The following is a 71,395-nucleotide window of genomic DNA, read 5'->3' on the forward strand; positions in this document are numbered from 1 at the left end:
GGAGGGCACAGCGCAGCCATATTGTTCCTCCTGGTTTACAGTTATATTTTGCCATAACTGAATTAGCTGCATGAATAGAAAAGATGGTGTAGCTGTCAGAGCTTTTTTTTTGTCCTGTTGCCCCCATGATTGTGTCCTCCTCAGCTTGCTCTCAGCTAAAATATATCAATGGTTTTGTATTGCGCTTTTTTATTTATATAGATTATAAGGAACTCGCGTATGGACAGATTCATTGAATTCTGAAGCTCTTTGAATGCAGTGCTGCTTTCTGTTTTTTTATACCACTGCGCCGGCAGCAGTCATGGCCAGAGGCATTATGTTTTTGGGTTGTCAGTACATACACACGTACGTACATTCACGTCTGTCCATCCGTCTCATTCTGGACGCGATATCTCAAGAACGACTTGAGCGAATTTCTTCCAATTTGGCGTAAACATCCACATGGACTCATTTATGCTGATTAGGTTTGGGTGGTCAAAGGTCAAGGTTATTATGACCACATCTGTCTCATTCTTGTGAACTCAATATCTCAAGAACATCCTAAAGGAATTTCTTTGAATATGGCGCAAACGTCCACTTGGACTAAAGGATGAACTGTTTAGAATTTGGTGGTCAGAGGTCAAGGTGACATTTTGTCTGTCCCCTTCTCCTCTAGGCGATATTTCAAGGATTCCTTGAGCGAATTTCTTCAAATTTGGCACAAATGTCCACTTGGACTCAATGGTAAACTGTGTAGGATTTAGTGGACAGAGGTCAATGTGACATTGTGTCTGTTTCATTCTCAGGGAGTAATATCTCAAGCAGACTTTCAGGGAATTTCCTCAAATTTGACACAAATGTCCACTTGGATTAAATGATTAATATAAAAGATATCAGTGGTCAAAGGTCAAGGTCACTGTGACCTCGTCCATCTCAATTCTTGTTAATGCAGTATCTTAAGAACAGCTGGAGGGAATTTCTTCAAATTTGGCACAAACGTCCACTTAGACTCAAGGATGAACCTTACAAAACATGTTTTTGGTCATAACTCAAGAATATATACACAAATTACGGCAAAAATTAACACAAATGTCTATTGATGAATTGATGATGTTTTATATTCAAAAGGTCAAAGATTAATTTCACGGTTAGGCCTACATCATAATGTTCAGCAAAAATATTTTTCTGGCCAGTACTCAGCGTCATATGTCAGGAACAGAAGGGAGACGTTTGGTCAGATACTGAATTGATGACTCTTATCTTGGGTTTCCATCTTGTAGCTGTGAAAACTGTATAGATCATCTGTGCTGTCAGGGGGAAGATGTGTGTTAAGCATCCACATTCTCAAAGACATGCATGTAAACTGTAAGTGCAACTTAACTGGCTCGTGGAGGCATCTAACCGCAAGGCGGTAATTCTAGTTTTTGCCATATCTACACATTACAAGCAGTTTTAAGCATTTTAAGTCATTTTGTACAAAACAAACCAATGCCAACATGTCTCTTTTTTGGTTTTACTGGAATTATCCTCAGAACTTTAAGCCAAAATACCTCAAAACAACCAGCTCAACCTCTCATAGACTTTCAAATGGCCTGTACGATGCTGGTTAGTGTTTTGCACTGTGTTATCTTGCATAATTCTCACAATTTTTTAGTATATTTTGTATTGTGTATTGTATCGTGAGTTGACTTTCACTAAGCTACTGTTATCCAAGATTTTCAAAAATATCTGTTGTTTCGTGGGCCAACATAATAAGTCCCATTATTTATGAATGGATTGGTGCTTGCTTTCGTATTGTACTGTAAATACTTTTATGCCACTGTGAGTGTTGCTCTGAATTTCTGATATTTTAGTCAAACATTTGAATCACTCTGTAGCCAATTCTGTTTTGCCTCAGTACACTTTTACTCTCACTTCCGTTACTTGACTACAAATACATTTACAACTTGGCAGTGATTCTCCACAAAGAGGTGATCTGTTGAACTGACTTTAATGCCAAAACTACCTCCCACGTCACTCCTCTTGTATACTAATACCAAAGGACACAGGAGATTGTTTTGTTTTGTAATGTTGATGTAATAATGCGTTAAATGGTACGTCTGATGTACATTGTCACTATCATATGAACATAATATGAACACCCTGTTACTGCAAATTATTTTGTGTTTTTTTACATTTTAACTGAAGGGTGACAAGCTGATCTTAATATTTTCCTGAGGAATTCGTCAAGTTAGTTGGTACATTTTTTTAAAAGTGTATAACTAATAATTATTGATTAGTCCATGATTGAAATGTTTATACCTCAGATTTATTTTCTGAAACACATGGCTGGACTGAATGGTCCTTTATCAATCTTTAAAAGTTGGGCATTCGTTAGTGACACTGTAAGATTATTTTTTCCAAGGTATATTATGTTTGTTTTTTCATGATTTTTATTAAAACATTTAATTGATTGCATTTTCTGCGAATAAAACCAGTGATGACAAACAAATCTAAATGATGTTAATTTAAGTAACTACAAAGATCCCTTTTACTCCAGTCGGCAAATCAGCTACGTCAGATGAAGCTTGTGTGGAGAAGACTCAACCAAGCTTGGACAAGTTAGAAACATACAACATAACATATCCAGCCACTACCACAAAAATATGGACATGAATTTAAAAAAAAATGTGAAGAAAGGGTCTTGTTATTTAAAGCAGAAAGTGATAAAGGAAAGGTAGGGAAGCCAGTTTCCACCAGTGTGACAAAATAGATAATGTGAGTAATTATAATGAGAAACTTTCCCAAAATAATGATTCTCATTATTCTGAGATACTAAGTCCGTATTTCAAGATAAGTATACAACTTTGAGAAAGTGTGTCATTCATTTGTGATACTAACACTTTTTATTTTGTGATACTGAGTTATTAATTCAAGACAAGTCATTATTTTGAGTAGCTTTCTCATTGTATTTAAATACTAAGTCATGATTAGTGATGATGAGCATGGTGAGTGATGATGAGCAGATTAAGCATGATTAAGTCAATATTTTGAGAGATTTTCATATTTTGAGATACTAAGTCACTATTTTGAGATAAGTAGGTCATTACTTTAACAAAGTTTCATATTTTTTGAATACAATTTCATTATTTTGAGTTACAAACCTATTCCTTTACCACAGCCTATAGGTATTATTCTGAAAAAACTTCCTATTGTTTTGAGATACTTAGTCTTTAATTTGCAATGCTAAGTCATTACTTCAAGAAAAGTCATTGTTCTGACAAAGATTCTCATTATTTTTGCCATTCTTATTCATTATTTTAAGATGCAAGGTAATTATTTTGAGAGAATTTCTTATTCTTTTGATATACAAAGTCATTTTCTTGAGAAAATTTGTCATTATGATGACATTGTGATTTTTAAATCACATTGGCAGAAATTGGCTTCCATAAAGTCAATACTAGGAGAGAGAGACTGGACGATAAAATGTGTTTTATTGTAAAATTAGGGTGTTTGTTCTATTTTGATTTGACTATAAACTGATTAATCTCCCCGTTAGAAAACCTCACACATGCCGTTCTTTAAAAACAAGCGTGGTCGTAGTCTGACTCTGCACATGCTGCTTCTGTCTTTCTTTTTGCTGGACGATTTCTCTTGACTCGATCAGTTCTGGCTGCAACTCGCGCGGGTATTCTGCTGCTGACTCCTTGATCGTCTATTATGAACGATGGCTCACTCTGTTGTTATAAAAAAACTAGGTATTTGGAGTCTGAAATATTAATTCTAGTTGGGGGGGTCCATATTTTTGTGACACAAATACACATTTCAAGTCTACAGCTTGAGTAGTCAATGGATGAGAGTATGCACCATAGATTGTATGGTATGTGCAGTGTATCAATCCACATTTGGCACCCTGAATTATTATTGCCCAATTGAGGCCAACATTTTCACTTTGTAGACATGCAGCCCCATTCTCCTGAAATATTTTACAACATAGCTAAAAGGTGATACTCAGCCAGGACAGCCAAAAAGGAGCATAGCACTTTTATTCGATTTGTACAGGATATTTATATTTGTGCAGTATATTGGTCTTTATCTATTATATGTTATTCTTATCTATTGTATGTTATTCTATTTGACCTTTACCCTTTACCCTGCACTGCTGCAAAACTTGTATTCCCCTTCTGGGGATCAATAAAGGATTATCTTATCTCATCTTATCTTATCTTATCTTATCTTATAAAGTAAATATAAAATAAATTCAGCACAACATCAATAGCATTTTAACACTCTTACTAGTTTTGCATTTTGAGCATATTTGAATATGAGAGGGGGCTGTTGTAATTGCTGCATTGTTAATCTGTTATTTAAAGAGTATTTAAAGATGTGTTGGTACCAAGAAAAAGGGACGGAGTGAGAGCTCTTTCTCGGCGTGCTCGCTCTCTGGTGCCGTGCAGGCACGCGGGTTTCCCCTCTCTGTGCATTGATTGTTGTGGCTCCTTGTCATCCGGAGAAAGTTGGCCTCACAGTCAGTTCATTTCATCTATCTGTAATATAAGAACCAGAAGTATGGCGGAGTCTCATGAGGACAAGCTGTACAAGGCGGAATATGCTAAAAGCGGCCGCGCATCGTGCAAGAAATGCAAAGATAACATCGCCAAAGACTCGCTGAGGATGGCCATCATGGTGCAGGTAACGCAGCGACGTCTGCAGAAAGCCAAGCTGTTAGCTAGCTCACTTCCAGGGTGCTAGCTTTTATAAATATTGTGGTTTATTCCGCAATTATGGTGACTATCGTTAAACTAACCGGAGAATGAAAATCTGTAGTTCATGGTTTGGTTTCAGTTGTCTAAGTTTAGGCCCTCGTTAGCATTTAAATGGCTGTCATTGTCTATTGAGTCTTGCTCACAAAGAGCCGCTGAGCTTTTCTTGTCGGACTCAGACTTACACATCTTTTTATTCATGAAAATGAGCTTAATTGATGTATTTTCATGCAACTTGAGGTTTAAACATAAAACTGCGCAATGCCCGAGAGAGCACCTAGCCAAAATCACAACAGCACCATTACCTCAAAGTGAGGTCCGTCTGCTTCCGCAGAGAATTAATGAACTAAGAGGATAAACGAGCCTCATTATTCATGGCTTTGGAGCAGATTTTCAGTTGCTTGACTTTTCACTCTAAAGGCAAGCTAAGTCAGCAGGAGCACAGGTTCATCGCGTAAATAGTCACATTTCAATAAACCGTTTTGATTGTAGAGATTCTGTAGTTATAGTCTGGTAGTAGTACTTGTAGTAGACTAGTAGTTGTCTATTGGAGTATTTCCCATCCAGGGGTCCTTAGAAAATGGGGAATATTTTATTTTCACTTTATTGTAATTTACCGTGCATTAATATTCTTTCGAAATCGTCACAAAATGAGTTTCTCCCTGTAAAAATTAACATGTAAGGTCCGTCAGGGCCGATACCGATTATTAGTAGTTAAAGAGACAAATAACCGATATTTGGAACCGATATGCACTTAAAATAAAAAGGTTTTGTTTTTATTTTTGCCAAAATTTAGAATTTGGAATATAATAAAGTCCAACACAAAACTTTCTTTAATGCTTTTAGGAAATGTTTAATCAAAACTGAAACGTTCAACATCATATACAGCAAATTCCCAGCAACTTTTTTTTTTTAATAAAGTCCAGTGAAAATTTATATAAAAAAGAAATAAATATAAATAGTTACCTGGGGTTTTACAAAGCAAAAGTTACTCCGATGCTGACAGTTTCTTTGCACCTTTTAATGAATGAATTTTGCCAATTCAGATAATATCAGCCATAATACTTGGCCATGCCAATAATCTTTCGTCCCTACTTCATATATGCAAAACATGGATGAAATCAAATGTTCAGTTTGTGGTAATAAACCTTTTATTAATTCACCTCAGGGACCTAGTAAATCTCAAGTCTTTATACTTATGTTCCAAGTTAAGACTAGTCTTAAACTTTGAGTTTCGAGTCCTAAACAAGTGAAAATGCACTCTGTAATAAAAGAAATGCCATTTTATCAACAGAATAATACTATATTAACATTACAAAAATCACAACTAATTTTTATAAACAAGCATGTTGGAAGTTGTTGCATCCTATACTTTAATTTCCAACCATTTTTTGCATAATGTTGTTTGTAGTTTTAGTATGCCAACAAAATACATTTGGTATAATTTTTTTTTCCAACTAGTGCACAGTAACGTATTGTTATTTCTTAATGGTTCTCCCCTGCAACTTGATTGAATGCTGTCGGTTTGGTTCAAATGCAGTGGATCTGTGGAATTAAGTGTTGATTTTAGGTGAATCCATAGTGTTTATGTTAGTTTTTTCAGAATATGAAGAAAAATTAGTTGATTCATGGCACAACCTTTTAATAACACACTTTTTAATCTTTGAAGGAAGCTATCAAGTATTTTTAAGTCAAAAGCCTCAAGTCCAAGTGAAGTCACGAGTCATTGGTACTTAAGTTAAGTTGCAAGTCATCTTTGGATGTTGCCAAGTCGAGTCTAAAGTCATCAAATTTGTGACTTGAGACAGACTCAGATCCAAGTAATGCGACTTTGAGTCGACACTTCTGATTCACATATATCATGTTGCTAATATAATTTGTAATGTGATATTAGGTTGTAACCATCATGTGCTGAACAGGTAGAGTGACCTAGATTAGTGAGGAAAGTTGTATATAAGCACTTGTCCGGTAAAGCAGGCATTAGTAGTTTTGGGGGGTGTGCTGTTGCACAATCAATCTGTAGAATAAAGCTATACTTTGTTATCAATGTGTTGTTTAAATGCTCTGAGCAATACAATATTACACATCTTTGTAGTGTTCATGTTGTTTCCACATTACGAATTAAAGCTTATAAAAAAACAGAATTTGGAAATTTGGAAGAACCACTTCCCAGTTGGGCCATCTGAGGACACGTGAATGCAGCTTAAGAGTCATAAGAGTGACTTTCATTTCCTCCACCGATGTCTCCTCAGCAGATGCTGACAACCAGAATTCGTCTCTGAATCATATTAAAAAAAAAAAAAAAAAAAACGAATTTTAGGTGGACGTTCCTGAAGCAATACCTTATCAAGTGGGGGTCCGTGAAATAATGTGTTTCACTGGTCTAGTGAGTCATGCAATTACAAGTGCTCAGTCCACTAAGATGCCAAAAATAGCCTTGCTATGGTGAAACATTTGTCAGCAATAGACATAACTTCTAGCATATTACATTACAATGCAAATACATTTTCCTAAACTCTTTACCACAAGAAATTCCTTTCATTAAAAACAAGTTGTTTTTTTTGTTTTTTTTACAATCATCCAATCAGATGACGTCAGTAAATATGACATTATCCTAAAATGTGCATCAGAAATACAGTACTGTGCAAAAATCTTAGGCCACCATAGATTTTTTGTTTTAGAAAAGTTACATTGAGGACATAATATATACATTTATTGCTTAGAACAGCAAAAAAGTCTAAATAAAATGGCTTTTTCTGACTGAAGTCAATATTTAGTGTGAAACATGGCATCATACAACCATAACAAAAGGTAGCTCAAACGATCAATATTGGGCTTTGGACATGTCTTGAATGCTCCCTGGTGTAAGTACACCAAAAAATTAGTATTGTAAATCTCATAATGCCTAAGAGAGTTCAAGAAATGCTAATTAGAGGTCACAGTAAATATTTGCAACTTAAGCCTGATGAGGTTGTTTTATTCTGAAATATTTGCATATTTAATACTGTATACTGGTTGTATTTTAGTCAGTAAGAGACTACTAAGAAATAAATATGTAGGGTCATAAAAACTTCAAAAAAGTTCAAAGTGGCCTAAGACTTTTGCACAGTACTGTATAGTCAGCATAATGATGAGCAATAACACAAAATTGACTTTGTCTTTAGTCTCACCTCTTCACCAACCCAAAGTCACTGTGAGACAGAGTATAACTGCATGTCTGCATACACGATCTTTGACTTTTGGTTAATTCTTCCTCACATAAAATGCTACACTAGAGTTATTTATGTTAGACAGTATGTTTGTAAATTTTTTTTGTGATACTTTAGAAATAATACGCTGCAAAAGATTTTATCTCACAAGTCCAGGAATGAATGAATGAAATCTTTAAATTAATCTTTCTTTTGAGCTGCAGTCAGAACTCGTTCAGGTGTGTTTCCACAACAGAATTATCTCACATTTATGTTTCACATTTGGAGGTTGTTATCCCATATTACCACTGGTTTACCATAAATGAGGGCATAACATTTTAGGGGATTTTAGGTGGATCCTTCTGGAAATATTGAGCGTCAAACACTTAATTTCCTTCACTTTTTTTGTGCACTAATTTGTGCCTTTCTTGCATCGTTTTCAGGAGAAACTAACTTCACTGTTGTCAAAATAAAAGCCCTTTGCAACTTTCATGTGTTTTTTGTGGGGAACAAGTGCGCTTGTTTAAAATATTAAAGGGGGCGTGTCCCTTGCGTGCACCCTGAAATCTACGCCTATGACTATGACTGTAAATATACTACTTACATTTAATCTTCCCTGTGTTTTTTTTTTTTTTTTTATTTGTCCGACAGTCGCCCATGTTTGACGGGAAGGTCCCCCACTGGCACCACTTCTCTTGCTTCTGGCAGCGAGCAGCAGCTCAGTCCACGGCTGACATCGCCGGGTATTCTGACCTCCGCTGGGAGGACCAGGAGAAGGTCAAAAAGGCCATTGAAAGTGGAGGAGCAACAGGAGGTCAGTACTTGACTTTTGGCATTTAACTTTCGGCACTTCTTTAAAAGATTGTTAAAATGTCATATTGCCACACACAACATGTGGAGTTCAGTCCCTCTGAAGCTTCAGTGACATGATAGAGCCAATAATTAAATGTCATGTCCAGCCTCTGGCTCCTCAGTTAGGCTGCTGACTTTCTATTTTATATGCAGCCTGATTGGCAAATGTAGTTTATAACATTTTCATATTTATTCATGAGGGACTATCTGCTTTTATTCATTAGCCAGGTAAACATTGTTCTGTCCAACAGGTTTATAGATCATTACAGTGTAGCAGCAACTCACAGCAAACACAGACTAAATTCTCCTCTACTGTAATATCAGTTATCAGCAGTTATTTTTTTTTTGGATGGATGGATGGATGGATATTCGGTTGTAGTATTTGTTCCAGCAAATATAATTTATCCTCATAAATCTTGCATATATATAGATATATTGGTTTTTTATGACTTGATTTCTCTTTGTTTGCTTGAAAATGAAAATTGGATGACTTCCTTCTTGCAGGAAAAGGAGACCAGAAGAGTGGAGCTAAAGGAGAGAAGACACTGAATGACTTTGCGGTTGAATACGCCAAATCGAACCGCAGCACATGCAAAGGCTGTGATCAGAAAATAGAAAAGGTCAGCCGCCACTTTTATTTGCACACAGGAGAACTGTCAAGTTTGTTATCAGTTATTTCAATGTGACATATACACATATAGCTATCGTGTAAGTTTGTGTTTGTGGGTCTCTGAGTCTGTGATCTTCTTCTGCAGGATCAGATCCGTGTTTCCAAAAAAACCGTGGATGCAGAGAAGCCCCAGCTGGGTCTGATCGACCGCTGGTACCACACTGCGTGCTTCGTGAGCCGTCGGGAGGAGCTGGTCTTCAGGCCTGAATACAGCGCTGCCCAGCTGAAGGGCTTCAACGCACTACGGGCAGAAGACAAGGAGGAGCTGAAGAAGAGGCTCCCTACTGTCAAAAATGAAGGGTGAGACAAAAGTTTTACACAGTCTGCAGTATAGGCCGCTACAAAGTCCCCTATTTAAGCCGCCTTTGCTTTTTTTACACAAAACCAAACCACGGTGGCATCATGCCGCTCCAGTATGTGATTTTAGATAGCATGCAGGGTTCCTGCAGATCCTTAAAAAGTCTTAAAAGGCAATAAATTAAAAAAATCTTGCTCAGATGCTCAGACATGGCAGGTTTGACTTTATGAATCTTTTTTTTTCTGACCTTGCATGGTGAAATTTCAAAAATAATTGGTAACATCTATTTTTTTTGTGAAGTAATTTTAATAAATTCCTTTTCTTAAACTTGTTTTCGATGTAAACCCAAACAGTGGAATCTCACATGCAGAGTGAGAAACACAAAACTGTCCAGAAAACAAGCCAGAAATGCCACATTTAATCCAGAGCTGCTAACTGCGTCCAGCTGCTTTTAAAATCTCCCTCGAACACATAACAAGTCATCAAAACGTCACACCCACCCTGTCCATGGTCCTGTCCTGCCGGCTGTCCCTTTTTCACGTATGTCAATTTTGCGCTGTTGATACCTTTGCTACTGGCTTCAGGTGAGACAACTCTTTTCCCCCAATTCTGCATTTCTTCTCTTTACATACCGTAGAATGGCGAGGTGTAATAACGGCGTGAGATTCATGCACACATGAACAGGCAGTGTTAAAAGGGCTAAAGAGGGAAAAGGGATAATATTCTTTGGTGCTGGTCGGGATATCTTAGCTCTGGTACACGTTTTGGACTGCCGCCGCGTCTCTATCGTCAACACTGGCTGCATTTGAAGCCTCCCTGTCCCTCACCATCCTGCAGCACAGGAAAATTGCCTTAAAGGTGTCCCTGAAAGCCGTCATTGTGTATGCATACAGGAAGGGGTTGACAGCAGAGTTGGCATGTGACAGGATGATGGCGGCGAGCAGCAGCTCCAGCGGCACGGGGCAGCGGGGGCAGAGCAGCAGGAAGCAGTTAATGATGTGAAGCGGGATCCAGCAGATAGTGAAGAGGAAGAGGACAAGAAAAAGCGAAGTGGCGGTCTTCATTTCTTTGCGCATGCTGGCTGCCGCCCTCATCTGTCCCTCCCCTCTGCCACTTTGCTCACATGCGATGCGCCTCACCTGCCGCTTGACTGTGACAAAAATTTGGGCATAGATGAGAAACATGATCACTAAGGGTGCCAGCACGCAGGCGAAGAAGTTAAAATAGACCATGTAGGTCATGTCTACAACAAAAACAAAAAAACAGTAGCCTGAATCAGGCGGCATCTTGTGCCAGCCCATCAGAGGCACGAGCCCGATGAGAAAGGCCAGCAGCCACATGGTCAGGATCACTAACACGGCGTTTCGTGGCGTCATCAGGACCCGGTAGCGGAATGGCATGAAGATGGCCACGTAGCGCTCCACAGCCACCGCCAGCAGGCTGAAGATGGAGCTCTGCGTGAACATTATTAAAACACTCAGCATGAGCAGACACAGGTAGAGGTTGTGACGCGGTAAACCAGCGTCAGTCAGGATGGCACAGGGAATGGCGATCGTGCCCACGCAGATGTCAGCAACTGCGAGCGAGACCAGGAAGTAGTTGGTGACAGTGCGCAACTTGCGGTTGAGGCCCACGGCAACGCAGACCAGCAAATTGCCGACTGTGGAGAAAAAGGCAATGACCAGCTCGGCCGCCATGTATGCCACATTTGGGGAGATCACGAGGTCAGCGGGCGGGGGTGAAGGGAGGGAGGAGTTCTGAAAAGGCTGCAGCAAAGGAGCAGACGGATGTGAATAGTTCCTCGTTTGGTGGAAAGTGTAGCGGTTCAGCAGGGCAGTCGTGTTCTCCATGTTTGTCCCTGAAGAAAGAGATTAAATTAGAAGTCTTAACTGCTCAGTGGAGCGACGAAATCAGAGTTCCTGCTCCGTATGGAAAAGTATGGAATTTTTATTGCAGTAATTTCCAGCTCTGGATAATTATGGAGGAAAAGAAAAGAGCGTATGGTTAAATATATATTAATTTTCCGACTATTGCTGCCATTGTGTTTTTAAAAATATAAAATTCAGGCATTAAAAATTCAATTGATCATACATGCAGAATGTTTTTCACGGTGTTTGGCGCTGTCAGTACATTTAACATGTGAGAGTCAAGCCAGAGAAATCAGGAATATATACGTAGATTGCTAAATGCCCTTCTTATTGACAGGACCAAAAAAAGTGGTCTTTAATGTAAAATAAAAGTTTAGAAAAAACTTAAGTCCTTGGTTTCAGTTCCAAAATTCCGAAATTTGTCTTAAATTTAATTCTGAGTGGCATAAAAAAGGTTTTCAAAAGTCTTAAGTTTTCCTTAAACTAAAGGAACCATGTTAATATCTGAACCAAACAAAAAACATCAAAAATAACCAAACATTAGTTAATGATTTATACAGTGATGTAGTTATCAGAAATTTGAACCAGTCTTTTCTACGTTTATGGCTGTGTTTATTATTGTTTCTACAAACACCATGGATATACAAGGCTGCACCGATGTGGTGAAAATTGAATTAGCCTTCTAGAAAAGAACTATAAATAATTAAAAGAAAGAAAGCTAAGAGGCTAAAGCAAGTTGCAGAACAGTAATACACAATTATTTATTCCACATGTTAAGGGAAAAAATAATACAAGTATCGTCCAAAGATGGACTTGTGTGGATTTGGTGTTGAATGGGTTGTATAAGCTACAGTTGGCAGCATAACAGCTTTTATAGTCAGAATGTAACAATTATGTTAACAGTTGGATTTTAAAACAATTAATTTACATAACGCTGCTGTCGGGTGCAAACCTTCTATCTCCAAAACTGTTATTTTTCAGGAATTAGAAAAAACGTCTTTGTAAAAGGATCCAATGGAGATAGGAGGTTTAGTCTCAAGCTTTTTTAAAATACATTTTATCAGTTGAGAAATGGTAAAACTCACTGACAGACATAGAGGGGGACCGATGAAAAATCATTTATTTAAAAAAATGAAAATTGTGATTTGTGGTGATACAATGTACAAACATCAGCTATTAATACTCAGATGTCAAATGTCGTCTGAAAATTCAGCCGAGAAGGAAAGGAAATTTGAGTGTGGAAAAGTGTAAAAATTCGAAATGAATAATATGTGGGAACCCTGTAACGTACGAGAAAGCAGTAAAACTACTTACCCATCTACAGCAGTGTAGTTCTTTCAAATTACTTCAGAAACTAAAGACTCCATCGTCGTTATTCTCACAGCAGCCATATTGACACTGAACATCTGTCCTCACATGAACATTTCTGTTTGAACAAATCTGGAAGATGCTACTTTATAGAATTCCCTTCTTCCCTCCTGATGTCAGTGAACGTGTGATGAGGGATGTTTGTGTTGGTTTCGCCAAAGGATCAGACAGTGACTGATTGCCACGGGGGGGTGGGGGGGGGGGGTTTAATTAATATTTTTTGTCAGGGCATGGTGGATGATATCAGCATTGACACCTGGGATCTTGGAGACATGTACCTGCTTGTGTGTGTGTTTGTCCATTAACTAATGGGGCCCTAATGAATTCGCGCAATGAATAAAGGTGTCGGACTCAGACCTGTTTGCTCCAAATCTTGGTTTTGTTCCAGAATCCCTTTTGGCCTCATTTAGGAAGTTCATATGTATGTTTGTTTTGTCCATGCTAACTTATTAAGAACACAAAAAAGCAAAAGTTTAGAAGAAAAGTTTGACAGAAAACTATTTTGAATTCGTGTTTCCTTTTACAGGAAGCGCAAAGCCGATGAGGTGGATGGAGCGTCAAAGAAACAGAAGAAGGAGGAAGAGGATGAAAAGAAGAAGCTGGAGGAGCAGTTAAAGGTAGGTTTTTTCTCCACAGTATTTCATATTTTGGAGTAAACATCACAATATGGTTGGTGACCATATGCTGCTCTGTTGCTGTGTGTGCATTTGCAGAACCAAAGCCAGCTGATTTGGGGAATCAAGGACAAGCTGAAGAAGTTTTGTTCAACCAATGATATGAAGGAGCTGCTGATTGCAAATAGCCAGGAGGTTCCCTCTGGAGAGTCCAATGTAAGAGAGCGTCGCCTTATTTAACTTCCATTGTATTCAAAGATAAATAGCATTGATAAGAGTCCAGACGGTTATGTCAGTTGTGAAGACTTTGCTCAATCTTTGGTCTTTTACTGTATGTATAACATATAAACAACAACTACCTGTAGCTTCCTCAAAACCTAAAGCTGTTAAAAGTTTCCCTCCTACGACCAGCATTTATGTTTTGATATATTGTCAGGTTGTGGACTGCCTGGCGGACGGCATGGCGTTTGGTGCTCTCGAGGCCTGCAAGGAGTGCAAGGGCCAGCTGGTGTTCAAGGGCGACGCTTATTACTGCACAGGGGACATCTCAGCCTGGACGAAGTGTGTGTTTAAAACCGCAACACCCATCCGCAAAGACTGGATCATCCCCAAAGTAGGTTACCTCATTTCAGGGCTCCTTTGGTTTTTTTATAGGATAGCAATCCCCATGCTAAAGCCCCGTTAATGTCTTTGTAATGAAAGCAATGGTGGCATATAGTAGCTGAGCTATGGTTAAAACAATTACATGGATTAATAAGTCTTACTGATTACACTGAACTTTGATCTCCCTGTGGACAGACTGAAATAAAAATAGAATATTTATCATAGATTGTATAAAAATAACAGACTTCCCCACTGTGACAACGCCTATTGATTAGTGGACTTCCATTTTGAAGCACCATGGATTTTTGAAGCCAGAAGTGACGCACTTGGACAAGAGGATGGAGATAACCCTAACACCAGCTGCTAGCTCGGTTAGCACAAAACATGTACAGTCTATGGCTAACTGTGATAATGCTTCATTTTAAAACCGCTAAAACAAAATGTACTTAACAAGCTAGACTGAGCATCTGACTCCTTAGAGGGTCTTTTAGTTCAACAAGTGCTGACCAAGACTTTTTTTTAGCCAAACAAGATGTATATTCAACAGTTACAAAAGGAAAATACACTGAAATAGCTATAGCTACACCAGTACCCTTAATCTGCAGTTACACTATGGTTATATAGCATAACCCCACATATGGTTATGTTACCTAACCAACATTGTCATTTTCGTAGCGATTTGTAAACGAACGGCACGGCAAGTGGTCCTGGACTTAATTATGCGTTACTTTAAGCCTTAATAACATTTAAACGTGTGAGTTATATAAAAATTCACCCGCCATATACTTGTCATCATTGGCTTCATTTTTCAGCCCTGGAGGTTTCCTCTTAATAGTCGTACAAAGATGAAGAAAGTGTCACATTGTTATTATATTTTACTGATGTTGTGGCTCGATCATTTTAGGAATTCCATGAAGTTCCCTTCCTGAAAAAATTCAAGTTCAAGCGACAGGACAGGGTTTACCCAAAGGAGGCTCCCACCAAAATTGTCACCACAGCCAAAGCAGAGCCCTTGGCGAGTGCGTCCCGTGCCCCGACTGAGAGACTGCCAGAGGGAGCACCTGCAGGTTAGTGAACACACCTGAAACATCAAAATTCTGCATGTATTGAAATAATTTATTTGGATATTGTATCCTCTCTGTACGCTTAGCTTGTGATTCAACGGATCAGTTCAACATGAACTACGATCTTATTTTATTAAGCAAAAAAAACAAAGCAAGACCGCCCTGACCGGTAGAATTTGACCACCAAATTATTAAAATACTTGTTTTAATGTGAGAATTTTGTGATATCTGTGTTTCTGACCCACAGACAAACCTCTTACTGGTATGAAACTTTTGGCTGTGGGCAAGCTGACGAAGAACAAGGATGATCTAAAGGCCGCTGTGGAGGAGCTCGGTGGAAAGATCACCGGCACAGCAAGCAAGGCAAATCTCTGCCTCAGCACCAAGAGTGAGTAACCAGTTCAGAGATGCTATATCGCCTAAATTTTGGCCAGTGAGCGCCCTCAATGTAACATTTCCATCTTTTCTGACTTGCGGTCTTCATCACACCTTCGTCCTCAATGTTTTCGCAGAGGAGGTGGAGAAGATGAGTAAGAAAATGGAGGAAGCGAGGGACGCCGGGGTGCGCGTGGTCTCTGAGGACTTTCTCACAGACATCAAGTCGTCGGGTAAAGCCCTCCAGGAACTGGTCTCCCTGCACGCCCTCTCACCCTGGGGTGCAGAGGTCAAAGTGGAGGCGCAGGCTCCGTCTGTGGCCTCCAAGTCTGGAGCGCTGGCTACCAAGAGCACAGGCAGGGTGAAGGAGGAGGAAGGTAAAGAATGCATGTGTTGCTGTTATTAATGCATGTGCTTATAAATGTTTATCTAAACAGTAGGCCTTGTTTTAGAGGGGTGATGTATTTAGATTTGTGTTATAGCATTGGACTCTTTTGTACACATCACAGGTGGAAGCAAATCCAAGAAAATGAAGCTCACAGTCAAAGGAGGAGCTGCGGTGGATCCAGATTCAGGTGAGCGCCCTGCATTAAAAACATTGTCTCACTTTCCCTTATATTTTTGTTTTCTGGCTTTGATTGATGATTTTGATTTTTCTCAGGTCTGGAGAACAGCGCTCATGTCCTGGAGCAGAGCGGGAAGATGTACAGCGCTACGCTGGGTCTTGTGGACATTGTCAGAGGAACAAACTCCTACTATAAACTGCAGCTACTGGAGGATGATGTACAGAAACGGTCAGTGTTGCTGCAGAAAATCATGACATCGTCACTTCCTTTTTTGTTGTGCTTTTATTAAAAGTTAAATATTACACTAGACAACCCATAAATTTCACTTTATGTGGTATCTTAGCTTGCTAGCGTCATTGTTCGTTTACTTTATTCTCCATTGTAGTTGCCGTAACAGGAGAAATAATAATAATATTGTCAGAAAAGTCATTCTAGCCGGACTCTCTCTGTTGGGTCTGTGCAGATACTGGGTGTTCAGGTCATGGGGCAGAGTGGGAACCACCATCGGAGGCAACAAGCTGGACAAGTTTCATGATAAAAATTCAGCCATGGACAACTTTCTGGGAGTCTACAAAGAGAAGACGGGCAACGACTGGGGCTCCTCCAACTTCACCAAATATCCCAATAAGTTCTACCCCCTGGAGATCGACTATGGACAGGTACACACATTAACATACACAGAACTACAAAGGAGACGTCCGACGGTGTGTTTTACTCTGCAGCTGACCGAGTTTTGCTTTTCTGTCTTGTGTTTTGACAGGATGAGGAAGCAGTGAAGAGGCTGACAGCCACCGCAGGGACCAAGTCCAAGCTGGCCAAACCCGTCCAGGAGCTGATCAAGATGATCTTTGATGTAGAGAGCATGAAGAAGGCCATGGTGGAGTTTGAGGTAAAAATATATATATATGGTTATTTGTGGCTGTGTACATGTGAGAGAAAAACCACATCAGACAAAGTTTGTTTTTTAGTAGCAGTTTTACTCATAGACAAACAAAAAATAGCTGCTTCAATGAATAAACGTAACATAAACTCAATGTTTCAATCTTGTGTAAAGAAAATGCATTGTACGTTCACCTTTATAGTTTCAGTGGACCCCAGTGCGTGCATTATTCATTTATGTGTCCCACACACAGTGCATATTGCTTATACTTCCTCTTCTTTCTTCAGATTGACCTCCAGAAGATGCCCCTCGGAAAGCTGAGTAAGAGGCAGATCCAGAGTGCCTACGCTCTCCTCACTGAAGTACAGCAGGTCTGTAACCAGCAACCTCTGCTGGAGAGATATCTCGGAGTTCAGCTTTTTATTGAGATTCGTCTTCCTAGGACTCTGTGGTGCATTGCAATCCACTTTAACACATTTGGTTCCTTTTCTTGCCTCCACCTAAGTCAGTTAGACTCTTGTGATGAATTTTTAAAAATGCAAAAAACAGTGCTTCACTGTTCGATATCTGCAGTGCGCGTTCTTCTCTTACCTTGCAATCTGGTGAACAATTCTGATTATATTGGTCATTTTTTTGTGTATCACAGGCTGTGTCAGATTCTCTGTCTGAGGCCCACATCCTGGATCTCTCCAATCGTTTCTACACGTTGATACCACATGACTTTGGTATGAAAAAACCCCCGCTGCTCAACAACCTGGACTACATTCAAGTAAGGACATAATCACATACCTATACCACTTTTACTCTGCATATGTCAATATTCCTTATTTGACAGGGGTCATATCAACAGCATAATCCGTTTGGATATTCTGAATTAAGCCTTTTTATGAATGTAGCATGAGTCACGTGAGTTTAAGCCCAAACCTGGTAGTCTGTAGTGGAATATTGATTTTCATTAGCCATGTAAATAGCTGATTAGAAATATTGTCTTTTTGGAATAACAGCAAAAAAACCAGAATGTTTTGTGCATTTAAATATAGTCACTGTATCCTAATGTACAATTCTCTCTTGCTACATAAATGAAAGGATTATTTTTGGATCTCACAACATCTACATCATTTTTTAGGCTAAAGTTCAGATGTTGGACAACCTGTTGGATATTGAGGTGGCGTACAGCCTGCTGAGAGGAGGAGCCCAGGACAATGAGAGCGATCCCATCGACATCAACTATGAGAAACTCAAAACCAAGATTGAGGTGAGGCGTGTAACTCCATGTATAACTCTTGATTGATGTATAACTCAAGATTATGTATTTTTCTGTATTTTACCCTCAGAACAATATTCAGTGAGTATGTGGAGATTGTTTGGAAAGATTACAGTATGTTATATCTTTGCTCTTTCACAGGTTGTTGACAAGACGACAGATGAGGCTAATATTATTATGCAATATGTTAAGAACACACACGCTGCTACACACAATACTTACACTCTGGAAGTGCAAGAGGTGAGTCATTTTTGGGAGAAACCGTTAAAACATAAGCTTCATTTGAATATTATGTTACAATAGTTAGCATTTATAAATGTTTCTTTAATTATTGATTATATCACAAACTTTGCTCTCCTTGTTCAGCATGAATTACCATGTCACTGTGTCCCCTGACTTTTTTCCATTTTCTAGATCTTCAAAATTGTTCGAGAGGGAGAGCGCCAACGGTACCGTCCCTTCGAGGAGCTGCACAATCGCCAGCTACTGTGGCACGGTTCTCGCACCACCAACTACGCTGGTATCATGTCTCAGGGTCTTCGCATTGCGCCTCCAGAGGCCCCAGTGGTAATTCCTTGTTTGAATTCAAGTTTGTGGGAAACCAAACTCTTCATTTGTTGTTATTCATCAGTTTAAAACCTTCACTCCCATAAATACCTGCATTCTGTCATGTTTTAAGTAGATTTTTCTCCTGTTCAGTCCTGTGTCACATTGCTGCTTTACTTAATTTTCCCCAGACTGGTTACATGTTCGGCAAAGGTGTGTACTTTGCTGACATGGTGTCCAAGAGTGCAAACTACTGTCACACCTCCCAGTCAGACCCCGTCGGCCTCCTGCTGCTGGCTGAAGTTGCCCTCGGCAACATGTAAGTGACAGTCAGAGTTCCTATAAAAAAACAACCTTTTTGTAGTGTTTTAAAAATATGTGATGTAAATTAATGTCTTTTTTTTTAAATGCAGGCATGAGTTGAAGAAGGCATCTCACATTACAAAATTACCCAAGGGCAAGCACAGTGTTAAAGGTGAGAAAACTTTATTGGTCAAAAAATTGGGCAAATTTTATCTTGATTGTCTATGTTCTGTTTGAAAAAAGTTCTGGGAAAGATGCACATTGTTCACCTAAAGGTATAGGAATGTAGGAATTGTTGGCTACCCTTTGTTAACAATATCAAGAGAGTGAAACCCAAACTCAGATTTGTCAACTTGGCAATTCAGCTCTCAATATTTGTGTTTTTTTGGCACATGTCCATGATTTTTGTAGTAGAGGTTTGCATGGGTCTACTTGGATCTGAGATCTCCTAGGCTCCTCTCTGACAGGTCAGTCTGACAGGTCAGGTCGAGAGTCCATTAGGGTTTGGGTCCATCATTTAGGACCTGTGAAAACCTCTATTTTGTAGCTTCCTCTCGGAAACATGCTGCCTACAGTCTGGCACGTGGTACGTTTTTATAATGTCCCAGTCACCTGCATGCTGTGCCCAGGAGTTTCCCAAAAACGGCAAAATAAGAGGAAAATTTGAAAATACTGAGGGTAGAGTCTTTATCTTTAACATAAACTTTTTCTTTTCTTGTAGGTTTGGGTAGAACTGCTCCCGATCCAGGTGCATCTGTCACCTTAGACGGAGTGCAAGTGCCTCTGGGAAAAGGAGTCCACACTAACATTGATGACACAAGTCTCCTGTACAACGAGTATCCTTCAACACTGACCACCTGCTTTATGAATTTCAGAATTTTGCCCCTAAATGATCCCACATGTTCCGTGTTTTGCCATATAATTAGTTATTTGATAGTTCGTAGAAAAGTGCAGTCAAAGAATTACGGCTCGGATAATACTTTCCGCAGTGATCACCCCGTGGACATGTACTCACTTCTATCTACAGTACAATTAAGGGTCTGTGAAAGCCCCCAGTTGAAAACAGTAGGACTTGGAGATGAGCTTAACATCTTGCCACTGCTGCTGGGCTGGAGGTGGGAACAAAAAATTAAAGCATGCACAGTCAGTGAACTTACTATGGTACAGTCATGAGGGCGCCTGGTCGTGACGTGAACATGACACACCAGAAATACAAATCACACACACACACACACACACACACACACACACACACAGAAAGGCATACTTGTCTGCTGCAAAGCTGTGTACACAGTTCTGGTCTACTGACAAAGACTGACTATTTTTAGCGGGTGGTCTTTTGTTTAAAAAAAAAAACAAAACGTGCACATGCTAATTTTAGACAAAAAGGGGTAGAATTTATAAAGGCTGAGATGTTGTCAAGCCTGAATTTACACCAACATTGCCGCTTTAATTTTAAGATTAGATTGATCTTGGATGGCTGTTTACATACAGTGTGGTAAGCTCTGTTAGCGTAGCTTATCTTTAATTTCTAACCTTCTGACCGCTCAGTAGACTTTCAAACAGAGATTACCTTTAGTAGTCTAAATTAAACACATAAACCATTTACTGGCTGAGTGCTGACTTAAAGACAGGACAAAAATAAAAACAGGTGTAAAAACCTTTCTGTTTGATGTAAGATTTACACTACAGTCAATTCATTATCTCTTACTTGGATCATCTATTTTTTTATTCACTTCGTAATGTCTTTTATGTGTGACTTTCCTCTTTAATTTTCATGTGTCTGTCATATTATCTGTTTAGTCTCTTTTCCTTAACTGCTGCCCCCCCCAGGTACATTGTGTATGATGTGGCGCAGGTTAACCTGAAGTACCTCCTGAAGACCAAGTTTAACTACCAGACGTCCCTGTGGTGAGACGGTTCGTGTTCGAATCCTTTTCAGTCAAAACAAAGACCACTGTTGCCTCCAAAGGCCTCGGCTTCAATCTCAGCAACAGAAGATGTTTGGCAGAGGAGTGATGCTGCACCACGCTTGACAGTGGACTTGGAAATCTCTAGTCACTTTATTGCTTTTTCATCAGGTTTACTAACTGACAGCCTTCCTTAGTAACTCATTCCTAAGTACATAAATGCTTCAGAGTAGAGACAGACAGAAATCACAGCTCAAAATAAGTGATTGACACACGGTTCATTCTCCATAGAAAGATTTTGGTTTAGAAATGAATATCAAAAAGTATTCATAGATTTCTTTCTCATGTGGTTATCTTGGATTTGAGACAGATCTATTTCTTCATTCTTTAATGAACCTGTCGTTAATGAGGCCTAGCACTGCAAGTTTAGAAGGTTTTCGAGTTGTGAGCAACCAGTCTGCAGACATACACAAACCAGTAGCCACTAAGAGGAACATTCTCTAGACTGTCGGGTTCCCAAATACTGTACAAGGTTTGACATGTATATATTTGTTCTGTTGTTTGTCTCTCAAGACGTCTTCCTTGATGAAAATTAAAAAAAAAAAAAAAAAAATGTGGTTAGTGTTAACGCAAAGTATTCTGTAAAAGAAAGCCCGCCATGTTGTGTGGTACACTTTTTCTTAGTGTTTTTCTCGCTTACCTCAAATGCAATAAAAAGTTATCAAAATTTTAATGCTTATGTCTTCTTATAGTTGTTTTCTTGTTCTGCATTTTCAATTTGGGATTTAGGATGGAAAATAAATATAAATTTGCATGTCAACTTTTTCAGGTAAAGAGATTTATTTACATAAGGCCTTTTCCTTCTCTCCTGTCAACCCCATAGGCAGGTCACAGGTCAGTGTCAGACACTGGAGAGGGACTCCTTCAACAGGATGGTAGCCTGGAGGAATTTGTTGGACATTCAATAATTAATAGTCCTCCTAACATACACAGAAATTGCACGGATGCCAAGATGCCTGAAGTAAGGTCTGTGGTTAACACAAGCTTAAGAGACTTTAAAATGTTGTTCTATTATATAAAATACATCAGTAAATACCATGAACTTTAAGAACAAGAGTTGCGAACAAGTGACTAAATGAGAGAACGAAACGTCTTCACTCTGAACTGTGCAGACAGCCTCGTAGCGGTACTTGCGCAACCGTAGTATAGTTCATTATAGCCACACGAGCTCTTTACCGGTGATTACAGTTAGGCTTCAAAAGTACTGAATGTGGTGTTTTTTGTGAAGATTACCTTGATGAACAAAACGTGTAAGTATCGTAAACTTTTGTTCACTACAGAGCTTATTTTCTGCAATGATCCAAAATCCAATGGAAAAATCCCAAAGGCTTTTTGATGAGGGAACCAAGGTCACCAGGGCGATGTCAGCTTCCAGGTTGGTCTACAGAGAACGTTGTCCCTGAGGCGCTCTGTGGATTCTTGCAAATGCCTTGAGAAGCACTATGAGGGGCCAGAGGCATATCCCCGCTGAAAAATCCAGCTAAAAACAGCCTATGCTGGTAGCTGGCTTTAGCCGGTCGAAGATGGTCTTAGATGGTCCTGACCCAGTTCCTGCTGGTCTTTGATGGTTTAGCTTGGTGGGCTACCCGCTGGACATGCTGATGTGACAAGCCTGTCAAGCTGCACACATTTATCTTTATGCATATCCCATGACAGGAGACTTAACTAATTTATGGCCTCTGATTTTCCCTCATGATAGTGTTATTTCTCCACACTCAAAGACATTGATTTGGTTTCAATTTTAGAGGAACTTTAATGGATAAACCAACCAGAGTGGCCATCATAAGTTGGTATGACCAGCTAAACCATCAAAAATTATGCAAAAAAATTATGCAAAAACAGACAATTGATTAAACGTTTTTTCCGCAGGGATTTTTTTTTTAAATATGTTGTCTCATGCACTACTGTCAGGATATAATGACTACTTCAGCAAATATGACAAAAGTTATTTTTATAAGTTAACTACTGAACCTTTAACCCTCTGAAACCTGCACTGACATCACTTTTCTTGTGCTACATCCAGATGCTTTTCCCAGGCATGTAAACATCACTAAAATGTTACACACATCTTGGCAAGCAATGTCCCGCAAACTGCAAGAAAACAAGAAAATGAATTGAGAATCAAGAGAGAAATTAATAACAATGTGTGGAATAAAACTAAAACTTTTATTTAAAAAATTGAAAAAATGAGCAAAAAGTCCAGGGAACTAACAAGTTATAATTACATATTTAAAGTTAATTACATTTGAATTTTTAGCATGTTTTCCAAATAATTTCCTCCTTTGTTTTTTTCCTCTTTTTTTGCTAACTTGTAAATTCTTGTTAAGTTACGCATTGCCTTCACATGTATTTGACAGAAATGAAGCCAATGTGTTCAGGTTTCAAGGGGTTAACTGAAGTGCTGTATGAAACAATGGATGGATGCTGAGTGCTGACTCTGACTTCCAGTTTTGCATATAAGGAAATGGTTTTTCAAGCATTTCCCTCAACATTTTGAACATAAAGTTGAATTTGTATTAAGTTAATATAATTACATGTGCACATATGCATAACAAAGTGGTCACTCAAACATCGGTTTGATAAATTAAAAGATTTTTATTTCTCAAATCGCCCTCCAGATAGCGTCCCGACCCAGAATGCATTTTGACAAGGTCTTTGAAAAAGCGGCGCGGCTAATTCAAGATGGCGGAGATGGACCAGCTGTTAGACGAGAGTGAGTAACAACACAAATTTAAGGAGTTTGCATTGTAAACAAGCAGCGGCCCCGTTGTGGTTAAATCAATATTTGGCGATAAACTCCCATCGTTGCTCATGTAACGATTATAGTAAGTTTTGGGCGGAGTTCTTAAAGTCATTTTTAGACGCGAAGAGATACCGGTCTGTCCAAGTCAGCTAACGCTTGTTAGCACGAGAGGCTAACCATAGCTAATGTTGGAGTTGAGCAAGTTACTTTAGCCCAACTGGGTAAACAAATAACGTTAGCTTAGCTATGAGCTAACGTCTGCTAGCCTTAGCAACAACAAAAGGACTGCCATAACGTCTCTATTACCTAAGTACACACGCTAGCTATTAGCATTTTGTTTTTATGAGCATAGTTTTTAGCCCTTATATTTAGTGTTGTTAGCGCTGGTTAACGTTACATGGTAACGCGGTGTGTATGGTTTTGACAAGCTGGCGAAGAGAAACTAGCCAAGATATCTGACTGTTAACAGCTGTAATAGTCATTTCAGTCACCGCGAGCGTAGTTTGTGTAACTAAATAATATCTCCGGCTCGTAATATAGTGTAACGTTAGCCTGTGTAGCTCGTTTCGTGTGATATGATCTGTCCAGCTGATGTTATGCCCGTGCTTGACAGCTCATATTGGGGGTTAAGGCCTAACTGACTGCGCTAGCTATATCTAACTTCAGTTACCCTGCCCGGCTGCTGTCAGTGTTTAAAGGACAGTCTGCTGATGATCATATTAACTTAAAACTAAAAAGCAAAGCCGGATTACCCTTTGATTCACCGTGACATGTTAAGAAAAAATATTTACAGTGTATTACAGTCTCATACTATCAGTGTATTGCTGTAGATTAATGTAGCCCATTTTCTCCTCCTCAGGCTCCTCAGCAGAGGCACTTGTCAGTTTAAAAGGTATGTGACTGATTTCTGTACATTTATTCCAGACACTGTGTGTATGCATACTGGGAGCTCCTGGAAGCTGATGCTGTGTCAACCATAACTTAAAACAGAAGGCAACGATTTGCAAATCATATTCCACATATATTCAAGTTATTGCAGTACAAAGAAAATATGTCTTTTTTATTGTTTTTTTCTGCAGTTTTTGAGAAACATAAACATATGTATCAGTGTGAACAAAAATATGTAGACCTGTACAACTAGCGCACAAACTTTTGCGTGTACTGTATGTCTAATGCTTTGTACAGAACCACACATTATCTGTAACACAGTAATTCACGTGCTGTAAATGAAAGATGTATTTTAGAAAATGGGAAAGAAAAAAACTAAGGAGAGGGAAAAGATAAAGACACTATTGTAATCTGAAATAACCCCAACTTCACATATATAAAATGGCAGAGCTGGAGTTATAGCACTCCTGTTCCCTGATTGTAGAGGACCCCACCTCACACTCATTAACTTTTCCAGATCCAAAGAGTAATGTTCAAACCGATGAACTTTATTGTTTTTTTTAATACACACTCATTCTGAATTTGATGCCTGCAACATGATCCAAAAAAATGTACCAGGCCCAGGGGCATGTTTACCACTGTGATACATCACCTTTTTTCCCAACAACACTCAGTAAGCATTTTGGAACAGGTTCTAAAAGTGACATTTTTTCTCATAATTTACAAATAAATATTCAAGATTTAAAGCCCATCTCTGTGGAAGAATAGGCCAAACTCCCATCTGAACACTGTGAGAGATTAGTTTCTTAATAGAGAAAGCATCTTGGAGGGCCCACTGCAAACAAATGCTTCTCAAATTAATTTTCAGTCAGCAATTCATAACATTTTTCCTGTGTCATTCCACTTTTAGAAATTGAAATGTTACAATTTCTTTACCTGTGTAGTTTTATGTGATTAATACCAATGTCTGGTCTACATTTCATGTGAATAGCTGCATGGAAAATATGTTTACTGAAATATTTTTTGACATGCTGAATACTTATTTCCCCAACTGTACACTGAAGAGGATTTGCAAATCAATGCATTCTGTTTTCAAGGTCCTAGTAGTAGTGTGTTTTTATTCAGTCATCACACATAATACAGTAAGTATAAACAACACAAACAGTATAAACAAAATCAACCATCTATCGGATAAATAGTGACTGAAAGGACTCAGGCAGAAGTGAGTCTAACATTTGGGAATGATTATGTCAGACAGGATTTTTGTATCTGGTGTCTTCCTTACACAATTTGTAATAAATGCATTGCTGTTTGTTTTATAGAAGGCAGTTTGTCCAACACTCTGAATGAAAAGAACAGCTTCCCAAGAGCGCACAACACCCGGGGACGTCATTCCTCCCTCACAATGGACACGGTAAGAGAAACCTGGCAATAGCAAAAGCTGAATTTTTTTATGTTTATTTATTTAACATGTATTTATCAAGGAAGTCTCTTGATTCACTCTCTTATTGAAAAGTATTATTAGTATTACTGTTATATTAGTATTAATATTTTTATTTTTTTTCATTCATTCATTGTCTGTATTCACTCCTCTTAAGGGTCGTGGAAGCGCCTATCCCAGCTGTCAGCTGTTAAAATTGAAAGAACTCCCAATAAAACTGCGACTCATATCACAATTGCTATATTTGTCCAAATAATCACAATATGATTTTCTAGTTCATTGTGCAGTCTTATATCCACATTTTTGTGTTCCATTTTGCACCAAAAATAAAGTAGAAGTTTTTGTGAGTGTTGAACATTTGGGGACCCGAGTGGAACCATTTGTTCCAACTTAAGGAGACTTTATAGAGCACTGCAGCCTGTCAGCCCAGAGCAATATATAGCTTTGTGCTTGAAGTGGATATTTTCATCTCACCAGAAAATTCCTTGTGTCAGAATGGCATGTCATGCTCTCTTATGGGTATTAAATGTAAAGCAGACAGCTGGCAACTCTCCCAATTTGTCACATATGTTTGCCTGAATACATACCAAATGTTCTTGATGCATATTGCCTGAATTTAGTTTGTAACTATCAGCAGAATTTCATTGATTAAACAGTATTTTCCTCATACAGATGACAATTAACGTGGCTTGTCATATTTATTTTTTCCCACTGCACATTAAATTGATTTGTTAAGAGTTACTCAAGAATAATGCACAGAGATATTTGGTATGAAAAGGAGCATAATAGGCACTGTTCATGAATTGGCATTAGTCATGAACTCCTGTCCACATTTGTCCTTCCAGCCCACACGTAGCTCAAAGAGGAGCCGTTTGTTTCGGGAGGAGGACGAGTCGCCCCAGCAGCGTCTCCCATCCAGATCCCCTCGGAGGAGCCAAAGGGTCAGCACCACCCCACAGGTAAAGACTACACACCCATAAAGTTAAATTATACCACTGTCCTGTTAGTTTTACTCTCATGCTCAAGCCAGCTCAAAATGGTACTGTCTACGTACTTTAGCCCACACTAGCGAAATAAGAGAGAGCCAGTGACATGATGTGGCAATTTAATTACACTCTTGATTCAGTCATTCATCACATTACAGTCATTGTCAACAATGTCAGTGGCTAGCCTCAATGTCTATAGCTGCGTTTCTACCAAAGGCTTTCGGTATAGTATCTTTGGAGCCTTAAGTAACACCTACAAAGAGATACTTAGACCCTAGATCTGTGTCGCATTTCCAAGTCTGTACCCCGCAGACTCAAATGAGAGACTCTGTCAGAGGGATATTAATAAAAAGTGGGGTTGTGCACTGACTTTTTGTCAGGCAACAGCAGGGGTTAAGCGCTGCACGAGCATATTGAACAAAGCGCCAAGATTTTTTTTTTCTCCAAGAGAAGATCAGAATATATGCAGTTCACAAAATCTGGTCGCAATTAATATAAGATCTGCAATATAATATTAATATTAAAGTTCCACTCATTACTCAAAGTGTCATTCAACCGAGACAATAAAAATAGATGAGGTGGTCAAAGTTGTCATATTGAAATTTAAGGTGAGTAGATGAATTAACATTGTCAACTCGTGCATTAAGTAACAATACAAGTAAACGTCCACAGCTGTTGCTAGAGGCTGCAAAACATCCTTTCATTTTGTATGTTGTAGTTCACTAATGTATGAAAAACTTATCACAGTATGAACAGTAGTTAAACCAGACACAGCTCAGCCCTGAGCACATAGTGTTGATTCTCTACTGACCTATAAACAGACTGCAGAGATTCTAGCTCCACCCTTTAGTACCAGATTTGTGTGCTAGGTACCCCAAGCAAAAGGGGGACCAAAAATGTGGACCGCTCCAAAGGTTCTAAAGGTACCAACCGCAACTTTTCACAATGGAAACGCAAAACAAATAATGAACTGAACTGAACAGACCTGCTGGTGGAAACCCCCCATTAATTACATTCTTGATTCAGTCATTCATCGCATTGCCAAGCCTCAGTGTCAATGTCACCATAATGAGTAGCTGCTTGATGGTCAGGGAAAAACCCAATAAACTCAGTGGGGCTGCCAACCCTTTCAAGAGATTTGCTGCTCCTCACCAAGTGTTCTGTTCGCATTAGCTGTAGTTTTTAAAGGGCAGTAACCACTTCAAAATGTATCAAAACAAAGTATATTAGAAAACAAAAGGGCTGCTGTTGTTGGATGAAAGCAACAGACCGCTGTGTAGAGTAAAACTTGACTCCATACTGCTGCCTCTCCTCTGTTAAACAGAAGCTTCAAAGCCAGTAAGGTCAACATTGAACGCCTTTTAAAAATGCTGCTTTTACGTTAGACATGTGCTTGACCCAACAAGTGTTGAGCCAATCAGGTTATAATGATTTTATAGCCCCGTTGTGGGAACAAGGAGTTATTGATGTACCTAAGAGTGAATCGTTTGTGGGAAATTGCATCTTTACTACTGCCATGCACAGTGGAGGAATAAATGAGAATTTGTGTGGGATTACCTGACTTTAATTTTTAATGTATTTATTATTTTTCCAAATACATACTGTATGTTCCTGTATGTTGAATGATGGTTTTATAATGTTTTTCTTTCCAGAAATTTTCTAACGTGGTGACACCAGATAAGAAGGCATCCCAGAAAATAGGGCTGAGATTAAGAAACCTCCTTAAGCTACCCAAAGCTCACAAATGGTGCATCTATGAATGGTTCTATTCTAATATTGACAGGTAAAGTCTCACCTTCACCTTCAAAAGACTGCAGTACATTTTGATTTATGGTGATCAACTCAGAGATGCTCTAACACTGTTCAAGCTTTGTGATGATCTGTAATTTTATTGAAAATAGTCTCAGAGGTCAGGGGAAACTTCATTAAAAATGTTTGTGGGAAAATGCTGTGCTAACTTATGATGTGTGATTTTTTTCCAGACCTCTCTTTGAGGGTGACAATGAATTCTGCCTGTGTCTCAAAGAGACTTTCCCCAACCTCAAAACGAGAAAGTTGACCAGGGTTGAGTGGGGAACAATCAGGAGACTGATGGGGAAACCTCGACGGTATGTTGAAATTTTTAAGCTCTGTGAGTCAATCAGGGGCAGGAATCATAGGGTAACTCACAATACAATATTGCGATTCTGCAATAATCGATATACTGCAAGACCATTCATCTATAACACATCACAATACCTGTGACTAAAAAAGAAAAAATACCCCTCAAAAGGCAAACAACAATAATGATGTATTAAATCAATTTGTTTGTTTGGTATTTAGCACTGCAGACTCACAGAATTTGACAGCTGAGATGAAATAACACACAAAGTGCATAGTCTTAGCATAGTGCCTCTTAAACACATCGTCTTCAACTTGTCCACAACGTCTGGCATCATTGCAATGTAAAATAGCCATAAATTGGCAAAAGGTAACACTGCTACAAAGCAGACCAGTTCTGGAATTGGTGCAACGCTGCTGCAGAGCTTCCTGAGCTTCCTGCTGCTGCAGAGCTTCCTGCTGCTGCAGCTACTGTATTTTCACAATTAAAAGCACATATTCCACTCATTTATGGAGCCCCTGAAAGCCACTGTATTGTCAACAACACAGTCCTGCAAATATTTCATAAAAAAAAGCCTTGTCTTATCAACTGATGGGATTCTTTTGATAGAAACTTTGACAGAGGCCTTTTATTTTGAAAAGAACACAGGAAAGGTTGAGTAAAATAGATGTATGTGAATGTCTTTATTTCTATGATGGGTATAGAAATTGAAACTGTAGTGCGAGGAGGTATTAAGTCATTATGCCCATTAATATTTAATGTTCACTGTCTATTTGGATTTTTGATGCAGTTACAGATTTGTTTTCCGCTGCTGTCCGCCATTTTCCGCTCTGTAAGTTTTGGGGTTTTCTTCTTCTTCCCCCTGCTCCTCCTCAGTGCACTTTTACCGTTGCTCATTAGATAATTGCCACTAAGCAAAATCATGAAATAGTGAGTCGAAATGGTAACAGGCTAAATGTGGGGGATGTTTAGAGCGTCTGTATGTTCTAATGGAAATATCAATATTTGGCGCCAGTGTATCAGTAACGTCTCGCCAGATGATGTCTCCGGATATATTTAGATATCTTTACACCCAATATTAATTTGTAATGTTTGTCTTCATTCATGTCAGACATTTCAATATATGTGAAATTGTTTTCTCTCTGCATTTTTTATGATGCTGTTACCCCAAACAAAGAATTGTTGCCACCGCACTATGCTTTGTCATCCCATCCAGGTGTTCATCGGCATTCTTTGCTGAGGAGCGGACGGCGCTGAGACAAAAGAGGCAGAAGATGCGCCTGCTGCAGCAAAGGAAACTGTCAGACGTGTCAAACTGCAAAGACCTTCCAGATGAAATCCCTTTGCCACTCATCATAGGAACCAAAGTCACTGGTAAGATGACTGATACCATAACAGCCAGACAGCTCTGTCTAAGTTTTATAATGCGGTTATTTCTGCAGGGAAATTACCCGCAGAGCGTCCCAGCTTACATGTTTAGTATTTGCCTGATTTCTTACCAAAAGAAGGCGTCAAATCCAGCATGAGGTTCATTTTGTCCCTGATCTGATCACAAAAAAAACAACTAAAGTAAGGGATGCAGGAGTCAAACACATATTTCATGGTGATCAAATAAGAGAACTGTTAAGAGAGAAAAGACCTAAACAGCACCGACAGTGACTTCACTGTTTATGTTTAGTTTGGCTGATAAGGAAACTCAAACCCCATAACACGAGTAAGGATGTCCCACACTGATCTAAACATTGGACCTCATTCACCACGCGTTTCTGAAGAAATGTGCACTTACAACTACTTGAGCCGCTTTTACAAAGATTCTGAAATTCTTCAATGTTTTCTTATCTGGGATTTGTTCTTCAGTAAGAACAAAATCTATGCACATGACATGTTTGTGTGTTATGATAGGTTATTGTTTTTTTCTGCAGTTATACAGTTGTACAGTATTATAGGGTTTATATTACAATGATATTTTCTATCATTAATAATATTTTGTACTATTATTTTCATTTTTTAAAAAAGCATTATGGCCTTTCAAAATAAACACAACACTTACAGTTCAGTTCACATCAGTTATGTCATTTGGTACTATGCCATAATAATTTATGATTGCTCATGCTAGAAAATATCACTGGCAGTTTGGACAAACGGGACAAAAAGTGACTAAGCAGCGTTCAAAATAAGTTATTAATTACAGAAATATTGTGTGAAACGTCCACCTCTGCCTCCCTCTGAGTACAGAGTAAAGCTTGGAGAGTGCTGCAGCTCTGTCTGTCTTCAGCTGAGCTACTGAAATGCATAGTTTGCAAGTCAGGTGGTTTATGAATGCGTATTTTTAGCATTTCATGCATTTTCTTGAGGGTTTTTATATCCACTTCTGACGCTTTTTTTTCAGTGCTCCACACTCTGCAGACTTTAGCTTCGCTCAACTTTACCTCATCCTCAGTCTCTGTGTGTGAACTCAGCACTGCAGTCTCACAGCCTTTTTATGGGGATTTTGGGGGCATTGACCTGTGCTAATTAGGATGAACTGGCACGCGCTGTCAACTTATGAGGACAGTGGGATTCATCATTATAAGACCACAGGTGCAAACAATTCTGGGGTTTAAGAAGACGTTTAGACTTTTCGTTGGAGGTTTCTTGAGAAAGAAAATAACACAAAGGTATTCATGAATGAGGCCCAATATTACCAGCAAGAATTCTGATTTTGTGTGTTTTCTTTTTGTCCCAAAGCTCGACTCCGAGGCATCCATGATGGGTTGTTCACAGGGCAGATCGATGCAGTGGACACCAGTGCTGCCACATATCGTGTCACCTTTGACCGCAGTGGTCTGGGAACACACACTGTGCCTGACTACGAAGTCCTGGTAAGAATAAAGAACGCGAAATTTATATTTTCGTTATAATGCAATAATCAGAAATTGTCAAAATGCAAAGACGTACAGTAGCTTTATAAAAGGAATTTGATAATACATTCTGAAACATCTGCTGATGATTGTGTTTTCAGAGCAATGAGCCCAATGAGACCATGCCCATTTCAGCCTTTGCCCAGAAACATCGGATAACACGCTACATGCAGAACCTCATGACTCCGCCTAGAGGGCCGTATCCGTCCGCCACCACTCCCGTCCTCATGGTACTGTAAACCTTCATCTAATGACCCATCTACATGTTTTGCATCATCACACTTGTGTGATGATGCAAAACACTTATGTCTCACAGTTGTCAGTGATATTTTGTACTGGTTTAAATCTGCTTTGGCTGTGAGTAGGTTTATCTACTGCAACAGATAAATGGGCACACATCAGTTAGAAACTTATATCTAAATAAAGTAAATCTAATTATTTTCTTAGATTTTGTTGATCAGTTTGAGATTTAATTCTGAAGAAAACAAATAAAAGGAAGCTGATCAGTTCAAACAGAGGGAATCAGTTGTCTTAAATCTTCTGAATCTCTTTCTCTGGATTGCTTATGAAGATAAATGACTTTATTGTCCTTTTGTTTTTCCATTACAGGACAATGACCCTCTTATCAACCAGTCACCATGGAGGAACAAACTGCCCGGTGCTGAGGGAGACACTCTGGGAGGATTTCCTGTCAAGTTCCTCGTCCAAGTGGTAAATACCTCCTGTCAAGTGAAATACTGAAATCTGACATCCTAAAACATTGTAACAATTTGTTTTAACTAATATTTTGTCTGATGATTTTTTCTTTCGTGACTAGACGAGGCTGTCAAAGATTCTCATGATCAAGAAAGAGCACATCAAGCATTTGAAAGAAATGAACACAGAGGCAGAGAAACTGGTACACTCTTTGTCATTTAAAGAAAAAGCTGCTTTAACATCTATTCAGTGTTTTCAGAGATGTGCACATCAAGCACAATTAAAACTGTGATTGTTTATTTTCTGTGTTCAGAAGTCGTACTCGATGCCTATTGACCTCGACTTCCAGAAGCGATATGCTACTACAGTGCTTGAGCTGGAACAGCTCAATAAAGATCTCAACAAGGTGCTTCACGAAGTTCATCAGTTCTGCTGTGAGGTAAGTCAGTGTACAGCAACATGTGCTCAACTGTAATATTTCTTTCCTTGTTCTGATATTTACAGCATCTCATTTCATAGTTAATCAAATCTGGGAAAAAAATGCCTTTCTAAAGATGTGAATCACCAATATGTTCGTCCAGCTTGCTCCAGATCAGGGTATGGTTCCAGCTGACCATCCCACAGAGCTGCGGCGGCGCTGTGAAGACGAAGCCCAGCAGATGGTGCAGCTGAGCAGCTCGCTGAAGGACGGACAGCAGAGTGTAACAAACCCCAGCCTCACACACCTCATCTCCCGTCTAACTGCTCTGCTGCTACAGATCAAGGTAGAGCAAATAGAAATGCTGCGCTGCTTTCATTCCTGCTCACACTTTTTCTAACACATCAGGTTTGTTTACAGTGATTTACGGCATTGAGGTCAGTACAAGATTGGCAGCAACATTCAGAGATGTCCCAATAATTATTTTTTTTTTGCACTTGATCCCAATCCGAATCCTTTGATATTGTGTAAATGCTGATACGGAGTCTCGATCCAATATTTGTATTTACTTGGGTAATACAGCTACACAATGCACACTTCAAGTATTAAACAGTTATTAAAATCAATCCAGTGACAGTTTAATAGCTCTGCAATGCAATACAAGAGAAAATGTCTGCATTCAAACAGTTCTTTAAGGGTTTTCATTCTATTTTTATTTTTAAAAAACAAAAATTGAAACAACAAAAAAGTGTTATGGCTCCTATCACAGTTCCACGCAGCGTAGCATCCTACTGATCCGATCAGGACGTCCCAAACAACATCAATTCATGAATAAGTCTACTGTAAACTTTCTTTGACAGCTTTTGCATGTTTACCAAACAATATTTGAATAACCTGCTTTAATCAATTTTTCCTGATTTGCTTCAGTGTCTGGCAGATGGAGGAGACCTGAATTCATTTGAGTTTAAATCTCTAACAGACTCCCTAAATGACATCAAGGCATCAATTGATCCCTCTAACCTCAGGTATGTGGACTCTGCAGTGCTTCTAACTATATTTTCTTAAGCCCAGTCAAGACCAAAGATTCACGACAAAGCTGGTTGAAAATCGGTGAGGCTTCACTAAGCCCTTTGCATGTTGCACCTCTGAATAAGGTGTGCAAACAGACTCAGGTTTATCTCAGGAGAATGCAAAAGTTTTGTGAGGGAACACGTACGTTTCTTGGAAGAATGCAAAACTATTTAGCTTTTATTCTCCAATTTATTTTTTTTCTCTCATGTCCTCTTGGGGCTCTGTACATACATAAGCAATTAAACAAATTATTAAAAATTATCCAAGTCAGTATCACTACCAATCACATTCAGTCATCCTCAAAGTACTGAGGGTTTTTTTTTTTTTACACTATGGTCTTTTCTGTGTTTCCAGTTGCTTCCAGAATAATGTAGAGATCCACGTGGCACACATCCAGAGCGGCCTTAGTCAGCTGGGCAACCTGCATGCATTTTCTGCCAACAACACCAACGCAGTCTGAGTACCTGCACCCCCCCACACCATGCCCAGAGGTGCGTCCAAGTTATATGATCTTTTGAGAAGGTGCTTCCACCTGAACTGATACAAGACTGCAAACACAAAAGCTCACGTGGATGTTGTGGACCACCACCACCATGCAATCTGAATTTGGATGTCCCAGTGAAACAACTCAAGAGTTCTGCCCAAACCCCCAACGCTCTGTGCCGACGGGAGAGAGGATGTCATGAGTATTTCACCCACCCGTTTATTGTGTGAAAATGTTGGTGCGCCCAATCAAACACAAATCTGAAAGAGCCTTTAGCTAACGCCACAAATCCACATCTCCAAACTCTCAGTGGTTATTTATTGGTTCCATGTGCCAAACATTGATTCTTACAGTTTTTGTAGTCCATATTTATTTATTTTTGAGTAGGTGTGTATGGTTATGAAACGATATTTTACTATCTCTAAAGTTTCCCCCTGTAAGTGTTGTGTTCCGTTGCTCCACTGATGGTAAGCACAGGGAGGCTAAAGAATGTTTAATAAAACTCTTTATTGTAGATAATTGTACAATATGTCTGATTATTAGGACTATCGTCAACATTTCTGCTGTGTATTCAGAAATGGCTTTTGTAATTTTGTGTGCACTGAAAAGAGATTTTGGTATTTTTATAGAGGAGAACTCCGGGGTTTTGATGCCTTTTACTCCCTGAGATGATCTTAGCATTTCCATATTTGGCATGGCTGTTGCTGCAACCCCTCCCCACCCTCCTCACTAAGCGTGCATCACTGATGTAATCCCGAAAAATTTAACTCAACAGTTTTTTCTTCAAGAATCTCCTTTTTCAGGTTTGTAAAGTTGTATATGAGAGTGCCTCAGGGCAATTGTATATAAATGTTTCCGTCTTTTTATATTAAACATAATATTGCGAAGCAGTATTTGGTCTTCAGGTTGTCCGTCTGTTGGTCCTGTTTTCATGAAAGCAATATCTCAATATCTATAATGCTGTGAGGAAATTTCTTCAAATCTGGCGCAGATGTCCACTTGGATTCAGCTATGAACTAATTGGATTTTGGGGGTCAAAGGTTAATATCACTGTGAGCTCGCCTCTCATTATTGTGGACGCTATATCTAAAGAACAGCTGGAAGGAAATTTTTAAAATTTGGCACAAACTTGGAGCTCCAAGTTCACGTGGACTCAAGGATGAACTGATTAGATTTTGGTTTTGAAAAGTAAATGTTACCTTGCATTCGTCTCATGCTTGTGAACCAATATCTGAAGAACACCTCGTGGGAGATTCTTCAAATTTGGCACAGATGTTTATCTAGACTCAAGGATACACTGATATAATATGATGGTCACTGACCTCACAGACCTCACTCGTTTTTGGCCATAATTCAGGAATTTACACTAATTATCACAAAACACAGAAGTCTAACAGGATAAAGGACATTTCTCAGATTTTAAAAAGTTTTTTAGGATTTTAGAACGTTCTAGTATTTTCGGACATTTCTAGGATTTTTGAACATTTCTAGAAATATCAGACATTTCTAGAATTTTAAGACATTTCTAGTGTTGTGGCATATCTCGGTTTTTTTAACATTTCTACAAATATTGGACATTTCTAGGATTTTAGGACGCTTCTAGGATTTGGGGACATTTTTAGGATTTCATGGTGTTTCTAATGTTTTTAGGACATTTCTAGGAATTTAGGACATTAGGGGTTTAGCTAGGACTTCTGTGAAAGGGTGTGAGGGATCCCAGTGTGGATGTTAAGTGTAAGTGAAACTTCACTGGTTCACAGAGGCAAGGTGTTTAATCCCAGTTAGTCTTTATTAACAGACAAAAGAAATAAAAAATTCTTCTTACTTTACAATCAACAGTTTTATTACCCCTTTACAATAAATACAAATTTTCCTTTCACACAGACACAACAACAACTGTTTCTTATGTTACATATAGCTGTTTTTATATCAGCTGTTATTATACATCACATAAAGCCGCCAAAGCCAGCCATAGCTTCGTTTTCCCAGTCAGAGTCCGAGTCAGTAAAGTCCTGTGCCTCAGTGGCGTGGATTGGGGAGAAGTGACTGAACCTGTCTCCTGCGGCTCTCACATGCGGATAGTGGATTTGGCATCCGTTATTTTTTGGTGACGACCTGCTGAAGTTATTGTGGTTGGGGATGGGAGGAATCACAACTTTCATTTCTGGTCCAATGGTCTTGTTTGGAGGGAAGTTGTCGTATTCCACCAGAACCTTCGGACCCTGGTTTCCACTCATGTTGGCTTCGATTTTGAGTTGATGCTCGTTCTCCTTAGGATACAAATGGACGTTACAGCATGGGACGTTAACGCTCAGCTCACGCCGTAGCATCTGCTCAGGTTTCACTCTGGCTCCGTCCTTGTCATAGAGGCAGGAGGCGGGCGTGTGTTCGTAGCTGCTGGGTTTGGTGGGCATACTGGTTCTGTGAGGGTCATCTGTGTTTTGGTGCATTTTAGGTCTGAAAGTTTCCTCCAGTCCAAAACCTCCTATCCTGTGTGCCTCGGCTCCATGGTTGTTTTCATAAACTGAAAGAGAATAGAAAAAATGAGACAATTGTTTTTGAAATAAGATGAATGTGTTTTAAACTGCTCTTTCACTCACTGGAAGTGATTGTTATGGTTAGCGCAATGTCATGGTGTTTCGGCTTATACCCCAAAAAACTTTATTGTTATTATTATTGTTGAAATGGTCTCAGTTCAGAAGCAGAAAATGTACTAATTTACTCATTTCTTTGGGTGCTCTCGGCGTCATCTAGAACATATTTTCCAAATCAGTATCTGTAAAGCAGCTCCAGACTTCACGAGTTTCAGTTTTAGCCCTCTAGTTTTTGAATTTCTGAGAGCTGATCATGTTTGCTAGCATTTTTTGATTGCCATATTGCCATACTCATTATCTAATGTGACCAGAAAGACCAACGTGTGTGGAGAAAATACACAATTGAGTACTTGAGCTTGAATAAAAAAACTGTAACTGTATTCTGTATTGATCACCTTTCTCTGGGCCCATCCTGCTTTGGAGCTGGCTAAAGGGGCCAGCTGCTGGCGGGTTGGCGACCTTCATGGACACTGATGAGCCAACTTGGCGACGAGACTTGGCTCTTCTGTTCTGAAACCACACCTGAAATGTGTGAGCGGAAAACGTTAGGACAGTTGAACAATTGACAGTAACCTGGGTGTTTTAATGTGACAGTATCAATGGCTTTTTTTAAACTCTCAAAAGATTTTACTAAACAGTGACCAGAAGCAGATCTTTGGCTTGTTATCGTAGGGTAATCTGTTTTGTTGCTGTACAGCACCGCACCCGTCTTTGTCAAATAGTGCCATATAGAACAGTGGAGGTACCATAAAGCACTACATTGTTTTAAATTTTTCAGTGTGTAGACCCTCATAGATGCCAAGTAATACCATGGTAAAGTCATGTGCTTTTAAATGACACATCTATAAATACTTATTATTAAGATAGCTTTTCAAACCTGGAATATTTCAGTACACATTAGTTGAGAGACACTGCTTTAATCTTTTGAAATGTGAGAAAATTGACTTGATTTCTTCAAAAACATGGTTAGAAGGCCATGAGCAACTTAACAGGAAATTACTCAAAGTTAGCCGGAAATTTGTTTTTAAAAAAAGTTCAAATTAAAAAAAAAAGGATATGACTTGTAAAAAAGTGTTAATATACACACATATACACATATTTCTCTAACATAATTTTAAATATATAATGATAGTTATAAAAGAGTTTTCTGAACATTTTCCCCTATTATTTTTTTTTTATTTATAATTTTTTTCTCTCTCTTTTCTTTGTAAAGGGCTCCTGAAAACAGCCAAAGAAAATTTATGTGGATTCAGGGTAAATGTTTGTCACCTGGAAATACACTTTTCAGGTTGTTTTTATTCTTTTTTTTCCCAGTTTCCCAACTTAACTAGGTTGAAGAACGAGTAGAGAACCTCTGAGGAACAATACAGGAGCGTGAAAGTTGCTTGTATGGCAGTGTTGCTCAACAAATGCAAAAGAACCGCTGAGGAACTAATATTTCTCTGCATGTGACCTGTTGAAAAATCACTCCACATCTATTGGATTAATCATTTTAAGGTAGACAATACCTGAATCCTGGATTCCGGCAGGCCGGTCAGAGCTTCTAGTCTCTCTCGTAGGTAGATGTCAGGATATTTAGTATCCGAGTAAACTTTCTCCAACACCTCGATTTGCTGCTGGGTGAAGTTGGTCCTCTTTCTCCTGTGCGTCAGTATTGCTACGCATTTATCCGCCCTTGGTGCAGAGTTTGCAGAGTTGAAGTAGTTTGTAACATCCGAGGCGCCATAATCTGAAAAGAAAACGTTTAGAATGGTCGTTAGAAAAGATGTTAGAAGTCACTGGACATGTGCGTAAATTACGCACAAATTACGCACAGCCACAGAGCCACCAGCCACCCACCTGAATTCACCATGCTGTTTATCTGCAGATGTCCCTCATGAAACATCTGGAAATGATTCAGATCCCCGACGCACATATTCCCATGAACTGAAGACATGATCCTCGACGTCTAATTTCCAGGTACTGACTGAGTTTGAGAGCTGCGCGTCTCTCTGGGGTTAAATCCCCCCGCGATCAAAGGTGATGCTGCTTGTACGTGTGAATGGGGCAGCCATCGGTGCCGGCTGGCACTGCAGCGGCCGCGCACTGACTTCAGACGTCTGCGGGCCGCTGGAGGTGTGAAGGCCTCACACCTGGGACTGCGGAGCGGCCGCATGTCTCTTTAAGGGGTTTTTAATGGAATCTGCATGCGCAATACACATCGGCAGCGAAAACATTTATCCGCTTTGGAATGGATGAAGCAATAATGGACATGTAGCCTTCAAAGAGGGACAGTCGGAAACTGCCATTTCCTCAACAGGTTAGAGCCTCACAAGGGCTGCAGTCTGTTGTTGGATAATAACAGAAGTTAATGTATTATTATTTTTTTCCTGTAGGTAATGATCTCCAGTCAAATTTCAGATTATTTTACAAAGCCTAAACAAATTTACAAATATTTCAAAAACTGACTGCCCATTGCATTAGGCAATACACTTTGTTATGTAGCTAATCTCCTGTGCTCTCTGTGCAATAGCTATCTGTTAACATAATGAAATATATATGCGATAAAGAGTGCATATATTGACAATAACTTTACTGGAATAGCAGGAAGACAATAAATGGATAAATTATTTAAAGGATGTGTCATTCAAAATGAATTAAAGTTTTGTATTGCTGAATGTGATTCTGCAACATATGTTTTTACAAGGATTTTCCTTTTTTAGTGATAGAGTATGTATAGATTAATTGTCACAAAAAAAGATATTCGATATTGATAATATCAAGTTGGAGCTTTATTAATCCCGAAGGCACTTCCTGAATTTGAATGCAAAACCATATGCATTGCTTTAGAAACATTCAGGTCTTTACAGGATCTGCTTCTCAGTACTGATTTATGTAGGAAATGTTGCTTCCTGCCCCCTTTCAGTGGCAACAAAGTTAATCTCAATACACAAACCTCAGTTCAAAAGTATCCAGGAGTGGGCACTTGTTATTGAATGGGTCATTTGATTCAGGGGGGGTCAAGTCAAGAGGTCACCACAGACAGACTAATTTGTTCACATATATTTGGACAAGAAAGAGCTTTAATGGTTACATGTATTGCTTTTTTAAACACATTGTATTTCCTTTTCAAGTGCAGGGTGTAATACAAAAAAGGACAAAAATCAACAGAGATGATCAAATCACAGACTCTTATGGATGAAAAAACATTAACAAACAGAAAAAAGGGGGGAACAGTATGACATGTAGCCATACACATAACATGGGAATACATTTCACAGAGCAGCAAAACAACCAAGAGAAAGCTTTCATATGCACTACTTTTATGCTCATTTCTAAGATTCAAATTTTTGTACATATTTTCATACATATATCGGCTCAATTCCATGCTTCAAATTCAATGACTTTGGGTGTGGGTGACTTTATGGCAATATAAAGTGTTTCTTCATCAATATGTTTATTGAATTTGAATTTACAGACTTAAAAATTCATTTACAACATTATTCAAAGTGACACAAATGAATGTTTATTTTATCAAACTGAAGAGCCCTCCATAACCTGCCCTGCAGCATACAATATAAAGTGTTTACTAGACTTTTTACTGCATCCTCAGTCATGTGATTTATGGGCTGCAGCTGGTTTAAGTCACATGCAGTAGATTGTATGAAGTCAGGAAATGGGCTTTATTTATCAGAGTATAGTAGGATAATATTTTTCCTTAAGCTGAGTGACTGAGGGGAACGGTTTCTGGCTATGAAAAATATTCTGATTTTGGATTTGTGCTGCATTCAGAACCCTTCAATGAAAAAAACTGGTAATTTGGTTTGATTTCTTTCGATAACATGGGGGGAAAAAGCCACGACCAACTTGACAAAAAATGTCCCACAGATTGCAAGAAATTATAAGATTGTGACAAAAGAGGATTATTAGAAAGTTACCCCAAAGATAAGGGAAAATGTCATGTATTTATAATTATTATAATTTTATATTTAAAATGATGTTACAGAAAAAACAATAAATATAATATACTGTGTTTTTTGTTTTTTGTGTGTGCTTATTTTCAGGTAATTTTCTTGTAACTTTCTTTTACACATTTTTTTTCTTCTTCTCATTTTTGGGCCATGTCTTGTTAAATTGCTACATGCCTTCTCCCCATGTATTTGAAAAAATCAAACCAATTTCTTCAGGTTACAAAGGGTTAAAATGCATTTGGGATGCTGTTTGTAATTAAAATAAATGCAAAAAAACATCATTTACAGTTGAATGTCCCTTCTTTAAGACAAATCAAAAAACATAACTCCCTCCCGAGTGCTTAAAAATTATTTGTAGTGCTTCTCCAGTTTTGCACCACCCTCTCTCCTGTCAATAACAATGAACAGTCTCTTGGCGTTAAACGATCATGCTCCTGGGAGAGACATTTAATGTTTTATCTTTTCTACTTGATCTCTGTGGTACGATGACTTGACAGCAGTTGTGTCAATTCAGATCCGCAACAGCACTTCTTGATCTCTGTACTTTGACACATGCAGCATTGTTCAGGTAAGACGTGGTTGTTGGTAAAAGACATTCACAGTTCACAGGCTGCTTTGTCTGAGGGCTTTAATTGGGTATTGCTGCTGTGTTAAGACCAGATTGCTATGCTAAAATCAGGCTGTTGAAGTTCCTGATCTTTTGTAATGGACATTTAAATGTTTTCTGGGAGCTGAGAAATGAACAGTAAATGCCTCGTACATTCATCTGTGACCATAAAGCTCTTCAATCACGGCCAGTGAAAAACATAGTATAATCACAGTTTGGTTAATTGAAAAGTATTCACTTATGAGGCATTTTTACATTAGTGTTTCAGTGCATAACAGTATCACAATTAGAGAAAATTAAATTAAAAACAAAATCAATTATTGCAAAAACCAAGAAGTGACAAAATTGCAAGAAAGATGAAAAATACAATAAAAATATCTCACTTAAAATGAAAGTTGATTTAAAAAAATAAATCAGCATTATTGCTTTCAATGTATGTAAATAATAATGTTGAGCTTGGCAGCCCATGATATAAATTTGATGTTTTAATGTAACTAAAAGAATACAATTCTATGTTGATCCATGCTGATATATGTTCATTAACAGACTTCACTTTTAAACATCAAACAGTAAAAACACACTTTGGGATTTCTACCGGCCGTTTCCAGTCGGTAGCTGACTCAGTAGACAAAAACAAAAGCATTTTCACACCTTGTAAGTCTGACCACTGTTTAACCCACAGTTTGACCTGACCACTATACATCTAACCTGCAGACAGACTGGTAAATGATCCTCACCAGTTTGCAGGTACATGTTAAAATGTCAGTTGTTTTTATGGGCCTTTGCTATAAGTTTAGTCTTTGTGTATTTGAGGGATCTGAGGGAGATTTAGTACATTCATTGTTAGAAATGTGTACTCATTGTAAGGGTACATAAATATCACAAGCAGTGGATTAATGTGATATTTTTGTTGTGTACACCACCTCTGATCACATTTCTTACTGAAATAAAGTAAATTCATATTAGAGTTGGATCAATAAATTACACAGCTGATACATTGATAATCAATATTAGCTTACTGCAAATAAACTGGCATTAGTTTAACATGAAGCTAGCACAGAAATAACAAGTTTGTCTACTAGAGAGCACTGACAAGTTTATAAGTCATGCTATAATTCCTATTTCCTAAAGGAAATAAACAAATTCATCCAACTCCGTCCATTCCATTAGGAGGCTCAATTGTATATAAAATAAGTTTTAAAGCAAAACTTTTTTAATGAATTGGTCCCTCACTCTTATTTATATAAAATAAAAATACATCTTAAGAACAGATTCAACGTGTAAATTGTTTTTATGATGTTTTATGTACAATTTCTTGACATGTCTTCTTTTATTTCTCATTTGTTCTATGTTTCATCTGACTGAAAGACACATTTCCTCTCACTGACAAAAAATTATACATTTAAAAGACAGTGAGATTTTCGGTGCTCTCACGTTAAGAAAATTTCAATGATGTATCTGGTAAATTAAAAACTATTTAAAGTGGTTCCCCCAGTTTTGCACCGCCTCCTCTCCCCTCATAAACAACGAACAGTCCCTTAGCGTAAGGTAGACTTGTTAAAAAAATTGTATATATCATATGTTTCTCAAAAATGTGAGAAAATGCGTTTTATAACAGTATCAAGTGTAAGAAAAAAATCTGCAATTGTTTCTTTTATCGGTTAAAGCGTCGTCATTATTTACATCGAAAAAAAAAAAAAAAAAACTCCCGGAACTTCCGCCAAGTCTAAACGGAAGTAGGTACGTGGCCGCTTCAGCTGACAGTCTACATGATGGCGACAGAGGTTCAGAGCGGCGACCTCGACAGTGCTACTTCCAGCCGGCTCGAAGTTTCCATCGATGGCCTCACCCTCAGCCCGGACCCGGAGGGCGAGCAGATCCAGGTCGAGGAGCCGGACCCCAAACCCGCGGAACCGGAGACCGACACGCCGGGTGCCGCGGGAGGCGAAGATGGAGAGACAGCCAAATCTGCGATAGAGAGGAAATGGGGCTTTCCTCTGCTGGAGCTGTACGGAATGAGCCTTAAATTTTTCAAAGGTATTTCACAGTTGTTATAATCTGACATTTTTTAACGCAGAGCGGCAGACAGCGACCGAGTCCACCGTTAACTTTAGGGACGAAACGCTCGCGCTGCCTGGGGTTAGCCGTTTGCTAATGTTAGCCGTTAGCTGTCACCGCCGGGCTGCTGCTGTCAGCCGCAACATTACATTAGCCTCACAGCTAACCAGGAGCCGACGCTGCTAACAGGCTTTTAGCCGGCTGTTAGAGGGTAAAATAAGCGCTCCCGAGCAGTCCATCCGCGCGTGGCCTGACAACATTTTTATACTGTTGTTTGCATGGTGTTGTCTGTCCTCTGTGTACCTTTATTTGGGTTTGGCTCGCTCGTCATGCAACTGCTCCATCAACCAAAGACTGCTGTAATAAAAGAAGCTGTCCATCCTAACTGAATGGCGATTTGTTTGGGAGCTTTAAACACGCCCTGCCCAGCCACTGGTGCGGCTGACGGAAGCCTGCATGAATCAGACCCTGGCAGATCCCTGCTGTGCCGCAGACAGCGGTGGAGAAAGTCTTCAGATCATTTACTCAGTTGTGGACAAAGTATAAAACTCTCTTACTTGAGTCAGAGTCGGCCTGATCGATTATTGGGTCGATGTTTGGCATTTTGCTGATTATCTGTATCGGCGTTTTAGTTTATTGATCACTAATTAAATTAAGATTAAAAAGCGCAAAGTAAACTTTTACTTTGTAATAAAAATAAGAAGCCATTTTTGTTTAATCTTTTTTAAATTTTATTTAAATTTTCAATTAATAGAAAAAAGTTGCAGGGAAACCGCTGTTTATGATGTTTAAAGTTTCAGTTTTGATTACATTTTTTGCTAATGACATGTAAACAAAGTTTTGTGTTGCAGTTTGTTATATTTCAAATTCTAAATATTGACAAAAAGATTTCCAGTTTTATGGCAAATGTATTACATTTACTACTAATAATTGATATCAGTATCAGCCCTGAAAAACCAATATCGGTTGACCCCTACAAAGTATAGTTATTCCTGGTCAAAGTTTACTCCATTACAAGTGAAAGAAAGTAAATAATTGCCTGAGTTAAAGTACTGGAGTACTTGCTGAAAAAAACAACTTAAGTATTCAAAGTACTTTTTAAAAACACGATGCATTGTTGTATATTGTCACAATACATTTACAGAACCTAATGGCTCTTAATCAACCCGCTAAATGACTTGTATAACCTTTTAGAATGAAAAGCGTGTCGAAATATTTAAAAAACTTCAAACATGGACCTGAGGTATCTGATGGGGAATCTTCATCTTCATCTGCTGCTGTAGCCAGTACTAACGCTACACAATCAAATACAAGCACCTGCTGATGACATCTCTTCTTTACCTGTCAATACTGATGAGCACACGCAAGGTAGAAGTGAGGGAACGCCACTTCGACAAACAAACCACACACAGAACTCTGATTGCATTGTATGTACTTTTGCATTTTAGAAAAGAAAAAAAAATCATCCACTAACTTAAAAGTAAATGTAACAAATAATGAGAGCTTTCATAGGAATGTAGTGGAGTCAAAGTAAAATATTTGTCTTTCAAATGAAGGGGAACCAAAGGAAGGAATAACTATAATTATAAAAAGTTAAGTACAGATACTCAAAAACTGTACTCAATCACAGTTCTTAAGTAAATGTACCTAGTTACTGCCCACCACTGCTTTTACATAAGTAAAACACTAATAGCTCACCATGGAAATACTCTGTTACAAGTAAAAGTCTTGTATTGAAAATGTTACTTAAGTAAAAGTAAATAAGTGTATTCAGGTAAATTTACTTAAAGTAAAGTAAACATATCCAAAGCAGACAAATCTAAAAAACAACAACAAACAAAAAAACCCCTCAAAATTATTCAAAATAAATTAGAAAATGACTTAATGACTAATGACTTTTGCCAATTATTGTTTTTGCCAATCAGACAAATGATAAATGGATAAATTGTTTCAGCTGTATTTGTATTAACTGAAAGGTAGCTTAATTAATCAAAAACACATTTTATAAACTTTTCTTACGCTTTTTATGTATTTGTAAAGAAAGTAGTGACTAAAGCTTTCAGTTAATTAGTGAAGTTAAATTTCCCTCTGGAATGTAGCGGGTTAGAGGCATAATGGGGCATGAGAAGAAAATACTCAAGTAAATACCTCAAACTCATACTTGAGTACAGTACTTGGCTAAATATACTTAGTTACATTCCACCACTGGCTGTAGGAGTTAGTTTGTCCGTTTAGGATTAAACCGATCTACAGTCTCCACTGGGCGTCTTTAAAACCAGTTCTAGGACACCAAGTCTTCGGAACTTACTTTGTACGTGTTGTACGACTCACTGGCCTGTTTTACAGCCTGACCGCCTCCTCGTATCCATAAACCACTCCCTGCTACCACTACTCCAACAGAAAATCCAGTAAAACAAGTGGATTACTTGTGCTCATATTTGTGTTTTACATGCATACAATCTGTCAGGCTGTCTGAATAAATATCATCACCTTAAAAGAGGCAGTGTGTAAAAATCCGGGGGATTTTGTGGCATCCAGCAGTGAGGATTGAAGATTGCAACCAGCTGAAACTTCTCTTGGTTAGAATTCCTTCAGTATTAATTTTCAGGAGGTTTTTTTTACCAGGAGCTGAATTATCCGCAGAAGTCTTTTCCTCCATGAAACAAACAGACCTGGTGATTAAAACAGAGAAAAACACTGAATACAGCAGTGTCTGTTAAAAAAGTATATGCTTCTCTTTCTCTCTTGCCGGGGAGTGGCAGCTTACTTTGGTGGCCAATGCAAAAGCGTAACTGGCCCTATGCAGCGTTTGGTTTATCTATTCTGGGCTACTGTAGAAACATGGCAGTGCAACATGGCAATCTCCGTGGACAAGGACCCGCTCCTTAAGTAGATAGAAACAGCTCATACTATGCTGATGAAAACACAATAATGCTTATTTTCAGGTGATTTTACACTTAAGAAAGCATACTTATCGTGTTATATTCCATTTCTGCCAATATGTCTCCCTAACTCCTACAGACGGGACCTTTAAGACAGAGTTCACTGTCATCATTTATCTATTACATTCTTTGTGTTTAAAATACAACTTGTAAAATGTATTATTGCATTATATAACCATCTCCAACATCTGTTTTAAGTTTCAAGATCAAAGCCTCATTTGAGTTCATTATGTTGTAGCCTATTTGTTAAGAAGTAGTGTGTCAAAACATGACAATGTATCCTAAAAATCTAAATGAATATACAGTATATCCTGCCCTCTTTGGCTTTAAGGCATGTTGTTGTTAATTGTGTTACATGGCAAGCTTTCTGAACACATTTTTTTTTTTTTTAATTTTGAACACTGGGCATTTGTGCTGTTTTTACCAGAGCAAAGCACTTGTGATGACTGTGCAAACAGGTTTTGGGCAGGTCGCCACTCTTTGCGATCGTAATCAGTGCTTTGTATTTGTAGTCGTGTGTTTCTAGTCAGTTAGGGTTAGGTCTCGTTGCGTAACTTGTACACATAAATCTGATCCTTGCCTCCACTGGGATTAAATAAGATTCGTCATCCTGCCATGAGGATAGTAGTAGAGTTTTTAGGAATATGAAACCCTGTATGCTGTTGTAGTATTTACAAGCACTTTTCATTGTTGGATATTAAAAACAAATAAACGCAAACTCATCGCCTCCACATTGTTGCTTGCAGACAAAGATGGAAAGGCCTTCCACCCGACCTATGAGGAGAAGCTCCGACTGGTCGCGCTGCACAAACAGGTGTTACTGGGCCCTTATAATCCCGATGCTTCACCAGAGGTCGGCTTCTTTGATGTGCTGGGCAACGACCGCAGGTAACCACAGTAAACATCTGTTTGTGTGTCAGTGGGTGTGACCTTTGAAATATGGCAGATATTCCAGCAATTTGGTGTATTAATGTCTTTTAAACATTTGCTCAGCATTCCTTGTATCTATCATATATATATATAAACCTTTGACATAAGAAGCCACACACTTAGTAAAAAAAACTTAAATTTATTTCCCTAATTTGATGCATGGTATTGGATTTTCATGCTGATGACCGATATGCTGATATGTATGACAACTCATTTTGCTGATAACCGATACCAATATGGATATATCCACTTTTTTCCCCCACTTAATTTTTGCCATCATCAAATCTCTTCTGCAGTGAAATTAACATCACATTATGCGTACTCTTATGGTGATGGCGCACCAGCAGATGAAGGCATAAAATACAATGCTTTGCAATATATGTCATTCATTCATTGTGCAAAATAAGAAACATAATTCAAATCTGGGTTGATGCTTTGTACGTGTTCACTTTGTTAATTAAAAAAATAAAAATATCTGTTTGTCAAATCTGCAGAAGTCAGCATGTTGGAATATTCCAGTATTTAATTTTAAAGCCAATAAATGCTGATACAGATGACATTCTGATATTATCCTGCATCCCTACTAATTGCTCACATCTTTGATCTGCAAACAAATAGTAAAATATGCTTATGACTGTAAAAACATGTTTTATTGTTTTTTGTTCCAATGAAACAATGGTTGTTTCAAATGCTATAGACTTGTTTATTGTATTATGTCATCTAAAAACAAGTCAAAAATACTCAATGGATGAGCCCAGTTTGCCCTCTTGTACGTATTATTTGTCCTCACCTCGATCGTCGCTCTGTGTGCAGGAAAGAATGGGCCTCCCTGGGTAACATGGAGAAGGAGGAGGCCATGGTGGAGTTTGTCAAACTGCTGAACAAGTGCTGTAACCTCTTTGCTCCCTATGTCACCTCACACAAAATCGAAAGGGAGGAGCAGGAGAGGAAAAGGTAAGGTGCTCGACATCAGTCCCCTCGAGGCTCTAGTGTCTAAATACAGACTCAGTTTGTCCTACATGCAGCTAGCAAAACTGTGAAGCAGCAGCGGGAAGATTGGACAGTTATTGACTGATGGAATGCTTCTGTTTTTTTAAAGAAGTTGACCATTTGCATAATTTATAAGGTCCATTGTTACTTTGCTCTTTCGCAGGAAAGAAGAAGAGGAGCGCCAGCGACTGGAGGAGGAGGAGAGGGAGCGACAAAGGCAGGAGGAGGAGAGACGGAGGCTGGAGGAGGAGGAGAGACTGAGGAGAGAGGAAGAGGAAAGGAGACAGGCAGAGGAGGAGAGGCTACGGATTGAGCAGCAGAAGTATGTTTGTATCACCGTGTGTGTGTGTTTGTTTGGGAAATATTGATTTGACTTCAGCATGACTTATACATGATCATCACACTTTCCACAACACTGATATCTACAGGGGGACAGCTCTTGAGCTTTGACAGATTGATCGTCAACAGCGCTTTTGCAGGGTCAGTTTAAAATCCTAGAAACATCCTAAAATCTGAGAAACATCCTAAAATCCAAGAAACATCCTAAACTTATAAAAATATTTACGGGATTGCGGTGACAAGCCCCTGGCGTCCTATCATTTTGCAAAAGTGGCCCCCAAGCAAAGCAAGTTGAGTATCCCTGCCCTGCAACTTTCCACTGTCCATCGTTGTCTCCTCTCCGTCTCCTGTATTTCCTTCCTCACCAACTCTGCCCCGGTGTTCTTTTTCCTCAGGCAACAGATAATGGCGGCATTGAATGCGCAGACAGCAGTGCAGTTCCAACAGTATGCTGCTCAGCAGTACCCCAACAGCCCAGAGCAACAGCTGGGCCTCATCCGTCAGCTCCAGGAGCAGCACTACCAGCAGTACATGCAGCAGCTCTACCAGGTCCAGCTGGCCCAGCAACAGGTACTGTGTAATCACTAACAGAGGGCTAGACTTTCATTGATTGATTTTATGGAAGTATTAAGCTAAGGTATTGGCAGCATTTATTTAAAAGCTCCACAGTAAATTAAAAATGGTCATGTGCCAAGCCTAAATGCCTGCAAATGTGGTGATCAGAGAAGGTTATTCAAGAAACTGTTCGTTCGCATTTTGAGATTTTTACTTTGTTAAAATTTTTTTCGCTGGTATGAGGTCAGTGAAAATGAAAAAAATAGACTTAGAAAAAAAAACATCCATGACATAAATTGTGGGCAGTCCAGAACTAAATCCACTCGCACACTTCATGATGAGGTAAGCAGTACGAAAGTGTGTGAGCCAGAAGACAATTTCAGCAACTGTTCAACATAGTTATATTTTATTTGATATTGACATCATAGAAATGCAGATTTATGCACAAGAACCTGATAACCTGTGTTTAGTGTTTGTAGTGTTTAAATATATAAAAATTAAATAATCAAAGAAAAGCATGCATTCACAAGCCCATACACAGAAAAACATAAGTAAATCCATTCACAAATATCACAAAGACATCCCTAAAGATAGATCCACAAATACACACATCAAATACATACCCAAATCCATACACAGAAATACATCCACACAATGTACAAAATACGCGTCTGCTGTGGTATTAAGTGTGAGAACGACAAACGTTGGAAAATCAATTTAGATTGTCAAGATCTTCGAGTAATCAAGCATTGTGACGAAAGCAATAGTGAGTGAGCTCAAACGGATAATAATTTTTGCCATGATGGTGCACCTTAACATGGATATAGTTTCAAATAATTTCTTATTAATTCATATCAATTACAGAGAAGCAGTTGACGGTGATGAAAATCAGCCTTTAACAATGTATAAAAAGGAAAATCATGCAAGGGGAAAATGGGAATCTAAGACACAGGGTTCCCATTCTCTCAAAATTCCTGGAAAAGTTATAAAATTAGAAAAAAGAAAGTTTGAAATTAAAAAAATGTTTTGGAAAAGTTTTGAATATACATTGCTTTGGCTATTGTTTAAAATATGTTAATAAAAATCCAAAACACACGTCTAACATTATGCAGAGTGACCTTTGAATCACTAGTATCACATAACACACATTGACCAGCTTGCATCATGTCATCGCCAATCCCACACCCTTTTTCTGGGAGAAAGAAATGTGCTGTCACATAATGAGGGTAACAGAAAAATGCCAAAAAAAACTGTTCTGTACCGGGTTAATAGAAGCTTTCACACTGAGATTTGAGCCACAAAGGACACATGAATGTTCCCTGTCAGTGTGGTAAATCACCAAATGATGCTGCTGACAGTTATTTCTGATGGATAGCTAACATTAGCTCGAGTGGGAGGCTGCTGTGGTACAATCAGACAGTACAGCAACATCACACTGCCATCTCCAACTAAAACTCAGCCTGTAGATCAAACTATTAACTGTTATTAACAGGTTGGTCATATACAGACAAGTCTTAGCCAAACTCTACCTGGTGATTCAATGAAATATACATATTTAATCGAATAACCAGGTATCGATTCCAGACATCTATAAATGAACAGATGTCAAGATAAGCAATATTCAGTCACAATGTTGGGTCATTCATCCACTTAGACAGGGGAAAACTGAGAGGACATGATGGTGGTCAACCTTCATTTATTTAAGTATCATGGAGGCCTAGATTCAGACAAAGTTGCAAAATAATTACCAAACATATCTACAAAACAAAAAATAAATGCATACAGATCTTTTAAAAGTATAATCCAAACACATTAGAAAAACATCAAATTGTATATCCATCTAATAATAATAATAATAATAATAATAATACATTTTATTTATGGGAGCCTTTCAGGACACTCAAGCTCACCTTACACAAACAACAATAACAAAACAGCAAAGTATCAGGACATAAGTGAAAACAATATGCAGTAAAAAGCTTTAAATATATAGAAGGTCAATAACATTACGCAGCATAGGAAAGTCTAAAAAGGTGTGTTTTGAGGCGGGATTTGAAGTTGGGGAGTCGATATCACAGATGGTTTGTGGGAGGCACTTCCAGAGATGAGGGGCTGCACGGCTAAAAGCTCTGGACCCCATAGAGGATAAACGAGCAGGACGAGTAGTGAGGAGGGTGGAGAAGGAAGACCAAAGAGTACAGGAGGATTTGTAAGGATGAAGGAGAACAGAGAGATGCAGAGGTGCGAGGTTGTGGAGAGCCTTGAAGGACTGAATGAATCTTATAATCAATGCAGTGTTTGACAGGGAGCCAGTGAAGTTGTTGTAGGGTGGGGGTGATGTTTTCTATGTAAGGGGTTCTGGTAATGATGTGGGCAGCAGAGTTCATCACAGTATCATCAGTTTTCTGCGAGGCCTTGACATGTTGCAAAGTATCTGCATGTGCTGGTTTGGTCTATACTGCTACAGATGTATGCAGCTAGTTGGCAGAAGGAATGTCTAATTAGGGAGTAAAAGTTGCAAGCGCTAGCACTTTACGCATCCGTAAATGCCTGGGAAGTGCGTGTTTAATAATGTATGGCTCTACTGCTTTTTAGGCCTGCCCATTTTAAACTACTTAACTAAAGTCATAGAAGTGGAGTAAAATTTTATGCAAAACTTAGGGAAAGGTTTTGAAAATTAATTGATAAAAACCCTGGAGACATGCAGTAAAATGGTGCAGAAGTTAAAATGTAGGGATATAATATAACATAAGTAATGTATATTTGTGGAAGACAGTAATTACAGCATGAGTAAACTATGATGTAAACAGGGACGTGGTAAAACAGTAAGTAGGTAAGGTGACTGTATAAAGATAAAGTGAATGTGATGTAATTTGTTTGAAGCAGGAATTTGTGATCCTTCCAACAGCATTGTAGAAATATAACATTCTTGGTTTATGTCCCTACTTTTGTTTAAACAATATTTTTATCGAAGTATTAAATGCACATCAAAAAATGCACATGAATATACAAATATGCATCCCCTTACTCAGTCAAACACCCCCACATTCAACGAAAATAAAATGAACAATGACAATAACAATAAATATAATAATATTAACAAATTACAAATCAACCAAAATCCATGAATTAATGAGATTAGAAATAACAAATAAATACATAGATAAATAGAACAAAAAATAAAAATTAAAAATTGATTAGTAACTAATATCAAAGTAATAAAACAAAATTAGATTAAAACATACATTTCCCTTTCAGTCAGCGATACATGCCTCATTGGCCAAAAAAGACATAAATGAGTCCCAAAGAAAAACAAACAATTTCAGTGTATTGACTCAGTGTTGTCGTCCTCTCCTCCAGGCGGCCTTACAGAAGCAGCAGATGCAGGCTGATTCGATGGTGCAGGGCACTCTTGAATCTAGCGGCTTCAACAGCGGTGAACCCATCCCCGCCTCAGCAGCTGGACCGCTATGTGCAGCTTCACCACCTGCTGGCGAGGAAACACCAACAGTCAACGGAGGCCAGTCAGACTCGTACTCAGAGAGCATGGACCGGGAGCCAGAGCCTGAGCCAGCAGAAGAGGTCTCAGAGAACGGGCCTTTATTAGGTTAGTGGGCAGTATGTTATTGTCTCATTTAAAAAACACAAACCACCAGAGTTGACTTCATGCAGAAAGAATCTATGTTTTCTTTATTGTGTCGCTGATGGCTGCAGGGCAGAGAGGAGGGAGCTCTCTGTCAAACAAACAAAGCTTTATACCAAACCTGAAACCTGAGTCTCATCTGCTGTGTCCTTGTTGATGTGACCTGGAGGGGAAAGGGAGGAGAAAAGCTGGAACAAGTGATACATGATAGGCTGTGGGTTTAGGTATCATCCAAACACACGTTCTGCATACAGGAAAGTAAGCACTTACACCAGAGGTGAACAAGGTCTTGGTCTTACTCCAACACACACATCCAGAGCCAAATTAATCCACTGTGGCTGGCTATTCACTCTCAAAATATTGTTTTGAGGAAAGATGGATGGCGAGCCAGGTATACAAAAAAAAAAACAACTCACATGCACACATGCTTTCTCTATTTTTATGCGATAGCAGAGGCTGGAGGCATCATGTTTTTGGGTTGTCCATCCGGCACATTCTTGTGATGCGATATCTTCAGAGAGAATTTCTTAAAATTTGGCACAAACATTCACTTGGACTTAACGATGAGCTGATTAGGTTTTGGTGTTCAAAGGTCGAAGGTCAAAGGTCAAAGTCCCTGTGAAGGTGATATCTCAAGAACACCTAAAGGGAATTTCTCCAAATTTGGCACAAACTCAGACTCAAGGATGAACTGATTAGATTTCGGTGGCCAAAGCTCAAGGTCACTGTGACCTTGCATTTGTCTCATTCTTGTGAAAGTGATGTCTCAAGAACTCCTTTAGAGAATTTCTTTGAATTTCACACAAACATTCACTTGGACTCAACAATGAGCTGATTAGAATTTGGTGTTCAAAGGTCAAGGTCACTGTGACCTTGCATCTGTCTCATTTTTGTGAACGCATTATCTGAAGATGGTCTGTAGGGAGTTTCTTTAAATTTGGCACAAATGTCCACTTGGACTCAAGAATGAACTGATTAGAATCTGGTGGTCAAAGGTCAAGGTCACAGTGACCTCCTAAAATATGTTGTCCACCATAACCTTGGGTGTCCACATTGAAAGTGTGCTGATTGTATAGGTCTTCTTTGCTGCTGGGGGAAGATGTGTGTGAAGCATGCGTTTTTCGCAGGCATGGATGTAAACTGTGAACTTGACTGGTGCACAGAGGCGTACAACCACATGATGCTGTATCTAGTTCTCTCTGTGACATGATCAGGTGGCCTATACTGGGAGGAAATCTCTCATTAGGAAATAAAAATGTAATTCTATCCTAATTGGAAACTTCCAAGAGATTGTAAAAAGTCTCATGTCTCTCCATCACAGCAGACTCCCCTCCGGTCATAGCCGCTCCCTCCATGTGGACACGGCCACAGATCAAGGACTTCAAGGAGAAAATCCGGCAGGACGCAGACAGCGTGATCACAGTGGGGCGTGGTGAGGTGGTGACAGTGCGGGTGCCCACACACGAGGAGGGCTCCTACCTGTTCTGGGAGTTTGCCACGGACTATTATGACATCGGCTTCGGGGTCTTCTTCGAGTGGACGGACGCTGCCTCTGCTTCGGTCAGCGTGCATGTGTCAGAGTCCAGTGATGAGGACGAGGATGATGAAGGTGAGGTGTGGGTGGGAAGGGTGTGTGCATAAGACTGCATTTTTCAGTCATTGTGTTCTTATCTCATGTTCAGAGCTTGCCTACGCCATTGTTAAACATGTCTAGTTCTCCCAGAGACCAAGAAAGTCCTGCTTGTGGTCTTTGGTGGAAACCAGAGCAGTGGTGTGAAAAGAAATGGAATTGTGGCAATAACTTGATAAGATAAATGGCAATCCCATGCAGTGAGATTGGTGTGGTTTATTTAGTTACATAAAGTGTACAAGTAAGCCTTTGGCAGATATGCCAGTTCTTCTAAACTTCACTGAATGTCAGCTGTAGTAGGAGTTGTGTTTTTATGTGTGGTGTAACATATTTTCTTTCATACAGGAGATTGTATCAAATTTTGTCATAAACATGCAACTTTTGTGTAAGATTGGTTCTCATGGGGCGCCCGGTAGCTCATCTAGTGGAGTGGGTGCCCCATGTGCAGGGACTGTGTCTTTACCGTAGCGGCCGCAGGTTCAGTTCCACCCTGTAGCCCTTTGCTGCGTGTCGTCCCCTCTTTCCCTCCCCTTTTCACCCTTGTGCTGTTTTTGTCAAATAAAAGCAAAAAGCCATAAAACAAATCTTAAAAGAAAAAAATTGATCCCATAAGTTAGCGATAGGCTTTGTGGGTATCTGTTTTTTCATTTCTTCCTGAAACTTCACCGGGGTATACGCAGTATTGTTTGCAGTACAATACAGTTTGATAGAAAAATGAAATGGGAGATTTTGAGTAAAGAAAAAACTATTGAGCTCAAAATATCTGCAACTGATAATTTTTTTTCTCTATCGATTGTGTCTTGATTAATCGATTTGTTGTTTGGTCTATAATATGTCAGAAAAATGGAGAAAATGTCAATCGTTGTTTCCCAAAGCCCAAGATGACATCCTCAAATGTATTGTTTTGTCCACAACCCAAAGATATTGTTTACTGTCATAGAAAAGCAAAAAAGAAACCCAAATAACCCAGAAAATATTCACTTTCAAATGTTTTTCTTAAAAATGTCACTCGAACCAATGAATTAAATATCAAATGAGTTGACAGTTAATTCAGTAGTTTAGAACTAATCGACTATCAATAATTGTTGCAGCTCTAGTTATTAGTTCTACCAATCACCATTGCATGTTCAGGTTTGAGGCACAAATCTAACTCCCCAAAATTAAAGTCAATGATGGGATTACATAATTATAGTCAAGCTGTCAAAAGAAACCTTGTGTGTGTGTGTGTGTGTGTGTGTGTGTGTGTGTGTATATATGTATACAGTTAAAGACTCGGGCTGATTCCCTCATGCTTTCTGTCTCAGCTTGATACGTTCTCCCTGTGTCCTCAGGTGATCCTCCCAATGAGGAGGAGAAGGCGAAGAAGGAGGCAGGGAAGCCCCAGGTGGATGAGATTGTGCCGGTGTACCGGCGGGACTGTCATGAGGAGGTGTACGCCGGCAGCCACCAGTACCCCGGCCGTGGAGTCTACCTGCTCAAGTTTGACAACTCCTATTCACTCTGGCGCTCCAAGAGTGTTTACTACAGAGTCTACTACACCAGATAAGCCTGAATACAGACACAGGGGAGCCAAGGAGTGTGTATGTTCATATGTGTGTGTGTGTGTGTGTGTGTGTGTGTGTGTGTGTGTGTGTAGGTGGAGATTTGTGCGATGGCAGCCTGTATGTGTGTGTGTATGAGAAAGAGAAAGTGATGCCAGAGCTATTCTGGAGAAAACCACCAGAGGGTGACAAAGAGACACATCTGGAGCGCTAGTCTGAAGATTGGACTAATATGTATGTACCGTATGTGTATGCGTGTCCCGAGATACACCCATGCTAGAGCCCGTCATCGAGCCCTTGGAAGAGGAGTGTGTATTCCTGTTGTATATTCACCACCTGTCCTCGCTGCGCTCACATAGACCAAGCTGTAGGACTTTGCTCTCACATTGTATTTTACCACTTTTCACCCTGGGCTCCTCTTCTGTCACCTCCCCAGCCCAACACTGTCCAACGTGGCCTTGTGGCTGCTTCTGCCCTGAGTGACGCTTTCATGACCGTGAAACAGAAACCCGGCGAGTCCAGCACTCTGCGAGTTTGCTGTTTGGTGGTAATAGTGGTCGTTTATCCCACAAGAACACAGACAATGTTGAAAATCTAATTATATTGCAAATGTACTTCATAACACTATGCCTCTGTTCCACAGAGAGCTCCTGGTCTCTGCCAAGTCTCTCACACACATTAAAAACACCATTACACACAAACTTAATCATCTTTTTTTGTTGTTAAACAGTAGTCCGTTATTCTCTCCTCCTGCTACCATGCCTACATGAAGATCTGAGAGGATATTTAATGGAAGCAGAGCTCTTTTTTTGGCTTATTCCTACACAAAACACTGTTATTTCTAGATACAGTCTGATTGACAGTGAGCCAGTAGTTTTTTGTTTTGTTTTTTTAAAGGAGCCGACTGGCAAAATTTATGAAGGACAGGCAAGAAGTCATTCTATAGAAGCAAAAAAGGGACATAAATATTAGAATTTTAACAGCCACTGAATACTTAATATTGAAATTTTTGAAAATGATGCGTCTAAATCTATTTGCTCTAAATCTACCTCTTTGAAATTATTATTATTAATTTAATTGCGATTTAAAAAGCTTTTTTTTTTTACAATGTCAAAAAATTCAGTTTCAAAAATATAAGTTTCAAAAATAGATTGAGTTTGCTCAGATTGAAAAATTTGTAAAAATAAATAAAATGTTTAAAAAAGCTTAAAGAGACATCAGACAAAATCAACACGGACTCAAAACATTCAGGCTCAACTGCCTATCCTGTCCTGCTGTTTAAATGTTTTCAAATAGTATTTTTAGATTCATTTAACCAATCGAATTTGAGCAACCTGATTTTTTTTTTAAATTATGAAACATGTATTTTTGAATTTGAATTTATAACAAAATGAAAAGAATAAACAAATTCAGCTTTTGAAAAAGCAAATTAAAATTTTTCACATTTTAATTTCGTAGCAGTAAATTCAGAACAGACGTATTCAGATACATTGTTTTTAAGATAAAAACTATTTCACTGTTGTTAATTTAGAGGTGTTTTAATTTCAATATTAATTATTCTGTTAAAATTCTGATACTTTTGCCTTTCGTTTGCTTCCATATATTTCCAGGGTTTAGGGTGAACTTAGGGTGTTAAAGGAGTGAATATAACTTAAGATGCACATGGAAAAGTCAGCTTTCTGGCTTTGTAAACGCAAACATCTCAGTGTGTGACACACAATAAGAAGTTAAAAAACAAATTACTAAATACATATTTGTTCCCCTTTTCTCCTCATTTTTTTCAATCTGTCTATTATCACATAACTGATGATGTTATATCATCAGCTGCCCTTTGGTAATCAGTTCTCCATGAAAGAACCAAGAAAATAGGAGCTAGTATTACAGCGGATGTTATATTAATATTACCTGGGAGTTTTTTTGTGTTTATTAGTGTTTGTTTGGAGATGCTGTTCTCAGCTTTGATGCACAAATACGCCTAACAATAAAAATTATTCCATGTTTCGGAGGTCATGACACTGTTATATCTCCGCAGCGCTCAGAAATCAAAAAACACAGAATACAGTGTTCTGGTTTTTTTTTCCCCTCCTGGAATGATTTAACTCAAATTGTCATCTCAAGTAAGTTATCGTGAATAAAGTGAGATGATGTAGACTTCTTTTTGTGTCTTTGGTGACGTGGTTGCTTACTAACTCAGTTGTAACGTTAAAGTGTTTCAACTTTTTTTTTCTAAGTTAATTTGTTGCCATATTTTAGATTCATTCTGTTCAGTTTCACATTATATGCTGGCTTTGTGTACCTAACACCTCGGTGCATTATGAGCAGTGTGTGCAAAAGGCGTTGGAGACATTTGATTTCACTTTATCACTCATTGAAGTCTTTTTGTACATTTTTGTGTGTGTATGCAACCAAACTTTAAAGACACAGAGACGGAATAACTTCCAAGCTGAGTAATCCTCACGTCCTCGCTGAGTGTTAGTTCATCATATTATTTAATTTGAGGCCACTCCTCCTGCCTCCTATCCATTTGGTGATTTGTGTAACAAAATGTCATGATGGCGTAACCAAGCCGAAAAGTTCCCATATGTTCTGATGTGTGATGTTTGTTTTTCTTATTATCGCTCACCAGATTTGGTTTGAGTCGACTTGTTCAAGCCTTGTATGTAAATAATTCTATAAATGAGTTTATTTGTGGGTTTTTAAACGTGAAAGAAGGCTATGGTTATGAGAATCAATGCACTGTAAAATATGGTGAATGAGAAATATGTATACATTTTACCCCGAATGAAAGTCCAAAACTCGTAGGAAGTATAAAATTATAAGACTCTATTGACATGACAGACAGAAAAAGCTCATCTTTTTGTATTGTTTTGACTTGTTTGGATCTCTTATGAGTTGCAAGATCTTTCTTTTTTTGGGCATATATTTAATCTTGATTAAACTTATGTTCATCTCTAGAATTGGGTAGTTTGTTTACTTGTCTTTTCTATTTTTATTTTATTTCATTTTATACGATCAAACTTTCAAACCTTTCTTTTATTCAATGTATAAAAACAGATAAAAAGACCTAATGCTGCATTCACTTACTCCTCGGATGGTTCTATTTCCTGAGTTGGAAAGTTATTCTTCCAAATTTGGTGTGTTGTTTGTGTGAGTTTATGACTGAGAATCAGTTTTCGAGCTTATTATTACTGAGTGATTTTGTCACAAACATCTAAAACTTCTAAAAATATTCCTTTATCTGACTAATGCCAATAAATAACTTTTTTAACTGAATTGGGTTACTTACAACATAGGCAGAAATTAACATTTACAATCTAATACCATATAAAGAAATACATTACAATATGTAACTCCATAAAAAGTTAATTACTTTGGCCCAAACTTAGGTTTGTCTGCCATGTTTCTGCATATATGAAGTCAACTCAGACAGGCGATGTACTAAATGTCTTGGGTTTTTTCTAAGCATGAAATTCTCTTTAAAAATAAACAAAAAAATGATAAATTAAGAATGATCACTAGCATTAATAAAACTACATCTGTGTACGCATTTCACCCATGATAATCAAGATAAAGTACCCCAACCCTAATTTCTACATAAGCACTCTGATATGTTGTACCAAATTTTGGAGTTGTTGGTCAGACTTGATGCAGCAATCAAGAGGATTTTCAAAATATGAAACTAATTTTCCCAGATATTCAGATTTTTCATACATGCAAGTTTACTAATGTTGTTCCCAGCAGACATTTTGACATGTTATAGCACAATAAACACAAGTGTAATCAGTAAAATTAACTGGGGTGCATTTGTAATGTTAACCCTTTGAAACCTAGGCAAAGTGGCTTGTTTTATGTAAGTAAACGTATGTGGCAATGAGCAATTTAAGAATAAATGAACAAGAAATAAGCAAAAATTTAGAAAAAAGTAAAAAAACAAAACAAAACAAAAAAACAAAATGAAAATAACAGCAAAAAAGGAAAGAAAAAAAACAAACAAGGAAGTGACCTGAAATAAACTGCTTAGAAAGTATAGCCAGTCTTTATAAAAAGATTATATAATATTACGTATTATGAAATAGTTAAAGAAAAAATAAGTCTAAATCTAGTAATTTTTTTCAATTTGTGGGACTGTTCTTGACTATTTGGTCATTGCCTTTTTCCTCATGTTTCTGAAAGAAATCAAACCAATTTGCTTTGGGTTCAAGGGGTTAAATACTTGTGAGAAGCCACAAAGTCTATTGTGAAAAAGGTCTGTTAGCCTGTGTGTTAAAGCAGTAACATGTGGAAGGACCTTTACGTTTCAAAAGATTACATTTACACAGAAGGAGGAGGAAATGTTGGGAATGTGAGGACACTGAAAATGTCCCTGGAACAATAGAACAGAATGAGCTTGTTCCTTTTTCCACCAGAGATGAATGTGTCATCTTCTCCTGTCAGACACGTTTTGTGCTGAGGGAAGGACAAATGCGGAAGTCATGCAGTGTGTAACAGGATAACAGGACAATCTGCCTTTCCTTTACTGTTTTCCACAGCATCCTGGACGTCACCATGTTCAGAGGACAGCTGTGTCAGCACTCCTAATAACGAGTAATGTTAAACTGTTACCACCATGTATCAGTGGTAGAATGTAACTAGGTACACTTGGCCTAATCAAGTACTGTAATTAAATAAAAATGTTTTCATGCAACTTTATACTTTCACTCCATGACATTTTAGGGGGGAATAATGTACTTTTTTACTTCACTAGATTTATCTTAATGGTTTATTTACTTAACAGATTAAGATTTTTGCATAAAAACATAAGAATAGTTTATACAAGTTAGCTGCAATGATAGGTTGATTAATCAATCCATTGATTCACAGTAAGTTAATTGCCAACTATAAACATATAGAGATATAAAAAATAGGGGGGAATAATGTACTTTTTTTTACTTCACTAGATTTATCTTAATGGTTTATTTACTTATCAGATTAAGAGTTTTTGCATAAAAACATAAGAATAGTCTATACAAGTCAGCTGCAATGATAGGTTGATTAATCAATCCATTGATTCACAGTAAGTTAATTGCCAACTATAAACATATAGAGATATAAAAAATATAAAAGATAAACATTTAATTATTTTTTCTTTTTCTTTCTTTTTTTAAATCATTTTGAGTTTTAAGGGAGCTTTTTTAAAATATAATTTTGAGTTTTTCTTATTTTTTAAACATAATTTTATTTTTTGGGGATTCCTTTTGTAATTTTGATTTTTGGCATTTTTTTCCCTTCAAGTAAAAAAAAGATTATTTTGTGTCGGTTGTTCTTTTTTTTAAATTTAGTTTTGCTGTGTTTTCTTCTCAATGTTTTTTAATTAAAAGAATATATTTGGCTTTTCAGTGTGCTTTTCTTTTTTTTTTTTTTAATATAATTTTAAGTTTTGAGGGTATTTTTTTATAATTTTGATTTTTTGGGCGTATGTTTTTATCCTTCTTAAAAAAAATGAGTATTTTGTGTCTTTTTTTTTATATATATATTTTTATTTTGGGGCGTTTTTTGTTTCTATTTTTATTATAATTCAGATTTTTTTTAGGTGTGTTTTTTCTACATTGGGTACTTTTACTTCACTTATTTTAACTCAAGTAACATTTCCAATGCAGAACTTTTACTTGTAACCGGGTATTTTAACAGTTAGTGCTTTTACTCAAGTCAATGATCTAAATACTTCTTCCACTACTACAATGTACACAGCAGGAGAGGAATACGAAGTTTCCCAGTTAGTTCAGTAATAAGCACACAGACAGTGGAAAAACTATGCACACAGAGGCTCATTTGAAGCTGCCGTCTTCACTACAGGACACCAGGTGGCACAAATAATATCACAGAGACACATTTCAACAGCTGGACATAGTTTGTCAGACTTTGAGAAGAATCCGCGGCCTCAAGTTTACAAGTTTTAAGGCGAGCAGGGTGAAAGGTATGCTACCAATGAGGACAGTTTGCCCTCTGAGCGATGGTGGGAATGACAGGCGGTGGACAGGACAAACATGCCATGTACACACAGAGGACATAAATCAGAGACAAGTGTGCAGACAATGCTTTGTCCACGGCTTATTTAAAACGGTACGAGCAAACAACTGATATATCTTTTGTTTAAAAATGAAGGCGTTGACGAAAAACTGTAGGCTAACGCAACATAACGTGTTTATAAGCTAAGGTTAGCTTGTCAATAGTGTTGTGTAACTAGGTCACCAGTGAAATATTACAAAATATATATATTTTAAAAGTAGTTCAAGAAGTGAAGAATTCTTGCTACGTGGAAGCTACTCTTAACTTGAATAAATAAATAGTTAGCTGTAGCATAAATAACTCAAGCTACACTGTAACTATGCTAAAGCTAGGTTAGCTAACACCAACAGGCGACGTTGATGTCCGTATTTCTCCTCTTAATTAGGTTTATTTATCAAAAACCCCAAACCAAGATTTCTTCATTTTAACCGTAGATATTAAATTTAAACTAGTTAAAATAAATAACCCAAATGACTCCATGATACAGCCGTGCTAAGGGTTGGTTGCCAACTGTGGAAACTAGCTAATGTATGCATGATTATAGGACTACATTTTTATTTCATGTCCTTATATCTCCGTTTAATTGAGTTTGTTTATTAGGAACTCAGAGTGGTTTTATTAGCATGGGTTTTATTTATTTATTTTAACAGAATGAACACCTACAAAACATCCAGTCTATGATCACAACATATGTTTACAAAACAAAAAAAATCTGAATAACATGTATGAAGAGAATAAAAAACAAACAAAATAAACAGACACTTTTTGTTTCTCAATAAACAGGGATTGATAGGAGCCTTCACTAGTAGTTGAAAGTTAAAAAAAATAGGAAGTTACTTTGGACAGTGAATTTCTGTATAAAAAAAATAACTATTTAGAATAAAATTAATCACATGTTCAAGAGCGCTGTTGTCTGGATTACCACATTTCTAAAAATTAATAGTAAAAATGAATATCCCAAATTTTAAAAGAGTAAACTGTATTATAAGTTTTAAAGAAGTGACAATCCATCTGTCCAAAATCTTTTGGACATTTCACATGAATATGTTTATAAGAAAAAGAGAAAGTATCAGTATCTGTAAACTTAGCAATAAGGCAATTAGGAGGGGAATGGGTTTGATGGGTTCAGTCAGCATTTAGTGACGTTATAGGCCTAAGGATATTTAATATAGAAATACCACATTAATTAACCTAAAGTAACATTTTTAACCCAGAGCAGATTTGTTTGATTTCATTCAAAAACATGGGAAAAGGGCAAAATTGCTAAAAGATGTTTCACATATTGCAAGAAATTGTTAGATTTAGAAAATTGTTTTCAAAAAGCTAGCAAAAAATACCTGGAGGGAAAAAAGGAAAAAGCTAGGGAAAACTATACTTCTAATTAACACAATTGCATATTTAAAATTATGTTACACAATTATTATAGTTTTTAGGCCCCTTTACCAGGCCCCCTTTTTTTTCTTTTCTTTTTTTTAAAATTAACTTTCTTTTTTCCTTTTTTTTTTTTTTTTTAAAAAAAAGGAATGTCTTGTAATTCATACTTATTATTTGTTAATGTTTTGGTCATTTCTTCTTCCATTGCTTATTGCCTTTTTTGCATGTTTTTACAGAATTCATAGCCTAGCAGTTTTCTCAGGTTTCAAGGGGTTAATTTAGCATGGTACATCAGTTATCTTTAAAAATGAATTAAGAAAATTAAAAAAAGAAGGTATCAGTCTACCTTTCATTACTCCTAATCACAGGGGGTGTCATTAAATAAGGAATATGCGTTAATGTGAAATTATATTCGACATATTGGTTTATGAAGGCACTAATAAAATCGTGACTTTAGTATTTTATATTCCTGATTTCGCAGTTTGTCCTCCGGGTCAGTTTGGAGGATCTCCGGTCCAGGTTTTCCATCAGACCGCCGCGGACTCTCCGACGGGAGGCAGGTAAAGTCCCCTCTGTGTATCTGGCTCCAGTTCCAGTGGCTACAGGTGGTTGTAGTAATTCCCGGGTTTTCATTTGTACTTTTTCCTACTTTTCCTTGTGTTTTTTTCTTCTCTCCAGCCTGCTCTCTGTCTGGTTGAATTTGAATAGACTTTGCGAGGCAACGTCTCCGGTGTACAGCAGCACAAAGTCCCATGCTTTGCAAAACAAAAATATGGCGGGATTGAAGGATTATATTGAAATTATAGCAACCAAAGGACGGCGGTGCGTTTTGGATTTGTTTTAAAGCTGTGTTTTTTTGCGTGAACAGTTTTCGGTCCCGCTGGAGTTATTGGTATGATATAAACATGCCCTTTTATCAGAGGAGCATCGAGCCGCGGCGTGTTAGTAGGTTATCGGCGAGGGATGGCTGGATACCGAGGGAGGAAACCGGGAGACGCAAACTGCGAAAACCCGTTTTGTTCTCGTCTCTGGATGAGGTTGGCTGTCACACGTTGACCAACATAATTCACCAACTTTCCGACCTTTCTCGACATGCCAGCGACATCTTCCTGGGCATCGAGATGGAGGCAGGGATGGTGTTCAGAAGATCCTGCAGGATTCAGGGGCGGCTGCAAAAGCTGCAGGGGGAAGTCCGCAAGTTTGACCCCAAGAAAATCAAAATCCGTAAGTTTGCATTATTTACAACTTTGGTAGTCTGCAGTATGAGAGCTAAGAGATTATACCTTTAAATTTCTGCCCCCATAGCAGTACTATAAGTTATTAATATTGTGGTTAAACCAGAGCAGTCACTGTAAACACACACAGGCTTATATGTATATTATGAATGAACACACGCACACACGCACACACACACACACACACACACACATACATACATACATACATATGTATGGTATCATGGTGCTTGTGTGCCATGATTCCTTACCACAGATGAATATTTATGAATTCTTAATATTTAATTGACCACAACAAGTCAATTTAATACTGGGAGCTGTACTCCAGTGTGCGGATATTTATTCTGTGTGTTACATTAATATGTAGTTTTATCCAGCAACTGGCCACAAAACAGGTTGGATGTGCACACAACTACACTGCTTAGTTATTTCTAAACTACTGAAATAAATAAGATAACATATGAAGTGAGGAATTCTGACTTTAATCCTTAAAATCTGGATCAACGTCAGTAATATATTTTGTGTAATATTATTCTCATTAAATTATGACTTGATTCTCATAATATTTTGACATCAGTTTTCTTGTGTTGCATATAAACCTTAAAAATATGAGCAAAACCGTTTGGCTTCTTTTGAAAAGATGGCTATAAAGGCGAAGAGCAACTTCTTGAGAGATGTCCTGCAAATTGTGAGAAATTAGATTACAGTGACAAGAACATGAACTAAATGTGAGTTATAAAAAACCCAACCACATAAAATGGAAAAAAACAACCCTCACACAAAAAAGAGGCTGAGACAATTCTTAGAAAACTCTTAAATAAATAATAGGAAAAACTCCTGAAAAAAAGTATATTTATATACATACATATTTTCATTCAATGTAATTTTTAGGTCATTTCCTTCTTTGTTTTTGTTTTCCTCTTTTTTTGTCTTTTGTCTTGTAACTTCTTACTAATTTGGGGTAATTTCTTGGCAAATTGCATGTTTTTGTGAGAAATTAAGCTAATTTGCTCAGGTTCTAAAGGGTTAAACTAATCTGTATTTGAAGTTCTGCTCTGTCATGATTGGTGTGGAGAGAGAGCTGCTGGTCAGGTCCAAGGTGACTGTCACATTTCGTCCTGTGCAAAGGACCAGGGAGGGGTGACACATGGCTGTATTTGTCTTGATTCAGACTTATGTTAATCAGGGTGTTGAGTCTCGTCAGAAATGATGGATTTCCTCTCAACGGACTCACCATCTGTGTTCAGGTCTTCAAAAGACAGAGAGATCACAGGACGCCTCACAAACCTTTTCCATCCTGTTTCATCTTGCTGTTTTATGCATGTAAACAAAGCTGGTCAAAGATGATTGAAAAAATCAATTCCCTTTGTGGTTTTGCTAACCTTGTAAAGCTACGTCCTGTAGTCTCACACACAGTGGTTATATATTAACTCAGACTATGGCAGCCGTGCCAGCCATGCACAGATTCAGAGATAGGCCCTTAATGTTGTCCACTCTGATACAGACCTGTAGTAGAGCCTTTAAGAGAGTACATAGGCTACTTTATACCACTGCTTTCTATTTAATGGGTTGTTATTTGGTCCTGTTGATGAGTGCAGTAGTTAAGGGATTTTGTTTTCCCATTGACTCCCTGCATGACTTCTTTGTTTATCTAATTTGACTCTGAAATATGTTGCAAAGTAGGATTCAACAGAGGAGCCCAAATTCTTCTGAAGACTGGTGACGGAAGAGGATTAAAATTCTGAGTCATGGGTTTTTGTTCCTTTTTTTTAATGTCCTCCTTCATATCTATTCACCCAGCCTTTGGTCTGACTGTGACTCACTCTTCAAACACACACACACACACACACACAAGCACACGCACGCACAGATTTAAAAACTTGTTGCAGGGAAATGATAAAATGAGCAGACAGTTCCCAGACACAAACAAATGTGATGTATGATGAGCAATAGATCGAACACACATACACACAGACTGATACTCCCTGTGTTTAAGGGCAGTGGTTCCCAACTGGTCCAGTCATTAGTTCAAGGTCCACACATTGTTAATTACAACATATTCAATTTTATTTCACAAACTATACACTACACAAAAACATAAAACATATTACACAAAGAAACAGAAATGGCACTTCCAAATAAAAGAACTCAACCTACCAGTTGTGAATCAAAGGTTTAGGGGGTACCCGCTACATGACAGCGACCAGACGTTTAACTAATCCCCTGAGTTATCGCATGGCATGTGTCTGTTATCTGCACCTATTGAAGTTTTGATCCAGTCCTAGGTGGGGTTGGGAGTTCCTTTTTATACCTTTGTTCAGTTTAAGTCATTCGCTCAGTCACTCAGTGCAGCGAAGGCTAGCAGCTGAGGACAAGGTGTGAGAGAGTAGACTGGAATGCAGTGTGTGGTTCTCAGCGATCTGTAGTTTCCAGCTCCCACATCGCCCCAAGGCCATCGCCGGGAGTACAGAAGCACTGGCTTCAGATACATTACAACACAGGCATGTTGTGCTGGACTCTGACTCTTTCCACACAAACACCTGTCTTTGAAAAATGCCCTTTGAATTGCCCCCCAGCACTACTCCAGGATTTGGATTTGCCGTAACACAGAAGCAGCTGGTGGAGTAGTTTTGAATGGGTCTTTGAATGAAAGTTAATGTGTAACGCAGAAGCAAAGCATCCACAGATGTGCCGCCTCCTCTTACTCACTGGTTTACACTAGAAGTGGTCTGATACCAGTTTTTTTCTCTGCTATGCCGATTCTGACACCTGAACTTAGACTGATGCAAAGTATTAATCTGATCCTTTGAGCAGCCAAATTCCTCTTTGTTGTTTTTCTTTGTCACTTGAGGATTTTTTGGCATTGCTGGAATGCAGTTTCCAAACTTTGCTGCTGCGGTTCATCCTGTTTTTTCTCCTTTGCTTTAGGGCTGGGCGATATGGCTGAAAATAATATCCCCATATTAAAGGCTATATCGCAGTACATTATATCTTGATATTTTGAAATCACCTCTAAACTACTGTAGTCTACTAAAATACAAAATCATTAAACTAACTACAGTTACAATGAAGTTAAAGTAGCTACTGTCCTATAATAAAGTTAAATAAAGTGCTGTTATCATAAACTAAAGTAAAATAAACTAATGTTATGATTAAATAAATCGAAGCAGAAGCACTGGTGCTTTTATTTTGAAGCAGTGTCAGTGTTTTTGAGGTGGACTTGAAGCTTCTTGTACAACAACAGTAGTTGTTTCTTTGTGTGTGTGTGTGTGTGTGTCCGTGAAAGGAAGAGAGCCATAGGAGAGTGCGATTAAGTCGAAACAAAATGATGTGATAATTTGTACTCAATGTTCACGATATAGTCGTTTCATATATCCCATGTAGAGCAAGCCGTGATATTTTGAGAATATTCATGTTTGTGTTTATATTTTTGAATGAATGAATGACAAATATTTTGCCCACCCTAACTTTGCTTTGGGGAACTTGTCATGCTCTTTCGTGTGATGCGTCTTTAAATGCTTTATAAGATGTTGAAATTGTGTCCCTCAAAACTCCACCCTTGCTGTACACGTTGCTTTTGTACTGCTGGGACTTTCCTGTGTAAAATAATACTTAATTGCTAACGTTTTTTTGAAGGCTGATGTTTTATCTGGGTGTGAAACTACTTAACAGTTTATTGAGAAATGGCAAGATACCAGATTGATGCATAGACTTGTGTACTTGATGATACCTGTTCCTGCATTTAAGGCGGTATCTGAGGCATTTCTGATCATGTTATTGGTATCAGAGCAACTCTAGTTCACGCAGTAGTAATCAACACACCTCACTGCTTCTTGTAGCATCATATATCCAGTGTGAGCTTTACTTAAGTTTAGAGAGCTCATGACGCATTTGAAGCATTTGACTAGGCCCAAAGGAATATATTACATAATCATATCATCTTATAGTTTGCATGTAAATGTTAAACTGTGACCAGTCACTCTGTTGTCTTTTACTACTGTGGGTTAGGATTCCTACTCTAACCTCAGGTTGGAGATGGATCATATTACGGGTGAGGGACATAAAGAGGGGCTCCTGTATGCCAGGGGTCTGACATTGAGGGAAGGGCGTAGTGAGTGTGTGTATGTGTGTGTTTGCTTATGTGCAGTGTCTCTTCTTGCAGTTTATCTGTGCAGTCAAAGTAATCATCTGGTACAGTTTAAACAAGCACATGAAATGAACAAATGGGATCTTCCTCCCTGTGTGTGTTATATGTTGCCTCATGCCAATGTTAATCCATTTGTGCTGAAGTACCGGTCAGCAGGTCAAAGGTCATTCTCTCCAGCCTCAGAGGGGGAACACCTGACACTCCAGAGTCAAGAGTTTAAATAAAGTAAAACTAGACTTTGTTCAAACTCTTGACTCTGGAGTGCTGGTATGGGTTTCTGCTGCCGGCCAGTAAGGGTCAGCTCAGCTATGACTGACTAATTGTGAGTTTCACTGCCACACCCCGATGTATTAATGACTGTATTAAGACAACTGGGACAGTGACAGGATAATTATACTCGTCCACAGACGTTGGGAGAAAAAACAAGAGTAGACTGTGTACAGTCCCAAGGTGCATCCATGGCAACAACATTGTGCTGTCTGTGAATATGAGAAGATGATTGTGGCAGTTGATGAACATATGAAGCTATTAGGAGAATATTTATACTTAAAATGTCCTTGAGAATAGGAAGGGCTTGTAGAAAATGGTATCAAGAACTGTAACTCATGCTGAAGTTAAATAGCACTGGCATTATGTCCATGGTTGTGAAAAGGAGCAGCTTTTTTCTTTCCACGCTTGGATTTATGATTCTGAATAGTTTATGACTGCAGTAATCCATGTAGACAGATATCAGCATATGTATGTAGAATCTGTAGACAATGGGACAAGATTTGGGTATTGGAAATGTTTTTTTCTTCATTTGTAGTCTGAGTCTATATATGCCAATCACAGTTGACAGCCGGGTAGCAGTCCATGTGGAGAGGCGGAAAACATTAGCAAATGTCATCTTAAAACCCACTTAAAGTTAGACTAGGCAACAAGTCTAAAAGTAGGAAAACAATCGGAAAATGGTCAAAATTGAGCAAAAGTTAATCTATAAGGTTAATTAACACTGTCTGAAAAAATATTGTGCATATTACTAGTTAGCTGAAATCATAAATTGCATTTTTTAAATGTCCGAATCGTATTTTAAATGCTGCTGAAATATGTGGCGCTTTGCGCTGTGCATAATAAATATTAAATATTTTTTCCTACAAAACGAGACACAATTCACAAAATCAACATCAACAAATAAACGCTAATTGACACACACACGAACATATGTGTCCAGGTTTGCTGGGGTCTCCTGCACGCCCAAAAGCACCTCTCTCATTCAGCCTAGCAAGATGACATCCAGCTGGCTTGAGGCTCAGGCATACTTTCCCTGCTGAACGTCCGCAGACAGCTGCGGACTTGTACCAGTCGCATGCACGAGGTTCCATCCGATGAGTCTGAGAGCACACTGCACAAAGTGGGTCTCATAAAGTCTTGGTCCCTAATCAGTGCCAGACTGTCACTTTCAGGGCATGTCAGATGAATCATGACGCTACAATTTAACTATAAAAATACACAGACAAACATCAATTAAGGTCATGCATTTGCGGTACTCTTTTGTTTTAAAAATAACAAAACAACAAGCAAGCTTTTGACACTTCTGTGGATTGAAAAACCTCAAAAGGGGGGCTTAAGGAGGACAGCATGGACCTGGTCACAGCCAGGGAAAAGAGAGCAGGTTGAATGGCAAATTTTGCAAAGTGAGTTTGAAGAATTACAGCTGTCACTTTTAATTGACAACCAAAGATCTCACTGTGTTTGTCTTTGGGACGACCCAAAATTGCACTGTGTTAAAGGCCTTTAATATCACAACTTTGACTTTTAAGTGAAGAGTGTCTTTAACTAAATATTTAACACTAAGTCTCTTGTGCCAAATATAGCACTGGGTTGAATGGGGAGTTACGCTATTTTAATGTTGAAAGTAGGTCGAACTGGTGAAGGTTAATTGGAGTTAGAAGAGACTT

General features: G+C 38.3%; 5 protein-coding genes across 6 annotated transcripts in view; 4 read left to right on the forward strand and 1 right to left on the reverse strand.

Moving 5' to 3' along the window:
- The first annotated feature begins 4,412 nt into the window (after nt 1-4,412).
- On the forward strand, nt 4,413-21,823 carry parp1 (poly (ADP-ribose) polymerase 1). The gene is made up of 23 exons (XM_042503850.1): nt 4,413-4,650; nt 8,561-8,723; nt 9,266-9,381; nt 9,517-9,731; nt 13,492-13,582; nt 13,679-13,795; nt 14,016-14,192; nt 15,087-15,249; nt 15,494-15,634; nt 15,759-15,998; nt 16,131-16,196; nt 16,283-16,415; nt 16,651-16,846; nt 16,948-17,076; nt 17,355-17,438; nt 17,714-17,836; nt 18,194-18,322; nt 18,473-18,571; nt 18,746-18,898; nt 19,069-19,196; nt 19,291-19,352; nt 19,902-20,016; nt 21,014-21,823. The coding sequence occupies exons 1-23, from the start codon at nt 4,528-4,530 to the stop codon at nt 21,093-21,095; spliced, it is 3,045 nt and encodes a 1,014-aa protein (XP_042359784.1). The 5' UTR covers nt 4,413-4,527; the 3' UTR covers nt 21,096-21,823.
- A 1,974-nt stretch (nt 21,824-23,797) lies between these two features.
- On the forward strand, nt 23,798-35,782 carry lin9 (lin-9 DREAM MuvB core complex component). Its single transcript, XM_042503319.1, has 15 exons — nt 23,798-23,863; nt 24,753-24,785; nt 26,104-26,195; nt 27,068-27,181; nt 28,861-28,991; nt 29,191-29,316; nt 30,526-30,683; nt 32,037-32,170; nt 32,311-32,439; nt 32,819-32,920; nt 33,027-33,107; nt 33,219-33,344; nt 33,487-33,669; nt 34,251-34,348; nt 34,749-35,782. Exons 1-15 carry the CDS (start codon nt 23,833-23,835, stop codon nt 34,852-34,854), a joined length of 1,644 nt encoding a protein of 547 aa, XP_042359253.1. The 5' UTR covers nt 23,798-23,832; the 3' UTR covers nt 34,855-35,782.
- A 904-nt stretch (nt 35,783-36,686) lies between these two features.
- On the reverse strand, nt 36,687-39,408 carry mixl1 (Mix paired-like homeobox). The gene is made up of 4 exons (XM_042503017.1): nt 39,312-39,408; nt 38,981-39,201; nt 37,868-37,994; nt 36,687-37,402 (listed from the first exon to the last, which is right to left on the reverse strand). The coding sequence occupies exons 1-4, from the start codon at nt 39,406-39,408 to the stop codon at nt 36,825-36,827; spliced, it is 1,023 nt and encodes a 340-aa protein (XP_042358951.1). The 3' UTR covers nt 36,687-36,824.
- A 4,368-nt stretch (nt 39,409-43,776) lies between these two features.
- Nucleotides 43,777-59,614, forward strand: acbd3 (acyl-Coenzyme A binding domain containing 3). 2 transcript variants are annotated; one of them, XM_042503389.1, is made up of 8 exons: nt 43,777-44,066; nt 47,776-47,917; nt 48,773-48,913; nt 49,113-49,271; nt 49,684-49,858; nt 53,204-53,450; nt 54,808-55,095; nt 56,448-59,614. In XM_042503389.1, exons 1-8 carry the CDS (start codon nt 43,799-43,801, stop codon nt 56,660-56,662), a joined length of 1,635 nt encoding a protein of 544 aa, XP_042359323.1. In that variant the 5' UTR covers nt 43,777-43,798; the 3' UTR covers nt 56,663-59,614. The 2 variants fall into 2 exon arrangements, with proteins under 2 accessions (XP_042359323.1, XP_042359324.1); XM_042503390.1 differs by having other exon boundaries at nt 54,811-55,095.
- A 5,147-nt stretch (nt 59,615-64,761) lies between these two features.
- Nucleotides 64,762-71,395, forward strand: part of LOC121955216 (NHS-like protein 1) — a 133,742-nt gene continuing 127,108 nt past the window's right edge. The window contains 1 exon segment of the mRNA XM_042503065.1: nt 64,762-65,300. Within this exon segment, the coding sequence (XP_042358999.1) occupies nt 64,982-65,300 (319 nt within the window). The 5' untranslated portion in view covers nt 64,762-64,981.

This window comes from Plectropomus leopardus, chromosome 16 (assembly GCF_008729295.1).
Source record: "Plectropomus leopardus isolate mb chromosome 16, YSFRI_Pleo_2.0, whole genome shotgun sequence".
NCBI classification, from domain to species: domain Eukaryota; kingdom Metazoa; phylum Chordata; class Actinopteri; order Perciformes; family Serranidae; genus Plectropomus; species Plectropomus leopardus.

Coding starts and splice junctions, on each gene's coding strand:
- parp1 (XM_042503850.1), top strand. CDS start 4,528: ATGGCGGAGTCTCATGAGGACAAGCTGTACAAGGCGGAATATGCTAAA. Junction 15,250..15,493: donor GCCAGAGGGAGCACCTGCAG/GTTAGTGAACAC, acceptor TCTGACCCACAG/ACAAACCTCTTACTGGTATG. Junction 15,999..16,130: donor CAGGGTGAAGGAGGAGGAAG/GTAAAGAATGCA, acceptor TACACATCACAG/GTGGAAGCAAATCCAAGAAA.
- lin9 (XM_042503319.1), top strand. CDS start 23,833: ATGGCGGAGATGGACCAGCTGTTAGACGAGA. Junction 29,317..30,525: donor CTGATGGGGAAACCTCGACG/GTATGTTGAAAT, acceptor CATCCCATCCAG/GTGTTCATCGGCATTCTTTG. Junction 32,171..32,310: donor TGCCTGACTACGAAGTCCTG/GTAAGAATAAAG, acceptor TTGTGTTTTCAG/AGCAATGAGCCCAATGAGAC.
- mixl1 (XM_042503017.1), bottom strand. CDS start 39,408: ATGTCTTCAGTTCATGGGAATATGTGCGTCGGGGATCTGAATCATTTC. Junction 39,202..39,311: donor AAACAGCATGGTGAATTCAG/GTGGGTGGCTGG, acceptor TTTTCTTTTCAG/ATTATGGCGCCTCGGATGTT. Junction 37,995..38,980: donor TGCCGGAATCCAGGATTCAG/GTATTGTCTACC, acceptor CACACATTTCAG/GTGTGGTTTCAGAACAGAAG.
- acbd3 (XM_042503389.1), top strand. CDS start 43,799: ATGATGGCGACAGAGGTTCAGAGCGGCGACCTCGACAGTGCTACTTCC. Junction 47,918..48,772: donor GTGCTGGGCAACGACCGCAG/GTAACCACAGTA, acceptor CTCTGTGTGCAG/GAAAGAATGGGCCTCCCTGG. Junction 48,914..49,112: donor GAGGAGCAGGAGAGGAAAAG/GTAAGGTGCTCG, acceptor GCTCTTTCGCAG/GAAAGAAGAAGAGGAGCGCC.